This window comes from Heteronotia binoei, chromosome 3 (genome assembly GCF_032191835.1).
Source record: "Heteronotia binoei isolate CCM8104 ecotype False Entrance Well chromosome 3, APGP_CSIRO_Hbin_v1, whole genome shotgun sequence".
In the NCBI taxonomy this organism is placed as follows: Eukaryota; Metazoa; Chordata; class Lepidosauria; order Squamata; family Gekkonidae; genus Heteronotia; species Heteronotia binoei.
Genome location: NC_083225.1, coordinates 81,148,593 through 81,220,681, shown reverse-complemented (window position 1 = coordinate 81,220,681; position 72,089 = coordinate 81,148,593). Strand labels below are relative to the sequence as shown.

The following is a 72,089-nucleotide window of genomic DNA, read 5'->3' as shown; positions in this document are numbered from 1 at the left end:
CAGCAGCAGCAAAAGGGTTTCCAGTCATAAAATTCAACAGACATGTCATTTGATTCTGCACGTTTATTTTGAAGCAAATCCCACTTAAGTCATTTAGATTTTTAACCAGTTCATTATCCATAGGCTTGCATTTCGAGGCAGGAAATTAGAGGTAACCCATATAGTAAAGCTTATTGAACTAGAATCTTCTTGGTAAACCAATGATTCCAGTCCAGTCAAATTTAAGATTTTAAAGTCCTATTGATGGTTTACTCCCAGAAGTATAGCTGTGTTGGTCCGTTACAGCCCAAATACTAGGAGTGTTTGTAGTACTTTAAATTAAAAAAAAAAATTCTAAAACCAGAGCCCACTTCATCAGGTGCTCCAAGTGCTTCTACTACATACAGATTTGTAATGTACTGAGTGACGAGACGTTTTGAAGGCAACATGCTTTATTAGCGAGTACATCACAAAAGAGGGAAACGCGGGCCGGGTCCCAATTATATACATACCCCGGAACAACCCTCAGCCTGGCCAGGTCCAATCCTGGCCAGTTAAACTTCCCGCCACAGATCTTGATTGGCGGAGTGTATTTGCGAGCTATGTCTGAGGACCAGTGGACTCCCACTGGTCACCTCTGTAGCGTTTGCTGCGTTGTAACTTCAGGACTAAAATGCAAGACACAACAAGATTTATGCTCAGGTCTGGGGAAAAACTATTACAAAGAGGCCAGAAGGCAGTTTCCCAGGACATAGTTTTAAGAAGACATCTAAAATACAGAAAAGGTAAAGGTAGTCCCCTGTGCAAACACCAGTTATTTTAGACTCTGGGGTGACATCGCATCACGGCATTTTCACAACAGGCTTTTTTTTTTACAGGGTGGTTTGCCATTACCTTCCCCAGTCATCTACACTTTACCCCCAGCAAGCTGGGTACTCATTTTACCGACTTAGGAAGGATGGAAGGCTGAGTCAACCTTGAGCTGGCTCCCAGCTTCTGCTGGGATTGAACTCAGGTCGTGAGCAGAGAGTTCGGACTGCAGTACTGCAGCTTTACCACTCTGCGCCATGGAGCTGCTACATACAGATACATACAGAAGCAGATATTAAAAATAACTACCCACTTTGATTTAGAACTGCCCAGTGCTGTATGCTGAGTTGAGAAGCCATTTTAGTGCTTAAAATGGTTAGAGGTGTGGGAATTTGCTTTTGATAACAGACCATATCTAAGCTAACTCCTTTCATTTGCCATCCATGGCCTAGTCAAGTTATTACAGGATGGTTTGCATAAAAGAAACACATCATACACAAGAAAATAAAATTGTGGGTGCTAGGGTCTCCATCAGAGAGCATATCCACTTTAAATAAAAGATGTTTCTGTTGTTTAAAATCAATCCATTTTAAGAAGTCTTCGATAGGGTTGCCAAGTCCAATTTAAGAAATATCTGGGGACTTTGGGGGTGGAGCCAGGAGACATTAGGGGTGGAGCCAAGATCAAGGCTGTGACAAGCATAATTGAACTCCAAAGGGAGTTATGGTCATCACATTTAAAGGGACGGCACACAACCAGTAACCAAGATGGCGGCAGTCAAGGAGCTTGGTGCTAATGCTCCTTGAATAACACCTTCTGCCGCCTCTGCTATGCACTAAAAACTTCCTGCTGCTGCCTACGTCTGTTGCTGCTGTTGGGAAAGGCGAATATTGACTGAGAGCTTTCTACCTCGCCTTTTCCTGAGAAAAAACAAGCGGTTACCTGCGGGGGCTGGTCGGAGCGGGGTGGCGCGGTCGGCTCGGGCGTGGCCTGCTGGGTGGCGCTGTGGGCCGACTTGTGTTGGGGGAGCGGACCGGCCGCGGACTGACCGCGGGAGGCGTCAGGTGCTGGGGCGACTGTGGCCGCCAGCTGGGGTGCGGCGGAGCCGGGCCTGGCTGGCCACGGGGGGCGTCGGGTGCTGGGGCAGCTGTGGGGGGAGGCAAGCGCGGCCAGTACTGAAGTTCAGAGCAGGGTGCCCAGTCAACTCAGCAGGTAGTTTTTCGCCGCAGGTAGCCTGCAGTTGTGCTGGAGGCCACTTGAAACGGGGGGAGAGGAGTAGGGTCTTAAGAGACAGACTGGCCCCTCTTCCCCCGTTTCAAGTGGCCTCCAGCACAACTGCAGGCTACCTGCGGCGAAAAAGTTTCAGGAAGGCAGACACATTGCCTTCGCATGCTGCTTTCTCTCCCCCCCCCCACTCCCCGCGAGGACTCGCACCGGCTCTGTGTTGGGGAGCGCCAGCTCCCGCAGGCTGCTGCTGCTGCACGAACAGCGGAGAGAAAGGAAGCGGATCAGCTCCACACCAGTCCCAAAGGCGAAAAGGAAACTGAGGAGGGCCAGAACCAACAACAAGAAGGGCAGAAACGCCATGGTGGGGGGTGGGGGGGGGAAGGCGCTTCTCCCGCCGTCTAGAGGAACCGCCCCGTCGGGGGAGGGGCTTTCCTCTTCTCCGCTTCACCGTAGCTACAGTGAAGCAGAGAAAAGGCGGCAGAAACGCAGCGGCATCGCTCACTCCGCGAGTCTGGGTCCTCCAAGATGGGCGCCATTTCCCCCCCGTCCCCCACTTCCGTTTTTGGGGGGAGTGGGGGAAGAGGCTGGAAATCCTGGGGTCCCCCGCCAGGGCGGGAGGGTTGGGAAGCCTAGTCTTCGACTCTGTGGACAGAAACAAACTATGGAATAAACTAAAGGATCTTAATATAGATCCCCGTCTGTTAAATCTATTAAAGAATTTACATACAAATACAACTTGCCAGGTAAAATTCTCATCTATAGGTCACCTAACAGAAAAAATACCAGTTTGTAAAGGAGTTAAACAAGGGTGTGTGTTAGCCCCACATCTTTTTAATCTTTTCTTAAATGATATGGCACAATATCTTAGTTTCATAAATGGGCACCCACCTAAGTTAAACGATCTCTCAGTCCCAATATTATTGTATGCTGATGATACAACTATACTTTCCTGCACAAGAGTCGGCCTGCAGCGATACCTGAAAGCTTTTAACAACTACTGCCAGCTTAACTCACTTGCTATAAACTATTCCAAATCTAAGGTTGTGGTCTTTTCTAAAAGTTGGCGACCACAAAAATGGTATATAGGCAAGCAGGAAATTGAGCGATCCAAATGCTTTAAATATTTGGGCATAACCTTTAATTACAATCTCAAATGGGCAGTTCACCGTGACAGAATAATAAATATAGCTAGTTGTCTTCATCTCAATTTGAGCAGTCTTATTATAAAAGAGGTAACCAATGTTTGCCTGCTGCAATCAGAGCTCTTAATGCTAAAACACTATCACAAATTTTATATGGTATCCCTCTGTGGATTAATGCTCTGAACCAAAAAATAAAAAATATCCAGGCTGCATTTCTGCGACAACTTTTAGGAATCCCCAACTGTAATCTGTTCAGAAACAGGCCAATCTCTGAAACAAAAGCTTGAACTCTAACGTTTAAATATTGGTTATGGATATTTTATAGGACTGAACCAACTAGTCTGCTCAACTATCTAAAAAGAGACCCTTATAATGCTGCTTGGCAAGATGGAATCATGTCGAAGCTCAAACACATGGGAATTGCAATTGATTATCTATTTTCATCTGATGAATTTTATAATTTTAGTTTTATCAAACAGAGAATCTTAGATCTAGAATCTCATAAACTGTGTCCTGTCCAATTTTATACATACTCTCCTGCCTCACTTGGACTTGATCAGACGGCCAGGAAAATGGCCAAATATTTATCTGAACTTGATAATCTGCAACACTGGAATTCTTTTATGCTGGCTAGGATGAATGCATTTCCCTTCAATGTTTTCTATGGGAGATTTCTTCCCCTTTAGCGAGAGACATGCGGGTCAAGCTCATCGGATTCCATCCAGCATATTTTATTGAACTGCCAACTGTATATTAATCTCTGGAAGGTTTTGTTCGATAGTCTTTCCTTAGTGTCCTACATTCAAGAAAATAGGATTGATTGCCATTTCCTACTAAATGCCAACATAAATTGATATCACAAAAGCTGTTACCAAATTCTTGGCTGAAATTGTCAAAAATTATTCTTAGCAGTTTTTATTGTGATCTTAATCTTAGTTTAACCTTTTATGCTTTGAACAGACATATCTGATTGTTGTTTGGTTGACAAGTCTCTGTATATCTCTTATCATTATGTCAATAAAGGGTGATTGGACAAGAAGTCCCCCTCCCCTCTCCCCAAGCTGGAAGTTTTTTAGAACCTGACAATGAAGCCCTACTGCTGTAGGGCTTGCACTGCAGTTAGTACACAAAGAAAGGACAACTGTGGTCCCCATTATAATTAATGGCCTAAACAACTATTCTTGCTGTTGTGGGATGATTTCACATGTTCATGAGAGTGGTAGTGGAAGGAGAACAGGATGAAAATGTGCATGAAGCAAAACATTTGTATATACAACACCTCCAGAGGCTGGACACTGGCACACAGAGGGGTCATAATTCCTCCCATCTCTCTTTACCACTGCCTAACATCAGCAACATCATTAAGAGCCAAAGTAGGTGCGATGCAGGGGATCCACATGTGGTTATTCATGTGTTCTCCCAACCACAGGTAAAGCAGAGGACCACTGGGATTCTTTATATATGTTCTATATAAGAAATCAGAGCATGAGGACTGGAGTCCCTACACATTGTCCCTCCTCTCCTTACCTTGCTATAATTTGATGTTTGAATGATTTGTGTCTGACCCTGACCTTGATACCAAAAGCAAACAGGGACTTTTTCCAACACCTCTTAAAGAGGCTGTGGTCCGCCCTCTCCTGAAAAAGGCTACATCAGATCAGGCCGAATTGGCACATTACCGGCCAGTCTCAAATTTGCCCTTTTGGGGCAAAATTGTTGAGAGGGCAGTAGCGTTACAGTTGCAAAGTTTTCTGGATGACGCTTCCATCCTAGATCCTCACCAGTCTGGCTTTTGTCTGGGTCATGGGATGGAGAAAGTGCTGGTCACCCTGATGGATGACCTCCAGCGGCATCTGAATCGAGGTGGCTTGGCAGTGCTGATGTTGTTCCACCTATCGGCTGCGTTCGATACGGTCGACCATCAGTTACTGACCCACCGCCTCGCCAACGTGGGGATTCAGGGGCTGGCCTTGCAATGGCTTTCCTCTTTCCGTGACGGTCGTGGACAAAAGGTGGCGATTGGGGGAGAACTGTCCCAGAGGCATCCACTTAACTGTGGGGTGCCACAGGGGGCAGTGCTCTCCCCGATGTTATTTAACATCTACATGCACCCCCTTGCCCAGATTGCCCGGAGGTATGGGCTGGGCTGTCACCAATATGCTGATGATACCCAGCTCTATCTACTGATGGACGGCCAGCCTGGCTGCGTCCCAGAAAATCTGGACCTGGCGTTGCAAGCCATGGCAGGATTGCTCAGGCTGAGTAGGTTGAAGTTGAACCCAGCAAAGACAGAGGTCCTTTGCCTGAGCCGTGGCGGCCTGGGAAGGGAAATCCCCCTACCAGCTTTTGACGGTGCACCATTGGAAACGGCGTGCAAGGTCAAGAGCTTGGGGGGTGCTACTGGAGCCTTCCTTGTCAATGGAGGCCCAGATAGCAGCCACTGCTAAATCCGCCTTTTTTCATCTTAGGCGGGTGAAACAGTTGGCTCCCTTCCCGGAGCGCGACAACCTGGCAACAGTGATCCATGCAACGGTCACCACAAGGTTAGACTACTGTAATGCCCTCTACATGGGGCTGCCCCTGTGCCGAACCTAGAAACTGCAGCTAGTGCAGAACGCGGCAGTCAGACTGTTATTGGGGCTCCCTAAGTGGGAGCACATACAGCCGAGGCTGCGGGAACTGCACTGGCTGCCAATTGTGTACCGGATTTGTTACAAGGTGCTGGTTATTACCTTTAAAGCCCTATATGGCCAAGGACCTGCCTACCTTAGGGACCGTCTCTCCCCATATGTTCCCCAGAGGGTACTGAGATCTGGTTCGCAAAATCTATTGACAATCCCTGGGCCGAAGGAGGCCAAACTGAAAACTACAAGAGAAAGGACCTTTTTGATCACAGCTCCCCACTGGTGGAACCAATTACCAGAAGAGGTGCGGGCCCTGCGGAACCTTGCCCAGTTCTGGAGGGCCTGCAAGACTACCCTCTTTTAGCTGGCTTTGTCTTAATGTGGAATCTATTGTACCATTGTCACGAAAAATGGTAAGATGAGTAACATCGAGACTGTAGCACCAAACGAATTTGCTGGAACTAAATTTTATGGTTTTAGTTAGATGGTTTTAATGTAATAGTATATATAAGTGAATTGTAATATGTAATATGTTGTGCAAACAGTGTGCTTTTATTATTGTAATGTTTGTATTTTATGTTATGCTATGTGCGCCACCCTGAGCCTGCTTCGGCGGGGAGGGTGGGATACAAATTAAATATTATTATTATTATTATTAAAAGAAGAAAAGCAATAGAGAATAGTGAGATGAAGTAAGAAGAGGATAGGAAGGGAGAGATCATTCAACCATGTTATCTAGTTTTTCTCTTTAAAAAGTTACATGCACATCCTGCTTTAGATAAGCATGGGCAGACACTTGAGACACATGGATCATATCTAATTTTTGCCAAGTTCAGCCTTTTGCACAACTAGTCATTTATTAGTTTGTTATACCAATATATTGTTACATCTTTTCTCATGAATCTCTGTATCTCCTTCTACCAGAAATCTATTCCATGCATTGCCATGCATTTGGAACAAAAAAGAAAGCAAAACACCCAGCACTATAACCTAATGAGCTAGCCCCAGGCCTCAGATTCAGGAGGAGCTCACAGGAGCACAGCTCCTGAACCTTTCTGAGAGTCTCCCCTCTTCCTCCCCATCTACCTTGTCCATTGAATAGGAAGTGCAGCTGCATAAAGATCCCTGGATTAGGAGAGTGGGCAGCCAGCCAACCACCAGGGGCTTTGCCACACCCCCAGAAGCCCTCATTAACCCCTGGAGAAGCCAGCACCCCACCCTTTCTCCACTTCTTATGTGATTTTGGGTGGCGGGTGGCTTGCTGGCCTTTTGACAGGTGGGGGGGGGGGCGGCCCAGGAGAACTCCAGGCGAGCGAGGCCTGCTTAGGCTGGCTGGATCTCTAGCCAGTGCAAGCATGCCTTGCTTGCCCGGAGGTCTCCTTTCTTGCATCAGGGTGCTTTTGGCTGGGGTGGTGGTGGCATATGCTAATGAGCATAACTCATTAGCACCACCACCACCTATTTTTCTACAAAACGACCCCTGGCTAGCCCAACTCATTTTTACAAAGGATAAGAAAATAAATTATTATACGTTTAATTACAAATGAAAAATAAACTAAGCCACTGTTAAGTAACACACCAAAAACAAACAGGCCAATAGATCATATTAGGTAAATCTTAAAGTTTGTGGAACTTCAGCCTGCATCCCTGGTATAGTGCAATCAGAACTACTTAGGGTTAACATCCAAACAAAGTAAAGAGTTGAAACTGTTTTAAATACTTGAAACTGTTTTTAAAAAATCTTGAGAACTAACTTAAAAATATTTCATGGATATGTAGAATAATGACAATAGAAACAAACCACCTCCCCAAAATTCCTAAACATATTTCCAAATTATTCTCATCAAAATTAAGAAAAAAATGACAAAATATGTTTGAAAAAAAAAAATACAAGCAGGCAAAAAGGCCAAATTTAAATCCAATATTATGCACCACGCTAGGGATAAAAGATGACTGAGCTTCCTTTATTACAAATTCTATTGGGAGTTTGTTTACCTCCAATCAATATTACATTATATGTAAAACCTGATAGGAACAAAATGGTTTGACTTGAAAATGTAAGTAATTAGAAAGCGTTCCTTGGAAGAATGAGAAACAGACAGCAAGCTATTGCAGGCTTTTAAGCAATGCTGCTTGAGAAACAGTGAGCTAGCTGAAAAATGATTTACAGTTCTCAGAAATTATTCTGATTGGGTGAAGTTAGCTTACTGTGGAATGGAACAAGGAGCTGTTTTTTAAAAAAAATTGAAGTGGGAAGGAGTCAGCAAGTTGATAAAAAAATAGCTGGAGTTGGAGCTGGAAAGTAGAGTGGAGAGAAAACTCCTAATAAGAGACTCTGAAGAAAAGGAGTCTGTTAAGCCCCCATCTGTAGCAGAGGAGTGTTGTGACTTCTGTAACTGACAGACTTGGGATGGAGACAGTGAGTCTGGCAAAGAAGTGTCAGAATTCTATTCAAGAAATCTCCTTGTGTGAAACACAGAAACGCTACTTGAGTAGAGGATTAATCATTCTCAGTATGGAAATTTATTAACCCGTTTACAGGGACTGTTCTTCTGGAAGATAAAGATTGGACAAAAGGTTTGAGGAAGCACAGGTCCCTCAAGCAAGTCAAAAGAGGTTATTGCTATTAAGGAGAAGAGAATAACAATCTGGTCAGAGGAAGACAGGGCAGTTAGGAAAGCCCCTGGTCCATAAAAACAGGATTAAAGTATAATAAGATCTCTGTGTGTCTGTATGTCCAACCAGTAACAAGCTTAAGAGGAAATGTAAGGCACTTTAGTAATATCTGTATCACAGTAGTGAAAAATCTATAACAGCAGCAAGCCAAAGTAAACCAAGAAAAAATACTCTCTAAATATCTCTTGTGTTGTAAAAAGCAGTTTGGGGTATATCTTCAAAACTCTCTCTACCAATCCTAACCAAAGCTCATTCGGAAGCGCGGCATTACTGGATCTTTTGCTCAGTGTAAAATCAGTCATAGTTTTCCATTTCTTGCCTGTTTGTTCTAATAAATTTGATTCTTTTTTCAACTTTCAGTATGCCTAGGTGCCTATTTCTGAGGGAGAATTTTATAGAGACACAGACCCTCAGTTCCTTATGAAATAAAGTGAGTTCAACCAGATCTGAATCAACCAAGAACACTTTATTGCAAGAAGAAACAGTTACAGAGGAACACAGGCAAAACTGCAACTGTATACAATCTAGCAGGCAACAGTCACTCTATTAGCTCACTTCAGAATCCTTTATTTGCATCTCTTTGTTACAAGTTGTTACATGCCTAGCATCCTGATTGGCTAGTTCTTCCAGCTTCAGGATCCTGGTTTGCAAGGAGTACCTGTCTTAAGCTCAGGCAACAAGAACGCAGTGAGATGAAATGCATAACACCTTATCTGAGGTGTAAGCCTACCAAATCCCAAACAGTAATAAACTGAGACAAGGGCAGGTCTGCTAAGAAAGTTGGAGTAGGACATTTTCTACCCCAAACAACTCCCTTTTAAGGATTAAAAAGTCTTCACTTTGAGAAATGCATGCTGTTGACGCCTTTCAAATAAGCCACCGTTACGGACTCAGGAACTTAGCCTGAGAAGCTGGGGACAGCCTTACAGCGATTGGCTGGGATGCAGCCATGGTAACTGAAATGTAGCTAAATGAAGAGGCTTGCAGCAGGGAACACCTCAGGGTTTTCAGTTTTAGTTTTGGAGAGTCTTCAGAGAGAGTCTGAAGACTGGGACTTAGGCTAGTCAGTTGTGGAAGCAATTGGACAAGGAGCTAAGAACAGCCAGTGGGGCTGAGATCCTTGTGGAGACGGAGCTGTGCTGAGCTTCTGTCTGACAGAGAGTTTGACGTCAGTAGGGGGCAAAACCAGGCAGACTCCTTGTACAAACTGAGATCACACAAACACTCAGAAGGGAGAACTGGATTCTGGTGGTCAGCAGGGTTTCCCAAGATACAGACCAGAAAGCTAGCTGGGGCTGAGACACATCAGGAGTGAGGGGCTGGTATTAGCTCTCCGTGGTGTGAGTCCTGGATGCTACTGTGGAATGTCTGTGAGGGAGGATTAATCTGGCACCAGTCAGGAGTTCTCTGTGTGTGTGGAAAAGAGTGACTGGTTGTTATTTTTATGATTTGAATAACCAGAGCATATGGCTATATCATCTGAACTGCAAAGCATTCCTAGTGCCCAGTAGGTACTGCCTGCCTGTCATAGAGTTCTGTAGAATTCTAAAGCCTGCCTGTTTGGTAGTTTAAAAAAAATCTTCTGCCATTTAAATATTAAAAAATATTTAATTTTACCTCAGTCTGACAAATCTCTGTGTTTAGAAATTATTTTGCAAACCATTTGCCTGCCAACTGATTTGTTGTTATTGATCAGATCTAATCAATATTATTTTATCCCTCTCCCTTGCCTTTTATCTAATAAACATTTGTTGTGGTTTTTGACTTAAAAATCCTTTGGTGCCTGATTTCTTTTGTTCTGACAGGATTTTTGTATGTGTGCCTGAGGGACTGAGGGAAAAATTTATAGTGGTCACCCTCCCAAGCTGACCCTTACCAGTCCCTCACAGCCATATTAAGAATTCTGAAATAACTGTTGTACCTAGGATGGAAAATACCTGGAGACTTTGGGAGTGGATTCAGGAGAGGGGTGGAGTTTGGGGAGGTGAGGGGACTCAGCATGGTACAATGGTACAATGCCATAGAGTCCACCCTTCAAAGCAGCCATTTTCTCCAGAGGAGCTAGGTTTGCCAAGTCTAACTCATAAGAACATAAGAGAAGCCATGTTAGATCAGGCCAATGGCCCATCCAGTCCAACATTCTGTGTCACACAGCGGCCAAATATATATATATATATATATATATATATATATATATATATATATATATATATATATATATACACACACACACACACACACACACACACACACACTGTGGCTAATAGCCACTGATGGACCTCTGCTCCATATTTTTATCTAACCCCCTCTTGAAGGTGGCCATGCTTGTGGCCGCCACCACCTCCTGTGGCAGTGAATTCCACATGTTAATCACCCTTTGGGTGAAGAAGTACTTCCTTTTATCCATTTTAACCTGTCTGCTCAGCAATTTCATCGAATGCCCAAGAGTTCTCGTATTGTGAGAAAGGGAGAAAAGTACTTCTTTCTCTTTCTCCATCCCATGCATTATATTGTAAACCTCTATCATGTCACCCCTCAGTCGACGTTTCTCCAAGCTAAAGAGCCCTAAGCGTTTCAACCTTTCTTCATAAGGAAGGTGTTCCAGCCCTTTAATCATTCTAGTTGCCCTTTTCTGAACTTTCTCCAATGCTATAATATCCTTTTTGAGGTGCGGCGACCAGAACTGCACACAGTACTCCAAATGAGACCGCACCATCGATTTATACAGGGGCATTATGATACTGGCTGATTTGTTTTCAATTCCCTTCCTAACTCAGAAAACACCTGGGGACTTCAGGGATGTGGCTAGGAGACTTTCCCATTCCCTACAATAAATTAATAGAAATACAGCATTACAGAAAATACATTGAGGAGGAAGAAGGAAAATTATCCTTATTTATCCATTTTTGTCATTGCTGGGGAAAAGTTGGCCCAGTATCTCCTGTACACTACAGGAACTTGCCACTCAAGGGAGTGGGGGTGGGGGATAAAGTCCAGTGCCATATTGAAAACTAACAACATTTATTTTAGTATGACCTTTCAAGACCACAGCACAGTTAACTTCAGACAGATATGAAGGGAAAATTTAACTGTGAAAGGAGACAAGGCTAACTGAATTACAAGAAGAATCCTTCAAATGTAATTTTGCAATGCAAGGGGGAAAGTGAAAAGCTGGTGTTGAAAGGCTGGGTGCTAGTCCCTTCATAAATCAACAGAATTAGCAGATACACATATTTAAAGCAATTGTAAAAAGATAACTATTATTTTTGTGTTGTCAGAAAAAATAAACAGAAGCAACAACACTAACAATAGGGACCAATGCAAGGAAAACGCAAGAACTTAATGTATTTCCTTCCATGAAGATAGATTCAGGTGGGTAGCTGTGTTGCAAGCACACTAGATTTTCTCAAGCATTACTTATAGGTACGGAAAGGGTGAGGGGTTAGTAGCTTGGAAGGGCTACCTTTAATTCAATCTCAGCTATAATCACCCACTTACTTATATATCTTGCCTATAATTAACCCTTTCAGGCAATTAACCCATCACCCTCTCTCTACCTGTAGGTAATCACTGAGGAAATTCTGCTTCACTGTATCTGAAGAGGTGTGCTTGCACATGAAAGCTTAAGTGAATAAAACTTAGTTGGGCTTAAGCCTGCCACTTGGACCTAAACTATGTTCTGCTACTGCAGACCAACAGGCCTACTCAGGTGATAACAAGAGCGGAGCAGAACGCCTGCCTTCTTCCTATTGGCTAGAGACAGCCAACAACTCCAATACTCCACAGCACGATGGGAGATGTAATCTAGCGAAATAAAAACTAAACTAGCATAGCTACAAGCACAATATTTTTTCCGTTTCTCCCAGAACTTTCAAAAGTCTTTAACTTATATAACATTGATTGTTCTATCATTCACAGTATTTACAGTCCCGCTTTCAAGTCGTCATCTTTTGACAGTTTCTCCACCCAGTCCCAATTAACTCTCGGGATATTTCCATCAGGAGCCATGATAGCGCTGTAGAAGAAAAGCCATACAAGGGCTTGTGTCTCAGCTTCTGGTAGCGGTTCATAGCTTTGCCACCCCCTATTGCGTGTTAGGAGTCGGTACATGTGAATGTAAAATCCCGAATAATGCAAAATTGAGGATTCCTTTCCTTACATTGATGAGCCCTGTGGCGCAGAGTGTTAAAGCTGCAGCACTGCAGTTCTAAGCTCTGCTCGGATCAGTGGCAGCTCCGTTTTCCATCCTTCCGAGGCCGATAAAATGAATACCCAGTTTGCTGGAGGGAAAGCGTAGATGACTGGGGAAGGCAATGGCAAACCACCACATAAAAAGTCTGCTGTGAAGACGTTGTGAAAACAACATCACTCCAGAGTTGGAAACGACTGGTGTTTGCACAGGGGACCTTTCCTTTTCATTTCCTTACATCATGTTCTCTATTTAAAAAAAATGTAGAAAAACAAATTAGATAAGTCAGATACCTGATTTTTTTTTAGGGTTGGAGCAGGATTCCTGTAACTCACAACAGGCAGAAATGGAACCGGTGCACTCAGGCCCATAGCTATGAGGGGGCCTGTGGGGGTACAGCCCCACAACTTCTGGAAGAGGCCCCTGACTCTGGGGCCCCAACCAGCCCCTGGGGCCTCTGCCATGGTTCCAGAGCAGTGGAGAGGTTGTTTCTGGGGTGGGGCACATAAGCAGTCCCAGCCTCGGACCTGAGTTAAAGGGCCCGTTTATCAGTTGTTTCGCGGGCCCTTTAACTTGAGGGCCCTTTAACTGGGGGCCCTTTCTGCTGCTGGCCCCATGGGCTGTTTTAGTGGCAAGTAAGGGAGGGCTGTGGCAAGCTCACCGCTGCTCTCTCTTCCCCATCAGTAAAATAACGCGTGGGCCAGTGGCACAAGCAGCCCCCAGTCCCGCGCAAGTTAAGGGCCCGTGAAACAGCTGATCCGCGGGCCCTTTAACCGGTGTGAGGGTTGGGGGATGCTTCTGCTGCCGGCCCATGCGTTATTTTACTGGTGGGGAAGAGAGGGCGGCGGTGAGCTTGCCACAGCCCTCCTTTCCTTGCCACTAAAACAGTGCCGGCAGCAGTTGTGGCAAGCAGGGGGAGAAGGGATGGTGAGTGGGGGAGCGCTGCGGTGGGGGGCAAGCAGAGCGCAATGGCAGGGGGCAAGTGAGTGCTGCGCCGCCGCCGCGGTTTGGGACAAGTGGAGCGCGATGGCAGGGGGGGTGCTGGGGGGGTGCTTGCCTAGAGCCTATTCGACCTAGAGCCGCTCCTGGCAGCAGAAGCAGCCCCCAGCTACTTAAAGTGCCCATGGATCAGCTGTTTTGAGGGCCCTTAACTCGCGCAGGGGCCTGCTTCTGCTGGCAGCCCGGGCATTATTTTATGGGTCAGGAAGAGTGGGCAGTGGTAAGCTCACTGCAACCCTCTGTTCCCTGCCACAAAAAAGGCGCCCAGGCTGGCAGCAGTCGCAGCGAGCGGGGGGAGGAGGGGTTGTGAGCAGGGGAGCACCATGGCGGCAGGGGGCGAGCAGAGTGTGGCGGCAGGGGTGGCAGTGGGGAGTGGCGGCAGACGGCAAGCAAGCGGAGTACCACGGTGGCGAGTGGGGGCGAGCAGAGCGCAGCAGCTGGGGGGCACAGGGGGGAGGGGTGCCTGCCTAGGGCCTATTCACCCTAGAGACACTCCTGGCAGCAGAAGCAGCCCCCAGCCTCCCCCTACTTAAAGGGCCCGTGGACCAGCTGATTTGGAGGCCCTTAACTCAAGCAGAGGCCTGCTTCTGCTTCTGGCCTGAGCGTTATTAAACTGGTGGGGAAGAGAGGGTAGTGGTGAGCGCACCACAGCCCTCCCTTCCCTGCCACTAAAACAGCGTGCGAGCCGGCAGCAGTCGCTGTGAGCGGGGAAGGAGGGGCAGCGAGCAGGGGAGTGCCACCACAGTGGGTGAGCATAATGTGGTGGCGGGGGGACAAGTGAGTGGAGTGTTGCAGCGGTGGGTGGGGGGGAGTGGAGCACCGTGGCTAGGGGGCGCTGGGGAGGGCACCTGCCTAGGGCCTATTCGCCCTGGAGCCGCTCCTGGCAGCAGAAGCAGCCCCCAGCCCCTCCCATCCTACTTAAAGGACCTGTGGATCAGCTGTTTCGCGGGCCCTTAACTCGCATGGGGCTCTGCTTCTGCTGCCGGCCTGCATGTTATTTTACTAGTAGAGTAAAATAGTAGAGAAGACAGGGCAGTGGTAAGCTTGCCGCAGCCCTCCATTCCCTGCCCCTAAAACAGAGCGTGGCTGGCAACAGAAGCAGTCCCCATCCCCCCACAAGTTAAAGGGCCCACGAGTTAAAGGGTTGGCGTGATGAGTTGCTTCATCAGCTGGATGGTCTCCACCCTGCATGAGCTCAGGAGAAGCGCCTTCTTCTTGCCTGCTACCTCCATTTTGTGCAGCTCTATATAGTAGTTGATTTGATCCACCCAAGATTCCCATAAGTTGGGCTGGGTGACGTTGAATGCCGGTAGGGTTTGTCCGGGAACAGTAGCCATGGCCTCGACTGTGGAAGCACTAGAGCTCGGAGCGCTGGAGACTGTAGGCGGCTCTCTGCTCACCAGTATCCCACCTTTGTCGCCAGTGTAATGTACTGAAGTAGGAGAGGTTCAGATGGCAACATGCTTTATTAGCGAGTATATTACAAAGAGAACATGGCCAGGCCGGGTCCCCTGTTATATACATTTCCCGGAACAACCTTCTTCCTGGTCAGGTCCACTCCTGGCCAGTTAAACTTCCCGCCGCTGATCGTCATATGCGGGCTGCGTTCGTCCCTTCCAGGCACCGCCCACAGGTGTGCTGTGCTGTACTCTCCGGGACGAATGCCAGACACAACACCTCCCCTTCCCCCCAACCAACTTGCTTCCAGGCTGGGGGGATAAGCAGCCCCCAGCACCCGGGGAGAGTTGAACTTTTACCACTCATTCTTGCCTCACAAAGCAGCCCTGGCCGAACCCCTACACAGACGTCTAGATAAGGGCACCTTATGGGTCTGGGGGAAAAAGCAGGCCGCGGCCTTCCAGACGGTCAAGGACATCTTGATTTCAAATGAGGTACTCCACCATTTTGATGAGTCCCTCCCTGTGATTTTAACATGTGATGCTTCCGCTTATGGAGTGGGCGCCGTCCTGGGCCACCAACTCCCAGATGGAAGAGAGGTCCCCGTGGCTTATTATTCTCGAACTTTGACCCAAGGTGAGTGCAATTATTCCCAAATAGATAAGGAGGCATTGGCAATCGTGGCGGGCGTATACAAATTCAACGACTACCTGTATGGTAGGCGCTTCACGATTGCCACAGACCACAATCCATTGGTCAGCCTACTCGCCCCAGACCGCCAGACACCGCAGATCCTGTCGCAGCGGGTCCTGCGGTGGAACGAGTTCCTCAACTCATACACCTACAAGTTCATCTACTGCCCCGGCAAGGCAATGGGCCAAGCAGACACCCTCAGCAGCCTTCTGCTAATGGAGATGGACCCAGATCTGGCCCCAGCCCACGTGATGCTCCTGGAGTCTCTACAGGAGCGGCCCCTCTATGCAGTGGAGGTAGCCAGGTCCATGGGCAGAGACCGCATCCTTGCACGAATTTCAGACTGGGTGGGGAGGGGTTGGCTTACGGGCAAATTGGACACTGAATTCAGACCATTTGTTTCCCGCCAGGAAGAACTCTCCTTACATAAAGGGTGTATTCTTTGGGGCAGCAGGGTGGTGGTTCCTCCCCAACTCCGAAGCAAGTGCTCGAAGCCTTGCACGAGGCACACCCGGGGAAAGTGCGTATGAAAGCTCTGGCGCGGAGCTATGTATGGTGGCCGGGAATGGATGAAGAGATAGAGGGGTGCGGTGGGTTAGGAGGTGCCAGCCCTCCCAAGAGTCCCGGCCAATTCCGCCCGGTGCCCCTGTTCACTGCTGGGAATCCAGTCGAGTGCCGTGGTCCCGGCTTCACTTTGCAGGGCCATACCAGGGGCAGATATTCTTTATCTTGGTGGATGCTTACACGAAGTGGCTGGAGGTCATCCCAGTTGCTTCCACCTCCACCGCGGCCGCAGTCAGAGCCTTACGGAGGGTTTTCTGCACCCATGGAATCCCTGACACCATAGTGACAGACAATGGCACTGCATCTACCTCCTGGGAGTTCCAGGAATTCCTGAATAGGTACCTCATCCGCCACATACGGTCCACTCCCTTTCACCCGGCCACTAACAGCCAAGCGGAGCACATGGTTCGCACAACCCAGGAGGCCCTGGGTCGCATAGTCCAAGGGGATTGGGACCACCTTCCGCCTTCCTGTTTGGGAACAGGATCAACCCCAACTTGGCTATGGGCATAAGCCCTGCTGAATTACTCATGGGCAGGCAGTTAACTACCCGACTCAATAGGTTACACCCCGACCGGGCCCTGGACCTCTGCCGCTTCCCCGAGACCAGGGAGGCCACTAAGGGATTCTTTCTGGGGTATCCGGTCTATGCCAAGAACTTTGCGAGCAGGCCAAAGTGGATACCAGCTCAGGTGCTGCGGCTCACTGGGTCCTGCTCATATGAGGTCTCGTCGGAAGGGGGGCAGCTCCTTCGCAGACACATAGACCAATTCTGCCACCGCACCCTGCCGGAGGAACTGGCAGGGCCAGGGGAAGTGGGGAACAGAGAGAGCGGGGCCGCTGCAGGAAGCAACCCTGCCAAGTTCGCCGGGTTCGCTGACAAAGGAGCAGTAAAGAGATACCTCCACAGGCTCAAGGCAACGGTCTGCCGACTGTGGCCCAAAGTGGGGAACCAGTGTTTACAGAACCCCAGGCAGCAGCCCCAGCTCCCAGATTGAACCTCGGCGGTCGCTCGGAGAGTGGCAGCCGCCTGCTCATTTGAAAGACTATGTATCTTGAACTGGGGAGGGGGAGTGTTGGGTCTGGTGTTCATCCTAGAAAGTACAGCACAGCTCACCTGTGGGCGGTCCCTGGAAGGGACGAATGCAGCCCGCCTATGACGATCAGCGGTGGGAAGTTTAACTGGCCAGGATTGGATTTGACCAGGAAGAAGGTTGTTCCGGGAAATGTATATAACAGGGGACCCAGCTCCACCATGTTCTCTTTGTGATGTACTCGCTAATAAAGCATGTTGCCATCTGAATGTCTCCGACTTCAGTACATTACAGGAGGGGAGGGCGGTTGCAAGAGAGAGAGGCAGGCAGGGAGGGAGCCACTAGAGGGAAGGTGGTTTGGGGCTCTGGGCAGGGCATCAGTCCAGTCCCCCCCCCCCGAAAATGTAAATACTGCCCCCCACCCTCCAAATTCTGGCTTCAGCCCTGGGTGCTCTGCAGTTTTTCCTAACCACTGTATGCTACATGAGAGGATTTCAGAGGGTAGTTGTTTGGACAGCTAGATTACTATCACCTTAGAATGCAACACGTTTTCCAGGGTACAATCTTTTGAGACTTGGCGCTCCCTTTATCAGATAGCAGGCAGCTGAGCTTGAAAGCTCTTGGAAGCTTTTGACTCTTGAATTAGGGTTGCCAAGTCCAATTCAAGAAATATCTGGGGACTTTGGGGGTGGAGCCAAGATCAAGGCTGTGACAAACATCATTAAACTCCAAAGGGAGTTCTGGCCATCACATTTAAAGGGACGGCACACCTTTTCAATGCCTTCCTTCCATAGGAAATAATGAAGGATAGGGGCACCTTCTTTTGGGGCTCATAGAATTGGACCCCTGGTCCAATCTTTTTGAAACTTGGGGGGGTATTTTGGGGAGAGGCACTAGATGCTATACTGAAAATTTGGTGCCTCTACCCCAAAAAACAGCCCCCCCCCGCAGAGCCCCAGATATCCGCAGATCAATTCTCCATTATTCTCTATGGGAATAAATCTCCTTAGGGAATAATAGAGTTCCTAGCAGACATTTCCCTCCCCTTCCCCCGCTTTCTGACGACCCTGAAACGGGGGGAGTGCCTCCAAACCGGGGGATCCCCTGCTCCCACCTGGGGATTGGCAACCCTATCTTGAATACCCTGGAGATTTTGATGATACTGGCATGAGTGAAAAGAAACATTTGTGGAATGTCATTAGTTTTCTTCCAAACCTGTGTTATATAGCAAAGGCGTTTTGGATATGTTTTCAAAGCGCCTCAACATGAGTGACTTACGTGCCTTTATAAGGGATAGTGATATTTTAAAAGCCTAGCGAACGCCATACGTGGTGAAGGTCCTGTCTCCTGGGTTGTGTGAAGCGCAGATTCAACAACACATTCCTCCATTCCTAGCCGATAGTCCAAAACCTTTAAACGATCAGCAGCTATCCCTGTCTTATGTTTCGTATACCTAGGAAGTTTGTTTCCGGCTACGGTAGCTTGGAAGAGCATAAGACGATTGTGAGACATTTAAACAGGAGTACGGCATCGTCTCAGGAGGAAAAATAGTTCTATCACATTTTCGTAGGGGAATGGCAGAGTATTTAGGAGCAATATAAGGAAAGCAGTCTCTACGCTCGTTCGATTGCATCTTTCCTCTGTTTCTATATCGAGCCTCCAGTCCGCCGGAAGTGACGGCTAGGCCAAGTGTTTGGCATGTGTAATATCTCTTGGGGATCTGCCTCTTTCCCTTAGTCCCTCCCTCCGCTTCAGTTCGTTTGGCTGCCCTCCGTTGTGGAGTTCCTCCTGCAGGAATCCCGGAAGCGCTTCACCGCCGTGTCTGGCGCGCTGGCCCGCCCCTTCCCTCCACCCCCCTCCCGTGCTCTGCCGGTGCCACCCGGAGACGCCCCCCTCGCCTCGCGCAGACGGGAAGGGGGAGCCTCACGCCTCTCCGAGAAGTGAGGCGGGCCTGGCCGCCCCCTCCCTCCCTCCCGCGCAGGGGTTGAGCCGGAGGGGGGGTGCGAGATGGTCTTAACGGAACCGGCCTCCCCGTGACCGGTGAGAGCTGGAGGGGCGATGATTCCTGGGCGGGCCTGAAGGGCAAGGGGTGGGGAAGCGGGGGTGCTGCAGAACAAACAGGAGTGAGACGTGAGGGGGGGGGGGCTTTAAGGGAGGGGGTGCGAGGAGTTGAATTATGTCCGCCCGCAAAGATTGCTCAAGTTGTGAAGTGTCAGACTAAAGAAAATCTTTGGCGCTTTACTTTCTTTTTTAGTGAAAAAAAGATCAGTTTTAGTAGCCTATTTGTATTATTTTTAGACGTGTTACTACTATTCATAAACGTTATAGCGGCATTGGTTAGTTTTGAAGATCAGGCAGTCATCTCGGAGTAGTGGTGATCCACTTTTCTTTGAGGCCTGTGCATGAAGATCACTATGATGTCTTCTGGGCCTTGTGTTGCACTGTTCCCCCTCCTCCCATATACACGTTGGATCAATCTTCCTTGGTTTTCTTCAAACAATCCCTTGTCAGTACAGATACTCTCCATGGTTGTGAGTAAGCCAGAAACTAGGAAAATTACAAAAGAATGTGATGGGTGTGTAAGTTCTCTTCATCTAAATATGCAGCAAAACTTTAGTCTGTTTTGGTAGCTGGTTTTGGGTTGCTTGGATATGCCACACCTGTGCATATATTTGAATAGCAGGGTTAGTGGGTAATGTCACAATTATTGTTTTGTTCTTACTGTAAGGAATTGCATTTGTAACAGCTACTGTTTTCTTTGGCATATCTCTTCAGCATGTTGACGCAGTATGATGCTGCTGCTTTTTGTTTTAGGCAATAGAAGTTAAACAACTACTGTGATGATAAATAAGGAATATTTTTAAAAAACTCATATATTTTAATGCTCAACATTTTAAAATTTACAAACTTCATGTCATAATAAATTTCCATTCATATATTTCATATTGTAAATTAGACATACTTCATGTTTTAATAGAGGTCCAATATTAACATTTCCATATTGCAAAAAAGTCATGTTAGAGAGGAAATAATATCTTGAACAGTATCGAGGCCTTGGCACAGTTGAGACTAAGTTCCTCCCAGTGCTGTTTTTTAAAATTCATTTTGGGTGTGAAGTTTATGCATTAGTCTCTTAAAAGAAGAACAGTAGAGAAAAGGGCCTTTGTATATGATTTTGTCAAGTGTTTTTCTTATTGCCATAATGGAGCTTGCTTAAGTTCAGTGCTACTGTTGGAATGTTTCATTATCTCCTAGTTAATGGAACCTGAGTAGCCTTGCTGTCCAGGGGACAAATTTTTCATCCTGTCAGAAGGATCATAAAATGACCATGTATTGTTTGACGTATCATAAGTGAAGAGTTGTGTCATCTTTACCGTTTGCTTTCATACTTAATATGGTGTGGGTTTTGCTTTGGTTTTAGTTTAAAAAACCCTATAAAATAATTGCCATACAAAATCTTCCACTGGCCTTTCTGCTCTTATATGCCAGTGCTGGCTATCTGTGACAGAACAGGAAAAAAGCCAAAGCAGCAAACCAACTTATAGTAACCCTGAAGAGAGATTTTTGTGGTACAGATGACTGAGAGAGCCAATTATGTTAAAGAGTTGGCCCATCGCAATGATATAGCAGTCTTGTGGTTGGCCTGTAAAGAATTAAAATCATAATTAAAGTGCTGTTTTGTAAAAACGTGTAAAATAAGGCCGGTATGCATTTTTAACAACTTTATTGTATTAGATAGTGATTGCTAATATTTAGCTATTGCTATAGTGGACTATATCCAGTTTTTTCATGTCTGAATCTTTGGAATGTGTAACCAGTTTTATTCTAGCTTTATTTTTTTATCTTTATGTTATTTGGACTCAAGACAGATCACACAAAGTGAGTTAATATATTAAATAAACAATACAATAGGATTAGGGTTGTAGAGTCAACCAGAGGACTGAAGCAAAGCATAAGCATTAACATGACACATTAAATGATTCAAAAATTACCTAGTAGGATCCTAGTTTCAAGTAGCTATACATAGTAGTGAAGACCACAATGCCTAATACTTTATCCAAGAAACTCTGTGAATCATTTAATACAGTGCAACTTTATTACCTGCATATAAAAAAGCTTACTGTCCTGAATAATTCAGTTTTGCATTGTTTGGGGAAAATCAGAAGAATGGGAGACTTCCTGACCTTCTCAGGCAGGCCATTCCAGGGGGGCGGGGGCGGGTACAGCAGAGAAGGCATGTTTACTGGCAGGTGCTGTTTTTACCCATTTGCCGTCCGGCACCGGCAGAAAACCTTGCAAGTGGGCTGTGTGTGTGCAGGGAGCTGAATTATGCCCCTCCCCTGCACAGAGGTTGCTTCAATGGTGAAGTGTCAGACAGTGAAGAGAATGTTGCCTTTATCACTGCTTTCTTTTTAAGTGAAAAAAAAGATCAATTTTAGTAGCCTACTTTTATTATTGTTAGAAGTTGTTACTATTCATAAATCTTATGACAATGTTGATTGGTTTTGAAGATGAGGCAGCTATCTTGGAGTAGTGGTGATTCACTTTTCTTTGAGTCCTGTGCATGAAGATGATTATGAAGGCTTCTGGGTCTTGTGTTACTGTTCTCGCTCCTCCTATATACATGTTGGATCTATCTCTCCACCCCGCCCGCCTTGAGTCTTTGCAGAATGGGCAGGATATAAATCTAATGTAATAAATAATATTATATATGTTGGACCTATCTCCCCCGGTTTGCTTCAAACAATCCCTTGAAGGTGCAGATCTTCTCCGAGGTTGTGAGTAACCAGAAACTAGGTAAAATTACAAAAGGGTGTGATGGGTGTAGTTTGTATAATTCCTGGATAAGGAAACTATCACGTTTTGCATCACTGAGGCTTGGATGGACAAGAGGATTGTTTTGAGTGTTTGTACCTGTTAGGGATTCTGTTGATGCACGAATCACCCTGTTGCATAACAGTCTCAATGCTGACTGTGGTGGTTTCTAGTTTGATGGAGGGGAATCCCAGGTTTTCAGTAATGGGGCACTTCAGTTATGCATGTTGAGGCAACTCTCTTTGTAATTTCCCAGAACTTCATGGTTGCCAGGAAGTCCTTGGGTTGTCCCAAAACATCATCACATGCTTTTTTTGGTGCTGTTCACCATATCACAGAAGGGATGGTGATTTGTGTTAAGGAAATATTTATCTTATAGCCAGATACACACCTGGAGAGGTTTACCTTTTGAGGGCTGGCTCAGACCAGTGGTCCATCTACTCCAGAATCCTGTTTCACACAAACAACTGACCAGTTGCCTTGGAGTGCTGGAACAAACGGTATAGAGGCTGAGGTGTTCCCTCTCTCTTCTTGTACTGTTTTTCAGAGGAATGCTACTCTGTATATGGTGGTTGCTTTCAGTCATTGTGGCTACTAGCCAGTGATGGACTTCTGCTCCATGAATCTAAGATGTTTTAAAGCTATCTGTGCCCACAGCTATCATTATGTCTACTGGTAGTAAATTCCACAGTTTTATTACTTCCTGACTATCGCTTCTTGGCCTTTTGGCTAAGATCAAATGAAGTGTGTTCTTATCAGTTCAATATCTAATACATCCTCTATTCAAAGACTATATATTAAATCGATTTTTTGGGGAGCTTCTTGACTAAAGGAGTGTTTTTTTTTTATGCAGGGCAGGCCCTAGGATGCACGGTGCCCTAGGCAAGCCCACCTGCTGCCCTCCTACCATCCCCACCGCCCTCCTCCATGGCACCGCTGTGGGGTGCTGTGCTCCGCCACCCACACCCTTTCATCCCTTCGGGGAGCTCACAGTAAAGTAGGACAGGGAGGGCACCTGGGCAGCTGGCTTCATGCTGGCTGGCTTCCTTCACCTCCCTTCCAATTCTGGAAGGGAGGTGGAGTGAAGACAGCAATTTTGCACTGGCTTGCTTTGCTTGCTTCGGAGCAAAGCCAGCTGGCACACAACAGCTGGGTAACTTTGCTTCGCCTTCCTTCTGAAATTGGAAGGGAGGCGGAGTGAAGTCAGCAATTGTGCCCCAGCTGACTTTGCTCACCTCGGAGTGAAGCCAGCAGGGAGGGGTACAATGACTGGGGGGCTTCACTTTGCCTTCCTCCCTTCCAAGCTGGGGCATTTGCCTAGTCAACAGGAGGGAAGGAGTGCCAAATTCGGCACCCCCCAGCCTGGCACCCTAGGCAAATGCCTAATTTGCCTAGTGGAAGGGCCAGCCATGTCTTTGTTTGTCCTGAACCTACTGCCCATCAATTTTATTGAGGACCCAAGCATTCCAGTATTATGAGAGAGGAAGATATTTTTTTCTCCTCCCACCTTTCTGTACTCCATGCATAAATTTATAAACCTCTGTCATATCTGCCCTAGCCATCTTTTTTTCTAGACTGACAAGTCCCAAACTTTACTCATGAGAAGGGTGCTCCACTCTTCTCATCATCTTGGTTGTCCTCTTCTGTACTTTCCCAGCTCTGCAATGCCCTTTCTGAGTATCCTTTAATAAGGTGAAACTAGCCAATTTTTGACCAGTTTGTAAATATCCTTCTTGGGGCAAGATGATGAAGCATGGAAACAACTCTTGGTATCTCTGAATTATATGTAATATCTTAATCATATTTAGTTTGGCTTCAGACCTAGTTGCATTGCTGATAAGGCTTTAGTATTAGTATTTTAAATAAAGAAATAGTTCTTCCCTGGTAATTTTACTAGAAGTCTCTGATCTGGTTGATCATGTCATTTTTATCAACAGTTTAGAAAACTTTTTATATTTTTAGAAAACTTGGGATAACTTCTTGGGTTCTAATGATTTCAGTCTTTCTGTCCAATAGGATACAAAGTTACCTTTGGCAGTCCTGAATCCTCTTCCCAGGACCTGATGTTGACCTTACTTCCACAGGGCTGGTATTATTACAAGTGTTGTTTAATGTATATAATACCAGCAACTGGGTTTGGGTTTGTTGTCATTAATATGTTGGTGACTGCCAGGCTCTACATTTATTAGCAGCCTCTGGAAACTGCTGTCTTTGTTCTGAATCAGATGGTCAAGTGGATGAGGTGAACAAACTGAAATTAAATCCAAACAAAATGTCCTTATCAGATTAGTTAAAGAGCTTGGTAGTATTCATGAACCTGGGCCTGCTTTCTCAAAAGCCAGTACAAGGTGTTTCTAAGAGTGCTTTCTTTCATCTGCATAGTACATAGACTTTTATACCTTCTAGGCTGACCTGACTTGGCTGTTCTAATCTGCACTTCTGTAACTTCCTGGCATCATGCTTTGTACATGGCTGCCATATGAGACAACTTGAACTTCCTATCTGTTCTCTGCTGACTTGCAGCTATACAGCTTGCATTGCCAATTAACTTCTAGATTCAATTCAGGGTGTTGGATCTGGCAAGAAGTTTCTGAATATCATACTCTTTTGAGTTGGAGTACAAGCTGTTAGAAAAGGTAGTCCCCTGTCCAAGCAGCAGTCATTTCTGACTCTGGGGTGATGTTGCATCACAACGTTTTCATGGCAGACTTTTTACAGGGTGGTTTGCCATTGCCTTCCCCAGTCATCTACACTTTTCCCCCAGCAAGCTGGGTACTCATTTTACCGACTTCGGAAGGCTGGAAGGCTGAGTCAACCTTGAGCCGACTACCTGAACCCAGCTTCTACTGGGATCAAACTCATTGTGAGCAGAGTACTGCAGTACTGCAGCTTTTAGCAGCTCTGAAAACCTGGCATCAAAAAGCGGTGAGCCTTACAGCAGTGGTAGTCTTCACTGGATGAAATGGTAAACCTAAATCAGAGAAGAATTTCTCCTTCTTGCATCCCACCCCCAAGTTATTTTCTGCCCTGTTTTACTGGGCCATCTTCAAATGATACAGTACCTGTGTTATGAAATGTGTTCTGGGAACTGTAGAGCTATATTTCCCAGAGTGCACCAGATCTCTGTGACACAATATCCCTAACCACCAGGTGCAGTATGGAAATATAAATACAAGAATTGTTGAAAGCCGCAGACACTATGCTTTCAAGACAATGTGGGAAGGTGAGAGATGAGGAGGGAAAGTAGAGTGGAGGGAGGCATCAAGAATATCTAGCTGCTGGCTGGAACCCAACATCTCTCCATGGCAGTGGGGTAGAAGAGTAAGGGAAGAGAATTCTTGTAGAAATTCTGTCAACTTGCCAAGTGAATATTATGGTACTAGTGCTCACTTGTGTGACATTTCCAGTGTTAAGGAATTGTCTTTCTTGAAAGTTAAAAAAAAGGTTACATCGCTCTTATGCTTTAATAAGGACTACAACATTTAAAAATCCTGTGCTTTAATTTAGCAATTAAAATGTTTGGCCATTTTAATTGTGCTGATTTGACTTTTTAGATTGAATTGTTGAAACACTTTTTAAATATCAGCTCTTATATCAAGTACTAGTTTTTATCTTTTCAGCTGGAGACTGCCCTTGCCCCTTCTCTCCTAAAATCCAAAGATGTAGCCTGATATCAGCTACACTCACCATAATTTTATTTATTCAAATCTGTCTGGTATTCTATGCAGGAGCAGATGGGAGTTTTTAAGACCAAAGCCTGCATCTCTTCACCCCTCCACTCCCCGGTTGACTTCCAGAATAACGAGAGTCCCAGAGAAAAAGAAAATATGTACTGTTGTGCAATATTTTGAGTTTAATAAAATGGTATTTACATGACTTTTGTTCTTAGATAATGTTTTTTATTTGTGATACTAGTTTGTAATTTTATGTGATTGTTGAATACTGTTATTAAACTACCTCAACACTAGAAAAATAAATTTTAAAATAAGATAAAAATCAAGGATAGTGAACCAGTTAGATTGATCCATGCTCCAGGGACAGATGGCTCAAAATAGCTTCCTGATAGCCTTTGGTAGATTATCATATGGCATGGTGGGCAGTTCTATTGAAAACTTAAGCTGATTTACTGCTGCAATAAGGATGAGTAATCATTGATACGTTTGCATCATATACATCCTCTAAATACAGCATGTTGTGCTGTCTAGTTAACAGCCCAAGACAGTGAAGTGCCAGTGATGAAGGCTAGAACTTTCAAAGAAGTTTTGACACTTGAGATATGAGTCTGGGAGGGGAGGAGATAGATGGGGGGGGGGGAGAGGAAAACCCTGTTTGGGGGTCATTGGAGGTCATACTGGAGATGGATATAATAGAGCTCATTTTACAGCCTGTTGTGGAACTGATGGTGGCAAATAAGTGTTATTTCTCTGCTACCTTTGCATTGATGACAGCCATCCAGTGGAGCTTTTTCAGGTAGTCATGAACCTGTAGAGCTCAGCTGACAACACTGTAGAGGCTGTTTATTTGGACTCATTTCAGTTGGGGTTTTGGCCTTGGTTTGGAAAAATAACCACTTTGTTCCAGTGACTTGTACTTGGAAGGCAATGGGAATGCCCTTTTGATCCAACCTTTTAGTGGGTTTTGTTACCAATAACCATAGTATCATTCTGGAATATTTGCTAGAATTTCATGTGGGCACAAGAAGTCCCATTGGTTCTACTTCTATTTCCAGGATAGAGTCCAAAAAAGTATTGTTTTGTCTCCCATACTGTTTAACATCTACTGTTTTAACATCTACCCATACTGTTTAACATCTCAGCTGGCTGAGGTTGTGATGACAACCATGTTTGGTCTTTGTTTTCATCCAAATCAGAGTAGCAGACATACTTAAATAGCTATATAGAGGTGGCAGTTGACAGGATGAAATAATACAATTGATTATTGCTCAACTCAGGCAAAATGGAGTTGCTTTAGTCAGGGTGTTCTTCAAAGCTGGAGTTCATAATGATTTTTTGTATGGTGTTGTATGCCCTCTCTCAGATTCACAACTTAGAGGTGGTCTGGATCTGGCCTTATCCTTGGATGCTGAAGTGGCATCTGTGGCTGAAAGCACCTATTACCATCATCGATTAGCTGAGGCATGTCCTGGGAAGAAATTATTTTTCCATATTTATGCATATCAAGGTTAGATGATCCTAACTTCACTATAGGATTCCCTTTGCAGTTATCTCAGACTTTGAGAACAGCTGACCACTGTGACGGAGGTACTGACAGAAATATATTGCAATGAACGTATTGCCTCCATATGATAAGATCTCAATTGGTGACAAGTCTGTGGACATAAAATGCTGTAATTGACATATAAAGGCATAAAAAGCACTGAACCCAGAGTTCTGAAGAACAACCTTCTCCTTTTGAACTCCTTTTTCGTTAGAGTAATTATCAGATTGGCTGTTGACTATAATCAACAGAAATGACACAGGTGATGAGCAGAAATGGCTTTTTACAGTTTTCACCCTGTGACTTCTTCTTTAGAGGTTTGGCTTGTATCCTCTGTGAGCATTTTGGTTGCCTTGCTTTGGTTTGATTGTTCCCACTGAATACCTCTTGAAGTAGGCTTATTATTGTTGGTTAAGATGATCTTGTTTGAGCTCAGTTTTATATACCCTGCTGCTCTCTCTTATTTTCTTATTTTCATTTATAGTTTTAGTAGGATTTTAATTGTGTTGTATGACTTCGTTGATTGTGAATTGCTTTGGACAGCATTCGTTTTGAAAAATCAGGAAATTTTTTTTGTTAGCACATTATATATTGAGCCTGAGGTACAAATCTGGTTTGTGCAATTTTTAATGGAAATGAGCAGCTTCTTCAACATCATTTGGGAGATGTGTTATAGGGTGCATTTGTATGTTTTGACAAGCCTGTTGTACCATCTGTGCGGTTTTTTGATGTGAAAATTGACATGAAAGCTAAGTATCCTCTTGGGACATTGAGAAAAGTGCAGTATGTAGTATCCAGGTTTCATAAAACTGAATAATCATTTAAGTAAAGTTTTCCACATGGACCATTTAATCTTTAGTTCTGTACCTTGGTTGATCTGTTTCTTTTTCAGCAAACTTTTTTTGCAAAGCACAGAAACATAACAATTCCTCTATCCAACTGCTCATAAGCATGCTAAACTGGGATTTTTCTAGGGTATTTTCAAATTCTATATCATTTAGTGAAATTTATTGTGTTAAGTCCCACATATTCCTTTTGCCTTGGAAATACTTTGGTAATGTATTTTGATCAGCCTTAAATCTTTTTGCAGAATTATTATGTGTAGTTCAGCAATGTAAGTCACGTAATGAGATATGTGGGCACCATTAATTTATAGGGACAGGCATCCAAAGAGGGGACTGTCTTTACTTACCACCCAAAGCATGGAGACTTAAAAAAAAAGTGTAAATATTTTAACAAAACTATTTGCAAATACACCATGATTTACAATCACCATTTGCCACAAATATATAGAAGAATCCCCCTCACACACACAGAGTCAAATCTGCAAGCACATTAAGTACAAATTAAGTAAGAAACGTGTGTATAAAGGCAGTACCTGTCCAATCTTCTGTTCTTTAGAAGTAGAAAGAGGTGAGCTTGGGCAGTCATACTAGCCTGAGATGTGTTGGACCTCGTGCTAGTATAACAGTTATTTCCAATTATTACCAATCATTTATTATTTCAATTCTGTTAGACATCCAGAATGCACAATGAAACCTTTGTTTAGTTGCGGTCCTAAGCTTTGCCACAGAGGAATGTATGGAGAGATATCTTGCACACACACATTTATAGAAATTAAAATGCAATAGCTATATATTGCTCCGTGAAGCTGGAACTTTTTCACTTTGGTTTGTAGGTCTGTTTCAGATCATTTCATATCCTAGTGTTTGAGCATAGTTTCAGACAGTTATCAACTTTGGTTTTACACAGAGAAACAGCAAAGTGTAGAGCTTCCTTTTCCTAACAAATGTGTAATTAGAATCCATTATATTTGGAAAATCATATGCAAGTTCCATTTGTTGGAATTGGCATAATTTCGCAGGTATCTTCTATGTTTAACAATTTCCCCGTATGGCTAGGCACCTGTGAACCATTTAATGGTTTGGTCATCATAATAAGTAGGCTTGTAGTGATGAATGTTAACTACAGAGAAGGAGTCTCCTGTCTTTTATGGTACCTGCACCTGCTGAGTGGCTTTATTATGGTGAAGCTCTGGTCATTGATATACTCTTTAGAACAAGGTGGCCAAACGTGTGCCTTTTTCACACATATTGTGTGGCTTTTGAAGCCCCTACCACTCCATCAGCGAGCTTGGAGAAGGCATGTCTCTCTAAGTGAAGCCAGCTGGCAGCTTGGAAAATGCATTTAAAGTTGCTTTCTTTCCACTGCTCTCTCCCCCATCTATTTCCCCTCCCTCTCCTCCCCCAAACATCTGACATTCATGCCTCCTGGCTTTTAAACATTTGGCGTTTATTCTATGTGGCTTTTACATTAAGCAAATTTGGCCACCTCTGTTTTAGAATAACTGGAAAGAACCTGTAAATGGTGCCTGTGTTGGATGTCCTTTTGGGCAATTTACTTAAGTTATGGGTAATGGGGAATGACTTTGTATGAAAAGTGATGGAAGCATGTGGTGTTGCGATGAACAGTTTTGGGGTTCTGGAAAAATATTTACTGGGAGTATGTTATATGCTTCAGGATATTGGAGTGGCAGTGTAGTTGAATCTTTTTTGCAGACAAAACCTGCATCCTCTCAGCAAATCATTTTGGATTGTAGAGTAATCAACCTGTTCTTCAGTGTCCTTGTGGTCCTTTCTGCTTTCTGAATGTGGAATTGGCATGGTGTCTCTTACATACAATAAAATAAGGGACCTTGATTCTATACATTATCATTCTGACATCAGTCACATAAGTGAAAAATATGAGGAACATGGCAATGGTCATTTGAATTGATAGGGTGGAGTTATACCTTGTATCTGAACTACTATCATTGTTTTAGCAGTTTATTAGGATTTGCTTAGATATGGTTTCTAGAGACCAATACATATAATTATTTTTCCCCTTGACATTGTAGAATTGCTTCTGCAATTTATTTAGATGGGAAATGGATTATCTGAAAAGGCTACGTCATCTCCAGTATTTTTCTAGATTTTTAGAATGTGGAAAAACCTAGCATTTGCAGGTGTATAGGTTGGTTTGCTCTCAGATTGTAGTTGCTTTTGAATTCCATAATACTCTAGGGAACTTAGGGGTTGCAACAGTGATTCTGCTGAAGCTCTGGTGTCAAAATGAAATAGAAAGTTTTCTGGAGCAGCCTAGAAGTTGTTCTCTGGAGCCGTCTCCATCCTTCAAATAGATAACTTGTCCCTACTTCCTCAGCAGTTGGGAAGATCAAATGAACTGTAAGATGTGTAGACACTGATGGTAGGACATTCATGCTGAGTCAGGGAGAACATGCCAGAGAGCTCACGTGAAAGACTGTGAGGTGGTAGTGATGGTAGCAAAAAGCATTTTTCTCTCTTACAATTGTATTAGTTGAATTGTGTCCAGCTAAATTGTTCGAGGCAGCTCATGATCTGTTAATGACTAGATTTAGTTCCACGGTGAAAGAAAATTTGGTTTACTGTGACATTTATGCTGATAAAGTCTAGTTGGACTGAGGTGCAAGCTGCTGTGAGTACATGCTTGCCTTAGGGCAGGGATGGGGAACTTTTTTTCTGCCAAGGGCCGTATGGATATTTATAACATTATTCGTGGGCCATAAAAAATTATCAACTTAAAAAACAGTGCTCCACCAAGGGACATGATTCAGGCCAGCAAAATTAATGCAAATAATTGTTTTTCTATTTGAAGTCATGTGGGGAGAGCCTAATCTGGCACACACACACACACGGCCCAGCAGGAACTCAGTAGCATATTAGACCACATCCCCTAATATTAGTATATTAGATCACACACTCATTAGCATATTAGGCCACATCATCTGGGATAATCAAGTGCAAACTGAACTGTGACAGTAACTTTTCCAGGCCCTGCAGCAATTCTGGCTGGCTAGCCAGGCCCCAGGGAGGCTGCCGCACAGTACATCTGGGCCCTGAGATCCCTGCCTGGCCCTGGGGAGGCTGCTGCACAGCGCAGCTAGGCCCCACAATCCTCACTGACCAGCCAGACCCCAGAGAGGCTGCCACATGGCTCGCTTCAGCCCAGCAATCCCCAAGGGTCTCACCAAGTGATCTCGAGGGCCGCATATAGCCCTCGGGACAAAGGTTCCCCACCCCTGCCTTAGGGAAATCAATCTAAAATTATATTATATAGAATTAACTTATAAGGGGTAGAATGCTGGGGGCTAGGAAGGTCAACATCTGCAAAATATGTTTGCCTTTTCTGGCTAATTGGTTTGCCAGGAAAAGTTGAGGGGGGGCAGAGTCTTGTTAGAGTTGTGGGCTCTTCCTTAGTTTTAAAGGCAACTATGATTATACCTTTGTTGGAGGGGCCAAAGATGATATGAGCAATCTTCCCTTTTTAGGTTAGGTGATTAAGTAGGTGGTGGCATATTTTGTTGGAGTGTCGTCTTTATATTAGCCTATTATATTAGCCTATTATTAGCCTATATTAGCCTATATTAGACCTATTAGAAATAGGTCAGTGTTTCCTCTGAGTTAGTGTGAGCCAGCTCACACATTTTTAGGCTCCAGCTCAAACATTTTTGTCTTAGCTCAGGAAGGATGACTCCAGAGCACACTAATGTATGCAGTAGCTCACATCTTTAATGCCAGTAGCTCACAAGTTTAATGCCAATGGCTCACAAAGTAGAATTTTTGCTCACAAGACTCTGCAGCTTAGAGGGAACATTAGATATTTTTTCATCTTTGTCTCATCACAAGATTGTTTTACTCCTATCTGACAGATTTCCAAACCTTACCCCTTAATGTTGCACAATTTTTCCATTGTTTAGTGTTTTTTCCAAATGATGCTACTTTGACTGCTCAAGACTTTTAGTCAAGGAGATTTAATCCGATTAATAAAGGAAAGGAACAAGACATTGTGGCAAAGCAACTTTAGGCATACCTAACAAACACCAGTACCCTTGTCCATCTGGTTTCAGGTTCGGCTGTGGGATTGTTTTAGTTCATTGTGGTAGGTGCTATTATTATCTTATAATAATACCAGAATCTTCTGATAATACCAGAGGTGGCCAAGCTTGCTTAATGCAAGAGCCACATAGAATAAACATTAGATGTTTGAGAGCCATAAGACATGAATGTCAGACATTTGAGAAGGAAGGAAGGAAAACAGATGGAGGGGGGAGAAAGGTGGAAAGAAAGCTATTTTAACTTTAAATGCCCCTCTAAGCCACCAGTGATTTAGAGAGAGAAATGCCTTCTTCAAGCCAACTGATGGATTGAAGCCTTCTTCAAGCTGACTGTGGCCCCAGAAGGTAGGACCAGAACCAATGGGTTGAAATTAAATCAAAAGTTTCCGGCTCAACATTAGGAAGAACTTCCTGACCGTTAAAGTGGTTCCTCAGTGGAACAGGCTTCCTCAGCAGGTGGTGGGCTTTCCTTTCTTGGAGGTTTTTAAACAGAAGCTAGATGGCCATCTGACAGCAATGAAGATCCTGTGAATTTACAGGGAGGTATTTGTGAATTTCCTGCATTGTGCAGAAGGTTGGACTAGATGACCCTGAAGGTCCCTTCCAACTCTATGATTCTATGATGGGGCAGTGGGGGCTTCAAGAGCCACACAATAGAAGTGGAAAAAGGTGTGGCTTCCAAGCCGCAGTTTGGCCACCTCTGGATAATACATTCCATGCTTTTTAGTTTGCCTGCTGCTTTTTGATATGGTATATCATGTTGTTCTTTTAGAGAAAAGGTAATTGTTCTTTGGTGTCTTTGTGGGGTTTTTTAACCTAAATGAACACTGTCACAATTGCAGCTCTAAATTCTTTGAGACTAAATAGTGTAGATTCCCACAATGTTCTATTATATTTCCCCATGTTCGTAGTACATATGTCTGACCACTGAATGACTCCATTCAAAGCTTGCTGATAACATCCAACTGTATATCTCTTTTAAAATTAATAACAGTGAATGGATGTCACTGTCAACATATTAGACAAGCTCAGGAGTTTAAAATGTGTGATTAAAGTTTTTCAGTGATGTTCCATAGACTTGTATGAGAGAGTACTTGTATGTTTTGTTGATTTGTAAACCATGGTGCGGGGAGAATAAAACCAGAAATACATATTCTAGTTCAGTTTTTAAAAGTCAAGTTATGAATTCTCAAATTTTAAAAATCAAGGTATGAATTCATCTGAGTAGGCAGCTTGGGCAGAAAATACGTCTGTAATGTGGATAGACCATTCCACAGTTCTAGCACAAACTCACTAGCACAAATGCTACCACCTATAGGAGACACTACATATGCATTACATTGAACATCACAAGCATATAATAGAGAACTACTTGAGAACTTTGTGTGTGGTGAATTGGAAACTGTAGATGCCTTAATGTGAAAGCAGAACATATACTATAGATATTGTTGCTAGGACCTAAAAACTTGACTTTATCCCACATATTGATATTCTGAATTGGGTTTTTAAATCAGCAGTGGTAAGCTGTGTAGTGATTGACATCAGCTTCAGTGCACTGCACATTTTTTATTGTTTTTATTGTTGTTTATCTTATTTGGTTACACTAATGTGATTGTGTGACCCTTGATTTGTGAGCTGCCCTGAGCCTGCCTTTGGCGGGGAGGGCAGGATATAAATGAAATAAATATTATTATTATTATTTCTTGGCACACAGGCTTACATTGACTTTGGTCAATTCTAGACCATTTTGGCATACAATAAGATACATGATGCAACATGTATGCCCTTGATTAGGTCATAAGGCGGTAGAATAAGAGGCCTCAATTACATCTTTAAGTCTTTGTCACCTTATTATAATTCCTTGTGGTCCAGCATTGTTCTATTGATTCATTGTATTCTGTAATATGAGCCTATATGTGTATTTACTTGTTTGACTTCTGAAGAAGACCAGTCTAGGTTGAAACACGTTAGGGCAAGTGGTTTCCCACTGTGGTTTTATGATTTTACTGAGAAAGGAGGCTAATGATGGGCCCCTAAATGCTTTTTAACTTTCTATAATAAATACATGTATTTTTGCTTATGATTTATTATATATTTTGCTTTTAATTTTTGGCCCTTTAGTTGCATATTAACCTTTCAGGTTCTTTGCTACAGTGTAGAAGACAACATAGTGATTTCATCAGTGTATGTTCTATTTTGTAGTCCTACTCATCCTTTTGCTAATAACTGGTGTGCCTTTGTCAGGTATGAAGCACATGGAATGACTGAAATTTGCATGGATTCATTGATTCCCAAACATATTTGAGTGCTACCACTATATTTCTGTGTATATAAATCAGGAAAATAGTGTGATTGTTGTTTGCCTTGGTGTGGATATAGTTCTACTACAGCGATTCTTTTATTCTGGATAATTTTGAATGGGGGAGGCTTTACATTGTGCTAATCTAAAGCTGTTAAGGGAAAAGAAGCCTGTGATGGTTGGTGTGTCTTGTCATCAATTGGGAGTTCTTTGATTTGTTTGAAGATCGTTTTAAGGCCAGAGGAAAAGGCTTTGCACCTGAGAAAGTTTTTACAAAGGATTTAAACTGTGAGTTAGAGTGTTACACTCAGTGCAGGGGAGAAAGACAAACTGTCTTATGAAAACATAAATATTTCAAGGCAGGACTGTTTTTGAGCAGAAATGCAGAGGAACACAGCTGGCTTGGCCAGGGCTCCAGCTGGGCATCTGCACGTTCCCAGACTGTATGTTCTATCCTCTCTGTTGCCTCCAGACTCCAACAGGCTTGTGAAGAGAGCACGAGAAGTGCAGCTGTCCATGATCACCCCCTCCCGGGAGAAGCTGGGTCTACTGCTGTCTGCTCCACCACATGTGGCTCTCTCTTTCCAGCCATATTTTGGGGGCGGGGAGTGTGAAACAAGGTCTCTCATTGGGCTGTGTGAGAACACACATCCATGAGATGCAGCTGATGGCACTGTACTGTTATGTGTCAGTATGCGGAAAGTAACCTACTGAACATTTGACATCACTTCTGGTGATGTCAGGGGGTGTGGCCTAATATGCAGATGAGTTCCTGGTGGGCTTTTTCTACAAAAAAGCCCTGTTCAAGGTATCATTACGCTAATATTTGTATGATCTTTCAGTTTGTAGAATTTTCAAGTGACTTTTTATTTTACTGTATTTGCATTTATAGACAATGCCTGAAGCATCAGAAGATCATAACCACTGGGAAGCCTGTTGACTATCGTTTCCTGAGAAGCTTGGGAATAACATCAGTCTGGCATGGCGCAGGGCAGCCAGCAACTCGACATGCAGGTACTCCATGACCTCCGGCAACGTTTCCCTGAAATTCCTGAAGTTGTAGTGTCTCAGTGTATGCTTCAGGTAGGTGCTGAGACAAAACTTTTATTTTTGAAAAATTAAAAAGTACACAGCACAGTTTCATTCTTATTTATGAAAGATAAAGCCTTCTAAAATTGATTTATTTTAACCATGATTGGTTATGCATATTTTAAGCAAAACATAATTCCCCAAGGAAGATGTAAAGTACAGTAAAGTGCAATAACACACAGGTGGCTCACAACCTATAAGAAGATAGGCATGTCTAAGACCATTTAAAGGCTAGGGGCATTCTTATCAAGGGGATTTAAAAGCTTAACCATTTGCTTTGGTTCCACTAAATGTATCTATCTTTCTCCAGGTTGAGCTCCACTGAGATTTTTCACTAACCTAAATTGATGCCTGTAGAATAAACTTTACTAATAAAAAGGGACCTATTGAAATAGTTTCCTAAAGATATGCTAAAATATAATAAATTACTGTTCTGAAGATTAGTTGTGAAAAATTCACTTAGCAATTTGATATGTCTGCATCTTCAAAAGTTTCTGTTTGCTCAGCCTGAAAGGTATGAAGTAACTAACAATGATTTCAAATACAACTCCTAAATAAAACCACTATTAAAATTATAAATCGTAATAATTAAAACACGCACAAACAACTCATCCTGAAAAATAGTAGTACACGAGGAAGTGACAGCATTCTTACAATATGGAAAAACAAGATTCTACAAATAATAGAATGTAATGTTTCCCTTCCACCCACTGCTTACATTAAATGAAAAGCCATGGGGGGAAGAAATATTTTTCCTCATGCTTGAAACTCAACTGGTTAGGTTCCAAGAAGCTTTTTGTGGGGAGGGTGTTCCATTATTGAGATGCCGTTACAATGACCCTTCACTTTACTGCAGAAGGTAGAAGTGCACAGAGCAGGGTATCAGGCAGATTAATTTGGGAACCAGTGGTTCGCTAAGTTCCTTGGTCTCAGACTGTTCAGGACCTTAAATGTAAAAAACAGTTCTTAGAATTGTGCCTGGAAGTAAGCAGCCTGTGCAAGTCTTTGAAGACTGGTGAGATGTGTTGTCAGTAACTGGTACCCAATAGCAGTCTTGCCATTCTGCTCTGTCACAACTGAAACTCCTGAATAGCTTTTAAAGGCAGCCTGCCCCATTTACTTTAAGCAGCTATCGAAAAATGTACTTTTATAGCTGCTCAAGCTCAAACACAGTTGGAAAAGGTACCACTGCTCATGGGAAGTAGGGCTTTTTCAGTCACTTGTCAGCCTCAAGCTACATTTTTTGTGTGTGTCTTTAGGTAGCTTTTGACTATAAGAGTTGAAGGTAACCAGCTTTGTCAAACACAGCAAGTTGGTATAATTCTGAAAAGACAGCAGTCACTCCAAGAATAATAAAGGACTTCTGACATGCTTGATGTTTGAGAACAGTAAGACTCAGTCATGTTGAATGGTGAGGTCTTTGTTTTTTGTTCTTTTTCTGGTAGCATTGCTTCCCTCCACCCTTGAGTTCAACTTTAACCTATCTGATCTAGATTATTCAGGGCAAGCTGTTCAAATATAAATGCCTACTGCTTTTAATGTCAAGGCAGGTGGGTAAGTTCTGTAGTTGCTTTTAAACCCATGGAAGACCAGAAGAAACTGGGCCTGATACGTTGGGGTCTCTACAAGAAGATGAACTATTTTTAGCTACTTGGAAGACACAAATCTGAAGAGTTATTGAACACATGCACTCCACTGCTAATTAGATTAGCAAAAGTACTGTAATAAAAAGTAAGGATTACTGTTTTATGGAAGTGCATCATTAGACATGAGTTCCTGTGGTCATCGTTGTTACTGTTGATATTTACCACCATACTATTAGATGGCTGAAAATATTCTGTGACTTAAATTTTTATTCATCGAAATTATGGATAATATTCACTGGCTTGCTTCAGAATCAGATTGGTTCTTCCATTCTTTCTGTCTCAGAAAAAAAATCGGGATTTTTAATTTAAGATTTTCCAAAAAAGCATGAACGATTAGTACGCATGTTGAAGCTTCCAATTAGCCCTTCCTACTACACCCTTTCTCTTTCCAGATTTAGGACTAGGTAGCAAAGGCAGATGCATTGTAGGACTTTTCCTTGAATACTGAGCATTCACAGGAATATCTTTTACTTCTGTCAGTCCATTCTGATGTATCCCGGAGGCAATAGTTGTCTCTGAAAGCTCTTAAAAATGCCTATAAGACTTAGGCTGCCACCAGTGTGCTTTCTCTACTGTTGATTTCTTCCTCTTCTTTGTGAGGTTAGATTTTCTTGGGGGAGGGGGAAGATTAGAAAAGCAGGCTCTGTAGCAGTGAGCCCATTACAAGATGGATTTGAGCTTTTGATGGAGTTGTGGTCTTCACTTACAATGGGTCATGAAGGTGAACCTTTGAGTTCACAACCATGATTGCCTCTGTTTTGTGTTATTACTGGAAAGTCTTGAGAATTTATGAATGTCTGTTGACATTGCCTTAACTAATGATGAAATTGAATGAGATTGGAACATTTTCAGAAAGATACTTGGAATGTCTTTGACCAACCTGTAAATTTCATACATGTTATTTGATTTTTAGGGAGATCTTGAGTTTTTGACAATTCCACCAAAGTGTTCCAAATGACCATATTTCTGATACTTATTGTAAGAAACATGAAGTAAACCATGGTTATAGCAGATTACAACAGAAGCAGATTGCAACAGGTTTTAACAATGGTTATAGCAGGTTACAGCAGAAGTTAGCTATTATGATGCACATAAAAAAGGACCAAATGCATTACAGACTACTTCAAATGGCAAAATATAGCACTTTGTAATCAACAAAACTGAATACAATAAAGATCACGGTTTGCAAAAAATACAGAGAAGCTTTAGAAATTTCAGAGCACACAGAGAATGTGTTAAAACACTTGTTGTGTTAGGTGCCATCTAACATGTTTTTGTAGATGTGTTTTGATAGGACACTTTTTTCTTGCTAGTACATATGCATTGCGAAGTTGAAACCTTATTGGTCTTCTCTGCTTCTCTGCTGTTCTCACCTTGGTGAAGCTTCTTAGAGACTGTAGTAGTCTGCACCTAACCCCAAATATATATATATGTTATCCAGAAAACAGGATTGTAACATTTAGTGGACTGATTAGTACAATTAATTAAAAGTTGTCTTTGACTAATCAAGTACCAGATTTTTGAAACATCTTCATTACTTTAATACAGTTGCTTAAACAAACTGTTAGTAGAAAGTGTCATTTTAGAAGTAATCCTTTTCTAATACAGGTGCCTCTTCTAAGGTGGTGCCTGATTGTGGCATGTGTATACATCCTCATAAAAGGTAGTGGTTTTACTCTGAAAACATTGCTTGGTTTACTCACAAATTTAATCAACATCGTAAGCGTAATAGACTAAGCTTTTAAATCTTAGGGTGGCAATGCTAACTAAAATACAATTCATACGCTTGCTCAAATGAGAGTATTGGAGTTGAGATCACATTTTAAGTACATAGTTACATTGTTGTAGTTTTTGAGATTTATTAACATAATTTAACGTGTGCAATTTCTTATTACCAGCACAACAACAACGTTGATGCTTGTTGTCGAGTTCTTGCACAGGAGAGTAACAAATACTTGTATATGGAATACCACAGCCCAGATGACACACGAATGAACAGGAATCACCTTCTGCATATTAACCTGGGCATCCATCCTCATGCCAGCTATCATGGAGGGGATGGAGCTCAACTTAATGGTGGTCGTACACTGGTACATAGTTCAAGCGATGGACATATTGATCCACAGCGCACCACAGGTAAACAGCTGATATGCTTAGTTCAAGAACCACATTCTGCTCCAGCTGTTGTGGCAGCTTCTCCCAACTACAATCCATTTTTTATGAATGACCAGAATAGAAATGCAGCTACTCCTCCTCCTCAACCACCTCAACCTTCTTCTATACAGCCTGGAATGAATACATCTGCTATGCAAGGCCCTCCTCCTCCTCCATATATGCACATACCTCGGTACAGCACAAATCCAATTACTGTTACAGTGTCTCAAAACCTCCCTTCTGGACAGACTGTACCCAGAGCTTTACAAATCCTACCCCCAATTCCAAGCAATCCTTATGGGAATCCTGGCTCTCTGTATATTAGACAGACATCTCAAAGTTCTTCAGGACGACAGACTCCCACACAAAATACACAGTGGCACTCAGCACCACAAGGTCCAGTCCCACATTATAGTCCACATCCATTACCTGTTTATCCACATCAGCAGAACTATCAACCATCTCAGTATTCTCCAAAACAGCCACAGATTCCTCAGTCACCTTTTCGATCACCACCTACTTCTCAATGCCCCTCTCCGTTTGGTTCACCTCAGCATCAAGTTCAACCTCCCCAGTTAGGACATCAGAGTTCTCATGTATTTATGCCACCTAGCCCTTCAACAGTGCTACCCCATCCATATCAACAAACACCCCAGACTTATCAAAAACAAGGTGGACACTCAGTATCTTATCTCCCATATGGTGGACCTAGCTTATCCAAAGCCTCCATGAACAAGATAGAAATTACAGTTGAGCCACCACAACGACCTGGGACTTCAATGAATAGGAGCCCTTCGCCTATAAGTAACCAACCAACCCAACGAAATCAGCACCCACTGTATGCACCTGCTACTCCTCCTTCAAGTTCTCCTTCCAGAAGCATGTCGGGTCAGCCCAAACCTCCTTATAGTGTTAATCCTGTGTATATAACATACACACAACCAGCTGGACCTCCTGGCGCACTTACACAGTCACCCCGAGTAATGGTATCTCAGCCAAATCCTGCAGTTTTTAAGATTACAGTAGGTCGAGCGCCAACTGAGAACCTTTTAAATTTAGTGGACCAAGAAGAGCGTTCTGCAGCACCAGAGCCCATTCAGCCCATTTCAGTTGTACCAGGATCTGGAGGTGAAAGAGGAAACCATAAGTACCAGAGGAGTTCCAGTTCTGGATCAGATGACTATGCCTATACTCAAGGTATATTTATAGAGCTGCCAACTGCTGTTGTTTTCAAAAGGATTTTTTTTAAAAAAATTGCGCTATTATTATGCACCATAAAAGCTTGTGCCACTAAAATAAGTTTTCCAAACCTATAATACTGTTGGAAATACATAGCATGTATCGCTGCTAATGCACAGCTGTTTGCTGGTATCCTCTTCCAGACCAGGTTTTGCAGTCTTCTTCGCTTTTTAGATTTCTGTCCAATAATATAGTAATGTCTGCATATCACTTTCATGTGTTCATAGCATTTCACATCTTACCGTAATCATATGAAGAACATATGAAGCTGCCTTATACTGAATCAGACCCTTGGTCCATCAAAGTCAGTATTGTCTTCTCAGACTGGCAGCGGCTCTCCAGGGTCTCAAGCTGAGGTTTTTCGCACCTACTTGCCTGGACCCTTTTTTGGAGATGCCGGGGATTGAACCTGGGACCTTCTGCATGCCAAGCAGATGCTCTACCACTGAGCCACCGTCCCTCCAATCCTTACAGCCATCTTGTAAACATGCCAGTGTATTTACAGATGGTATTCTGAGGCACAGAGAGAGAGATACTGCAAGAAAGAGTGAGACTTATTTAATGACAGATGCCCATAATATTCTCCTTTGAGACCAGGGTTGCCAGGTCTGTGTTGGAAAATACTTGGGGGTGGATCTGGGAGAGGACAGGGGAGAGGAGGGGCCTCAGCGTGGTACAGTGCCATAGAGTGCACCCTTTTAAGCAGCCATTTTCTCCAGGGGAACTGATTTCTGCCAGTTATAAAAGTGGGAGATCATCAGGCTCCACCTGGAGATTGACAACCCTATTTGAGACAGGAGATGGAATGTACATAGTTCTATATAGCTCCTTTTGGGGGGCTTTGCAGATTCAGTGGGGTCCAGCAGCTGCTGCATCAGCATAAGGTGGCATGATGATGTGTTGTGCTGATGTAGGCTGTGTTGTACTGAAACAGTGAAGCAGATTGATGCTTTTGAAGCCACTGACATAGAACTGGGAAGATTGCATAGGAGTAGATGCAATTAAAATGACTCAGTTGCATGTCATCTTAAAGTAATTTTAAGTAAAGTAATTTCAAGCTTACAGGTAAACTTGGCTGGCTGGCTTTAGCAATGAATACCACTGAGGCTTCTGTGCACTGTTAAAATAAATTGGAGGAATTTCTGCATGGAAGAAAACATGTTAACTAACTTTTAAAATGTGCATGAATTTGCATTTTGTAAGTATTTTGGTCTGTAGTGGTCTGGGTCTCTGTTTTACAGCCTCTGAAGCGGGTTTTAGCTGTTGGTATGCATTATAAAATACAATCGTATTCTCAGTAAAATGGGATATATACAGGATAATAGGATGTTTATAGTAGTGGATTGTTCTGCAGAGTTTATAAAAACTGTTTAAAAGTTCTAGCTGGTTGATAACCTCTGCTTGCCAGTTTGCATAGGAATAATTGTTCTGTGCAATGGTAGTTTTCTAACAAAACAGTGAACTACATTATGTATACAAGAAAGCTTGGTAATGCAATGCTTTTTAATCAGATACGTTTTTTGTTACTAGATTTGAGTTCAATGCTTGAATAAATTGAAGGTAAATTATTAAGAAAAAATTATTTGGGAGATGTTAGTAACAAAATGATCCTGTGTGTATTTTGAGTTTCTCTTCTCAGAAAGTAACTGAGAAGTTGCCACCTTGCTTCATAGTACTCTACTGGGGCTTGCTGTTTTAATGGCTCTTCTGTCATTGCCCTCAAGGAGCTTTAAAAAGAAGGCACACTTTCAGGGATGAATCTATAACAATCATTGTGCAAGATTTAAAAAAGAAAGAACTTTGTACTCCAGGCTATAGAATCCAAATCTTCTCTAAATAATCATGTAGAACTTTTAAACAATAGATCTGTGGTTGTTACTTACACAGAATGTGTTGGTGGTATCATCAGGCATTGGGAATTGATGCATTGTAGATAACAACATTGTTTCTTCATATATTTTATGGAATAGTTTGCAAACTCATGATGCACTTCTGATGCTGTAGGACTAATTCTGAGCAAACAACCTAGGATCTCTGTGAAATAATCTGAGCTTTTTGCCACAAGATTAAAGTGCAAGTGTTATAATAATTACACAAGTACTTGTGTAAGAATTGTGATTAGACAGTAGGTTCCCTGTCTCCAGAAGAAATAATAAATCTAATCCATTTTGAGCCTCACTAGTGGCCCATCAGTCCTAGCAACATCTTCTCAGAAGATCTTTTCATGCCTTTCCACTCATGGCCCTTATGTGGATGTGTCAGATGGAGTGTAAAAACCTGTATTTCATATAAAATAGCAACCTAATTTTCACAGTCATATTTTTATCCTGCCCTTTCTTCAAGAAACTCAGGGTGGCATTCAAAGTTCTCCCTTCCTCTGCATTATCCTTTCCATAACCCTGTGAAGCAGAATGGCTGGCCCAGGTTTGGCTGGTATTGATGTATTGTTGCCCCTGATCCTAACGAAAGGCAAAGGTTTTAAAGTCCTCAGGGAGGGGAAGTTTCAGCAAGTTCTGGCATATCTGGGATTTTCACATCCGTTTGAGACTCTAACTAATAGGATTTTTTCCCCAAAAAGTGAAAGTTGAGATACTTCAGAAACCAGTCTTGCAGTTTATGGCTTGCTTGCTGTCCCAAAGATTATCAGCAAACAATGTAGTCTTAGTTCAGTCAAATATTACTAATAATAGTCATATATATAGGTTCTGTTGTGTCCACTCTTTTCCCTCCACCTCATTCCTTGTTGCTAAAGGATGTAATGTGAACTGGGCTGAGTCATATTCATTTGAATGTAAGGCAGAGATAGATTGGGTGAAGATGGAGGACCCACATTCAAACAGTATTGATAGATCATGTTGTTCTGAAGCAACAGAATAAAGTTAGAGTCCAGTGGTACCTTTAAGACCAACAGAGTTTTATTCAAGGTACACAGACACTTCTTCAGATACAATGAAATGGGAGAAAAGCATTCAAACTTATAAACAGGGTTGGTGGGGACAAATTAGCATATAATATGATGTGTACATTTTGTGACAAGCAGGGACAACAAGCCAAGTACACAGCTGTATGGATCCAGTTAAGGGGAAACAACATTTGAAGCAATAAATATGTTAAAATAGGAGATAAGTGTGTAAGAGAATCTTTTCTAATTGTGGGAAAGTTAACTTTATGATTCCCATCTGCCTCCCCTCAGGTATGAAGGTAACAGTTGCTATATGTTGTTCTAAATATCATACCAATATGTTGTTCTTATATTGCATTCTGTTACAAACAGTATTCCATTATATTATTCAAAAGAGAAAACAGAGGATGTATAGAGAAGAGAGAGAGAGAGAGAGAGATAGGAATGCATAAAAATACAAAGAATGTATAGACCTTACAGAGGATGTATAGATCTTCTTGGTGAGAATGAGTTTAGTAAATGTACTATGTTCTGGGAGGCTTAAGTGATCTTCTACAGGATTCTCAGTCTTGTGATTCCTGATGTTAGATTTGTGTCCATTTATCCTTTGGCGTAGAGTTTGTCCAGTTTGTCTTATGTAGAGAACTGAAGGGCATTGTTGGCATTTAGTGGCATATATAATGTGAGAAGAGGAGGAAGTGAATCAGCCTGAGATGATGTAGTTGATGTTTTGGATACAGTGGTTGTGTTGTCTGGGTGTATGTAGCAGCAAAGTTGGCATCTGGGTTTATTGTTTTGAGTTGAGAGCTGTATGTGACCACTAGTGTTGTTCTGTTATTGTCTTTTTTAGGTCTGTCTTGTAACAAGTTTTCTCGGAGTGCCATTTTGGCTTTGTTAATCTGTTTCCTGATTTCATCAGGTGGATACAAATAAAAAGTATTATTATTATTATTATTATTATTATTATTATTATTATTATTATTATTATTATTATTATTATTATTATTATTATTATTATTATTATTATTATTATTATTATTATACTTTAGTTCCAAAAAAGGTTTATTTCAAAAAAGTGGGACTCTGTCTGTAGGACTGGAGCAGATGCGGCTGTAGAATAGAGCCAGGCTGTATACAATGGATTGTTTGGTATGTTTAGGATGGAGGCATGTAGGTATGTTTGTCAATCAGTAGGTTTCCAATATAAGGTGGTGTCTGTGCATCCACTGTGTCCAGAAAATGTATTTCTCACATAGATTGGTTCATTGTCAAGTTGATGGTGGGCTGAAAGTAATTGAATGCCTGGTGGAATATGTCCAGGGCAATGTCATCAATGAAACATAGGTACAGGAGCGGTATGAGTGGGTGGGAGTTTAGGGAGCATTACTTCATATCAGCCATAAAGATATTGGCATATTGGGGTGTCATGCAGGTGCCCATGGCTGTACCCTTGATCTAGAAGAACAGTTTGTCACCAAATCTGAAGTGGTTATGTGTGAGAACAAAATGGCATAGTTTGGTGGAAAAGTCAGCTGTGTTGTTGTCAAAAATCATAATCCGTATGGCTTGTAATCCATCTTGGTGTGGATTGTTGGTGTATAGTTCTTCATCAGTACATTCACTCAAATTCCTGAATGCAGTAAAGGGGAGGAGAAGCAGAGGGAACATGAACCTTCAGTTCTTAAAAGATTGTGCTTTCACCACAGGCAGAGAAGTTGTAATGTATGTATTAAAAAGTCTAGAAATCTTATACAGTTCAACTTTAGGAGAAAGCATACTCCTAGAGAACAGCAGGAATCAAGTTATAGTAGGAGCCAGGTGGCTTTCTGGGTACAGGGTTCATGACAAGTTCTTACATTATGTGTACAATGAAGAATGCAGGATGGAGGTAACCACAGTAGATAAGGGAAAGTGGTAACTAGTTACGCACTACATTATGCTTGGGAAGCAAGCTTTATTTGTGATGTCACATTTCAGCCACCCCACCCGATCTATCTTACATGTCATTTTTACCACTCTGTTTTGTTCAATGAATCATTAGCCTAACTCTGGATCCTTAATTGTAGCATATATCATAAGATTTTGCCCTGTCTACATTAAAGCCATTGTAGAAGTGTAATTATATGCTGTGTATATGCCCATTGCATTCCCTTCTAAATTCCTTTATCATGAGATGTGGAAGATCTGTAACCTAGTGAGCAGTATAATCCAGGTACAGAGCAGAATGAGATGGACAGGAATGGGAGCAGTGAAAGGCTTGGTGGTGTGACTTTGTTTGTGCTGTAGGTTCTGTCCCTATTCCCTCGTACCCTCCTGCTGGCAAGATAATGCAGCTGGCAGCAAGTGGAAGAGATTGCTATCCTGCTGTCTGCCACGTCTGATCTGCAGGGGTGGGTGGGGTGCCATCCAGCTGGTTGGTAGCTGAAGGCCTCAATTTCCCCTTTGACAGCTGGTACTGTCTTGCTTTCTTAGAACAGTATTTTAAAAAAATCCTGTTTCTTGGAGAATGCCTTAGAATAAATGGATGGAGGCTGGGTAAAGACCAAGGTGGAAGATCTCCAAAAATGTCTAAGCACAGAATTTCCCCCTTGAACTTCCTGCTATGTAGCTAACAGTCTGCTTGTAGAGTGTAAATTTATTCCCCAGCAAACCTGAAATCTCTTCTTTCTTTTCTTCTAAAGTTACAGGTGTTGCAGAGAAACTACTATGAACAAGAGCATTAGGCTGAATGACAAAACTGCTATTCTAGAATTAAGGAAGGGATCATGGGTGTGTTGTGTATGTGTGTGTGTGCACCTGGAAGTCATGATTACCTCTGGTGTCTGACCCCTACTGGGGGCACAGAGGATATTCAGGGATGTGGATAAATAAAACCTGCCCCTACCTCCCGGCTTTAGTGTTCCAGGGAGGTCTCCCATCCAAGTACTTGTCAGAGTCAACCCTGCTTAGCTTCCAAGATCTGATGAGATCAGGCTTGCCTGGGCTGTCCAGGTCTGGGTGGATCATGGGGTTTTTATATGAAGATTTTGGTGACTACTACATGTCTACCTGTTCTTGTAGCTCATTAGTTCTGTATTTGAGCACTGATGATATTGTAATCTTGAATATTAAAGCTGGTTTTCCAAAGGCAAAAACAACTGTTATGACAAGACTGTGTTTTTGTGGTCACTATAAAAGCACCCATTATACCACACAAGCTCTAACTTAGACTTCTCAGTTTTGTGCATTGCCCTGACTTTGTTCCCTATAATGTACTAGCCTTGCTGCTGCATCAACGTGCAAGGATGGAGAGATTGGCAAAGGGACTGAAGCTTGAAAATGAGGAGCTTGAGCAGCTTAAATCTGAAGTGAATGGTATGGAGCATGACCTTATGCAAAGGCGTCTTAGAAGAGTGAGCTGTACAACCTCAATCCCAACAGTAAGTAATTAGTTTTAAATGGAATTCTTTGTTTCCTTGTTTGGCCATGTAGAGAACTCATGTACCACTTTTTAAAATGTAGCCTATCTTTATACATACTGATGACTCAGGTGCAGTTGACCAGTCTTGTCCCATCTTATTCCCACCCAGACTAAACACTGGATATGAAATTGTAAGGCTGCCATCTCTAATGAAGTATTTTTAAGATCTTGTGTCTCAATATTCGAAGGAGTTGTGGCAGCTCTTTTGCTTTCTCATAAGAAATATTTGTTTAAACCAGCTCTGAAAACCAATCTGAGCATTGGCTAAATGTACATATAGAAGGAAAATCCATTCTCTGCTCTAAAATGAATTGTATCTTTATAAATTATTTTACAAACGGGCTACTTTATTCATCGTAACAAAGAACCATCCATAAACTTGTTTTAACTGTCATTGTTTCTTCTAAGAAACTCTGGGAATTCTTCTCTCAGGGCGGAGTTGAGACTTGTTAGGATTTAAATTAACAAGAATAAAGGCCTGTTAAAGTCATTTAATAAAATTTTGTTTTTGTAAATTGTGCATGTTTTCAACAAGAGTTTAATTGATCACTGCAACAGTTGCAACCTATTGGCTGGCTTCCATGCTACCTAGAAGTGTTATCCCACTTACTCTTTTGACCTTCATAATTGTATGTGCTTTTACACAAGGGTGGCAACTGTGAAATTAGTTGGGTTTTTTATGGCTCTGTTGATGTTATGTACACATCAAATGATACATTGTTATGTTGACTTTCTCCCATTCCTATATTTGGTTCTCTCTTGCTAGCCTGAAGAGATGACCAGATTGAGAAGCATGAACAGACAGCTCCAGATAAATGTTGACTGTACACAGAAAGAAATTGACCTCCTGCAGTCTAGAGGCATATACTTTAATTATCTTTGTTTTGAAAATGTTTATTTGAATGCAAGCAGTTATAGACATACTATAGTTCTGTCTTTTCTGATGATGCAGAATGATTCTTTTACACATTTTTCTGTCATTTATGTGTAGCATAGTGTGTGATGTAATGATAAATTAGAACACTAAGTTCCAGGTTCAGATCCCCCAAATTGCTGTGAAACTCAACAGGTGACCATGGCTCAGTCACTATATGTCAGCCTAAGCTGTTTCACAAAAGTTTTGTGAGGATAAAATTGTGGGGGTATGGCAATAAGACAGCTTATTGTACCATGAAAGAATGTTGGGTTAAAAATGTAATAGCCATACCAGATTGGTAGTTGATTTACTGCTTGTAAAATAAAGGCAGAAGGAAAAGCTGGTTCTGGCAGAACTGTGTCTTAGTATATCTTAAGTTAAGAGACTGCCACAGCTGCTTTACCATAAATATATAACAGCTCCTTAAAGTGCTGTGATAGGAAAGGTACAAATGAAGCCTGTAAGGAATTGTAGACAGTAAACATCTGTCATGTTGAGTACTAATTTCTCTTAAACACTTGGCTCTTATTTTGAAGAGGAAATTATTTTCTGTTTTATGTATATCTTCATAGGAAACTTTGACCCGAAAACCATGAGTAACTTTTATGACAACATAGAGCCTGGTCCTGTTGTGCCACCAAAGCCATGTAAAAAAGGTGAGTTGTTCAATAGATGTTCAAGATTTAGTTTATGACATCTTGTTTCTTTAAAATGTTCATGTGAAGGAGAACTTCCACATTCTTTATTTTATTAAAAAAAAACATTGTTAATCCAGTTGTACTATCAGAATATGTATCTATTTATGCTGTGTGCATCAGAATTTTGGCCAGATGTGCAGTGAGGGCATTTTTAACAGCCTTTTGGGAAATGGTCGTTATTCAATGATTATGAAAAATGCTACGAAAAGCAACACATTTTCTTATTTTTACATTCAAGGTTTTCATTCTGGGTAGGTTCTTCTTGTGTTTCTATCTCATTATGCAATTGAAGAGATAGATTTCACCTGCCTTTCTGCTTAGTTTTCCTTAGGTTGTGAAAGTTGATTTTTGGCTTAGGTGCTGTAGATTGTTCCAGAACAAAGTTTGAGTCCAGTGGCACCTTTAAGCTCAACGAAGTTTTATTCAAGGTATAAGCTTTCTGGTGCAAGAGTACTTCTTCAGATATGGTGAAACAGAATTTCCTCAACCATTACATATAGAAAGAAGGGGGGAGGGTCAGTTGCTAGGAAGGGCTAGTCAGAGTTAAGATGCATAAATAAGTGGGTAGTTATAGCTGAGATTGGTTGAAGGCGGCAGTAAATTAGCATACAAACACGAGAGTTAACAAACTTATGTGAGAGCGTAGTCTGAGTCTAGTTTGCTGGTCTTAAAGGTGCCACTGGTCTCACACTTTGTTCTGCTACTTCAGACCAACCCAGATCAATCTAGATTCTTCAGGTTTATCAGCCTTCTCCCTCCACCTCACTTGTTTTTATTCAGGAACTTCCTGCCCTTCCCTTTTTAAGGTCTGAAGTGATTTTGTCCACTGGGGAGAAAAGAGCAGAACTGAGGCATCTGTGCAAGTGTTGCTATTCCAGTTTCTCTGTCTCTCCTGCCTTTACTTTTTAGTGTACCTTTTACCAACTTAAGCAGAGTCCTCTGTATTGGGCACTGCTCCAGCAGCAGTGAGGAATTTAAGGGGCTGTGAAAGGACACCAGAACAAGAATTAATTAGCAGAGCAAGAGCCTGAGTGGCCAATTCCAATAAATCTTTGATGTAGCCAAGAATCAGTTAATTGGGGAGGGACGGTGGCTCACTGGTAGAGCATCTGCTTGGGAAGCAGAAGGTCCCAGGTTCAATCCCTGGTATCTCCAAAAAAGGGTCCAGGCAAATAGGTGTGAAAAACCTCAGCTTGAGACCCTGGAGAGCCGCTGCCAGTCTGAGAAGACAATACTGACTTTGATGGACCAAGGGTCTGATTCAGTATAAGGCAGCTTCATATGTTCATGTTCAATCCAACAGTTTTTATTTTTACATTTTCTAGGGTTGGTTTGGTCAGATCTCAGGGAAGTTACAGATCACCTAAGTACTTCACACTGTGGCACTGTGGATGAAACAGATTCAGTGATTTAAAGAGCTCTCCTGTGATCATCAGAAAAATGGAACAGCTTGAAAATTAAATTATGAAATATAATTACAATAAGTTTGTCTTCTAGTGAATTCAGAAGAATAAAAAGCATACATTTTATACTTTATGCTTAGTGTTTGATGCTGTATAGTTTAGTCTTCTGTGATCACTGAACATATGTCCATATTTGGAACATTCATCTTCCTAGCATTCTGAAAATGCTAGCTAAAGGAGAAAACCTCTGTAAGGATTTTGAGAGGAAATAAAAATATGCAGTGGTATTAAATGTTCTCAGTCTCTTGAGGCAAAATTCAGATCTGCTGGAAAGCAGGTAGCAGCTGAAAGAGTTATGGAAGCTCTTATCCAGTAACTCTGACTATATTCAACTTTTGTTCAAAACCTACCAAGTGTCTGGTCATCAAATATATTAGAGTTACATCAATCAGTTGAATTCATCAGATGCTTGAATTTAAGATGACTTATTTATTTATGTACTTTTTAACCCTCCTTTTTTACCCAGATTCCAGGCAGATTCCACAGTGTGAAACACTGCAGTCAAATAGCATGAGACATCCAATAAACAATGCAGTAGGACTAGGATTACAAAAATAAGAAACAATGCAAAACGTATGAGACATACATCATAAACACAATCCAGTTTTTTTGGGGGGGATTGCATTGTTTATCTGTGATGTGAAAGTAGGCTGTTTTATCATAGTGGTTGATAACGGTTTAATTTGTCAGTAATACTTCTGATGGCTGCTCTTGGTATCTGTGGTTCCCCATTGTTTCAGTGTCCCCAGTGCCTAAACCCTAAAATACCACCTCAGATTCTGTGCCAAATCAGATGTTCAGAAGCTACTCTAGTTCAGCCTACTGAAGTGCTAGAAGCAGTAAATGCTATTAGTAAATGTATTAATCTTCATCCTAGTGTCAAATGGTATAAGAGTCCAATTTAGTAATAATCTGATACATCAGACATGTTCTGCCACAGTATGTCAGCTGAAGCTTTGAAGACACTTTACATAATGTAAAATCAATTAAATCAGTGTATATGATAGCCTATAGCTGCTCCCAAAAACATTATCTATAAACTGGGGGGAGGGAAGAACCTTGGCTTTCACTAAGGTCAGAGATAGAAAGTGGAATACAGGTTCAGTTGTTAAACTTCTAGTGTTATCATAATCTACTTTATTGTTGTTCATGTTTTGTGCATTTAAAGACAGATCTCTAAAAATTATTCTTTTCAGATCATCAAAGCAGTTCCAAGCAAGCTGTGCGATCACAGCCAAGAGATGAAGACTTTGAAGGAGCTCCGTGGAACTGTGATAGCTGTACTTTTTTGAACCACCCAGCACTGAATCGCTGTGAGCAGTGTGAAATGCCGCGGTATGCCTGAATCCACTAAGGGCTACTTTGGATTTTTTTTAAAAGGCTCTTGAGCACACAGCCATAGAAGAAGGAGACAGGGAGCACCTTTCAGTCCATCTGCCAGGCGTTTGCCAGCCAATCATTGTCAAAAATATGAGAGAAATTCTTGTTCCACTCATGCTGCACTAAAGATTAATATGGAAAGAAAAAATATTCTCTTATCCCACTGTGGTGAGCTAGGCTGAAAGGATACCCTGAATCAAAAAAGGATTTCCTCCATGAAGAATGTATACAGGAAAACAGGCGATTGCTGCTGTTCTAGCCCCTATAATCACACATACCGGGTAGTAGTCCTTACATATATTTTTATAAGCATAGAACTATTACTTTGTGGTGTGATGTGTTGCAGGTATCCAGACAAACTATGAAGAGCCAGAGCTGATGAGTCTGGCCACAGCAAGCTGGGAAACAAAAGGCTCCCTGTGCTTCCAGATTGTAAACTACTGAAAAAGAAGACGGGAAAAAATTCAAAAAGAATAAAAGGGTATTAGTACATGCTGCTTTTTTCAGGGTAATTTAAGTCTACACAATTGCTGTTTTAAAATTGTGAATTGTGGTGAGGAGGGAGAAGTACTGTATGAGCCTTATTTATAGAGTACAATCGAAGGTGATTTTACAATCCCTTTTGCTTGTACAGCACTCACCAAGTCATGTTAACACTGGTAATTAAGTAATTATACCATATTACAGCAGAAAACTAGTGCTGCATGCTTTTATTAGGCCATTGTGTTTTAAAGCTAAAAGTAAAGTATGCTTTTATAAATGACGTTCCCTTAACTGTGCTTGACTACAGTGGAGCGGACGTATGCCAAATGCCGAATTATTCCAAATTTCTCTTTGGAAGACTTGAGCTCAGCCATCATTATGTATAAGAAGTGTTTGCACACTGTTCCTTAGGCCTTTCCGCTTCCAATTATGTGAAGAATTCATGATGTTTACAGCACAGAAGGTACTTTGTGCCCCCATTTCTGATTTAGCTGAAAATTAGTAATCAATATTAGCTCTTCATTAAGGGTTTATTTGCACCTTGTTAATAAACCAGCCTGTATTAACTAGTAAAAGTGACATATCTTGAAATGTTGCATACTGCATTTCTTCTTTGAATCTGGTCAGGTAATTCACATAGTCCCACCCAAAACAAAACCCTTGGAATTGTACTGGTATTTTTATACATCTGACATTATAAAGGGGGTGTTTAGTCTGAGTGCTTTAGGTTGTTGAATAACACACTCATTTGTGAAGGTTTCTTGTTTGTGATGCCGAGTAATCCTAAACAATGTGTGAAAATGTTCAAGAATTTTTTTTCTCACTCGCAAAACACTGCAACACTATTTAATTTCCTACACATCAGATTGTGTTACTCCAGCCCTCACAGATTCTGCAAGCGAGTGTTTTGAGTCATGGTCATGTAGCTGTATATACAGATGATAATGGTAAGATGATAAAGTTCATAGTTCAGAACTGAGTTTATCTGATATAATGATGACATGTTACTTCATGTAGGTAAATCTTACAGAAAACAATTTAATATCAGAACAATTAAAAGGGATCAGTGTTGAGATTTTAAGTGAAATTCTAGACCTGTAGCAAATATGGCCTATGAATGTTTGAAGGAAATTTAAAAAAATTCTCCTGCCCTTCATACATGTCAAGAGTTAAATTATCTAATTCTTCCTTTTTATAAAACAGAAAATAATGATCTGAAATACATCAGGTGAAATTTTTTCAGTTACCCGTTAAGTAACATTATTATGTGCAGAGCTGTTCAGTAGCAGTTGTCATGATTTCATCTTTATGCATTTGTGTTTTATGAATACATGTTCCTGTATGGCACTTACTCATACTGCCATTGGCAAGGAAATTATAGTGATTAACATTAGAAGTAGCATGTTTGAAAGGTATGTACTACATTGTCGCACCAGTATTATTGCTGATGGTTTTGTTTAGGAAAGAGGAAGGTTACAACGCAACCTATCAGTTTAGGGTGGATTTCATCTTAAGTAAATACTTTCCAGAGTCAAGCATTGTAATTATAAGCCTTGCAGGGCCTTTGATATATGGCTCTGGGCTCAGTAGCACCCCTGTTCTGTTGTTTGAGTCAGGGAATGCTCAAGGCATGTGAATTTTGCCCACTATTGTGTATACAGATTCTTTGTTTCATGTGATAAAACAGGGAAACGATATACATATAACTGCACCATACATTGAATATGCAGATTTGTTGTTTTGGAGACTCCTCCTTTTGCTGTTGGCTTTCACTTACGGGTAGAAGGCAAAATTACATCTTGTAGGAAATACGACAAATGATAATAATGGTGACAATTCATACAGAAAAACTTGAAGCAAATCTATTTGTTGACACTGCAAAAAATGTCTTGTACATAATAAATGTAAATATCCATTTTCACTGTTCTGGCCAATTAGCAATGAAATTGATATACACAGGACTTGGATTTTAATTTGGAAGAGTTACAAGTATTAAATATAAACTTTTACTTGGCAGACACTGGGAATAAATGATTCAACCAAAGTGGTTTTAAAACAAGCCCCAAATAATATTCATTAATAGAACTTTTTGATTAAAACATTCATTCCACTAGTATTGCTTACCTACAAAATGCACTGATGTATACAACTCGGAAATGTGCACATCTGAGTGATGGGATTTTGAGGCCACCATGAATTTTAAAAATGCACTACTTTTTAATAATCACTGAACTTTCCCTTGCCCATAGTGCTTAGGTAAGTACAGTGGGGTAATCTATTTGGACATTAGATATTCAGGATTATGCCCAAGTTATTGAAAATATTTCTGTTTATAAATGCCTATTTTATATTTAACTGCTGTTAAGATGCTTCCCTTTCAAATATAAAATACAAAAGCTCCTCCAAGTTTTAGTTAATAGAATAGGCTGTGGGAAAATTCAGAAAACAGCAAACCAAAATTAAATTCTGAACTTGGATATATGATGAACTGTCTAGCTAGTTTGTTTGTGTAGAAAGGGAGGGGCTAAGCAAGCTAAGAGAAAATGTTTTGTGAAATAGATAAAACTGAGAGGTGTGTTCGTGAGTCTGTGGTATGTGTGTACTTTCCCTTATTTGGCAGATGTACAAAGCCGGTATAATTTTTAAAGAGCTGGTCTCAATCATGCTACTAAACCACATTTTCTTTCTTTAACAGTTGCTTTCTTTCATTTATTATATGTCCCAGTTCTGCATGCACTCTTTATTCCCCCCCCCCCCATTATGATTGATTGTAAGCTTCTTTATTTGGATGCTCATATTTTGAATTTGAGACAAAACTGCAAAATAAAAATATGTTTTAAACAGAAGATGAACAGATTAAATGTGCCGATTAATGGTATTGTGACACTGGATTGACAAGCATTTAATAAAAGGAAAAAAGCCGTTGTGTTGCCTAGAATGTGAAATTGGTTCATAGTACAGTATATGAGGTAGCCAGCTGGGCGTGCCTTTCCTCTAAAATAGTGTTTCTCCAGATACTGTACATGCTGAAATGCAATAGTGAAAGAAGAAAACATGCACAGAAATAAATGTGTATTGTAGCCAACACTGCCTCTGTGTGTTGTATCTGTTAAAGTAATTGCTCTAAATGTTTTGTTGGGGGAGGGGTTAGGTTGGAGCATCCTCATTTCTATTTATCAGGGACAAAAAGTGCTTCAAGTTAATACAATCTCTTAAGACCCTCGAACAGAGTTTATAAAACTGTTATTTTTGTAGTAAACCCAGTGTATCTAATTCATGCTTTCTGTTTGGTTGAAATCCTGTTAATTTTTCATCATGCACAATTATGTAAATAAGTTGTTCCTGACATTCTGGATTTGTGTATGCTGTGAATGGAAAACTTACTGCAAGATGAAATGTGTAAAGGCATTAAGAAGCTATGCATGCATGGGAATTCCAAAGAACAATATAATGGGAGCTGCATTTTCCTGAAGAAAATGAAAATAAAACACAACACCCTGAATTTGTTTGCATATGTAGTAAGGGGCCTTTGAAAAAATACTATAACTTGCTTTGACACCCATTTTCTCAGCTTACAATCGATTCCTTGTCCCTAAGCCATTGTTGAGAGCCAGTTTGGTGTAGTGCTTAAGAGTGTGGACTCTTATCTGGGAGAACCGGATTTAAGAACATAAGAAATGCCAAGTTGGATCAGGCCAGTGGCCCATCTAGTCCAACACTCTGTCACACAGTGGCCAAAAAACCAGGTACCATCAGGAGGTCCACCAGTGGGGCCAGGACACTAGAAACCCTCCCACTGATGCCCCCCCCCCAAGCCCTTCTCCACATGCAACTCCTGGGATGACCTTGGGTCAGTCATAACTCAGAGCTCTTCTGCTCAAGAGCAGTACTTGGAGAGCTTTCTCAGCTCCACTTGCCTCACAGGATGTCTGTTGCAGAGAGGGGAAGAGAAAGGAGATTGGTAAGCCACTCTGAGATTTCAAGTGAAGGTGGGGAGTATAAATCCAGTCTGCTCCTCCATGAGAGATTTTGGATTGTGTTGTACAAGAACTCATTTTCAGTGATTTTTTAAATTAGACTTTGAACCTTTATTCCAGAAATGGTGCTCTTGTGGGTCTCCAGTGAAACGCATTAAATTCTATGGCAGTCATAATTATACCATTTGGGTTTCATCTTTTACAAATAGTAGCTTAGTGTTTTGAAGAAATAAAAGTTTTTGGGTTACAGCTTTGGGTGTTACAGACACTTATTGAGTGTACCTACAGCACATGTATAGGTTATGGTTCACAACTTCCCTAGGCAGCAGATTTCACTGATGAACTATTCTTACTGGGGGAGTGGGGGCGGATCCCTAATAGCCAGCTGCTACCTTTCCACGCATAATTTAAAACTCACTGCTGTGAATCCTATCTTCTGCTGTCAACAGGAACAGCTCCTTGCCCTCCACCTCTAATTCACAGCCTTTCAAATACTTAGAGCAATCATATCCCCCCTCAGCCTCCTCCAGGTTGAACATTCCGAAGTCCCTCCGTCTTTCCTGAGCTCATTTACAGAAAAAGGCTAAATTGAATAAATCTTGTAGGGCTTGGTCCCCAGGCCCCTGATCATCTTCATTGCTCTCCTCTGTACTCGCTCCATTCAATACACATCCTTTTTGAAGTAAGAGCTCCAGAACTGCACACAGTAATCCAGGTGTGGCCAGACCAATGAGTGTACACTGGGACTATCACATCTTGTGATTTGGATGTTATGCTTCTGTTAATACACCCCTGGACCACATTAGTGTTTTTACTGTTGCATCACACTGATTGTTCATATTTAGCTTACAGTCCATCCATGCCCAAAAATCTTGTTCACACTACTACCTAGAAATCTGTCTTCCATCCAGTATGTGTGCTGCTTTTTTGTTACCCATATGTAGAACTCTACACTTATCCTTGTTGAATTGTATCTTATTTTTATTCACCTACTTTTCCAGTGTGTTCAGATCTTGTGGAATTTCATATCTTCTGGTGTGCTCACTACTCCTCCCAAATTGGTGTCATAAGAACATAAGAGAAGCCATGTATATATAAGAAGTACTTTCTTTTATCCGTTTTAACCTGTCTGCTCAGCAATTTCATCGAATGCCCAAGAGTTCTTGTATTGTGAGAAAGGGAGAAAAGTACCTCTTTCTCTACTTTCTCCCATGCATTATCTTGTAAACCTCTATCATGTCACCCCACAGTCGACATTTCTCCAAGCTAAAGAGTCCCAAGCGTTTCAACCTTTCTTCATAGGGAAAGTGTTCCAGCCCTTTAATCATTCTAGTTGCCCTTTTCTGGACTTTCTCTAATGCTATAATATCCTTTTTGAGGTGCGGTGACCAGAACTGCACACAGTCCAAATGAGACCGCACCATCGATTTATACAGGGGCATTATGATACTGGCTGATTTGTTTTCAATTCCCTTCCTAATAATTCCCAGCATGGCGTTGGCCTTTTTTATTGCAAACGCACACTGTCTTGACATTTTCAGTGAGTTATCTACCACGACCCCCAAGATCTTTCTCTTGGTCAGTCTCTGCCAGTTCACACCCCATCAACTTGTATTTGTAGCTGGGATTCTTGGCCCCAATGTGCATTACTTTGCACTTGGCCACACTGAACTGCATCTGCCACGTTGACGCCCACTCACCCAGCCTCAACAGGTCCCTTTGGAGTTCCTCACAATCCTCTCTGGTTCTCACCACCCTGAACAATTTGGTGTCATCTGCAAACTTGGCCACTTCACTGCTCACTCCCAACTCTAAATCATTTATGAACAAGTTAAAGAGCATGGGACCCAGTACCGAGCCCTGTGGCACCCCACTGCTTACCGTCCTCCACTGCGAAGACTGCCCATTTATACTCTCTGCTTCCTATTACTCAGCCAGTTTTTGATCCACAAGAGGACCTGTCCTTTTACTCCATGACTCTTGAGCTTTCTAATGAGCCTTTGATGCATAACTTTATCGAAAGCTTTCTGGAAGTCAAGGTAAACAACATCTATCGGGTCTCCTTTGTCCACATGTTTGTTCACCCCCTCAAAGAAATGTAACAGGTTAGTGAGGCAAGATCTTCCCTTACAGAACCCATGTTGAGTCTTCCTCAATAACCCGTGTTCATCAATGTGCCTACTCATTCTGTCCTTGATAATGGTTTCTACCAACTTTCCCGGTATTGAAGTCAGACTGACTGGCCTGTAATTTCCCGGATCTCCTCTGGAACCCTTTTTAAAGATGGGGGTGACATTTGCTACCTTCCAGTCCTCAGGAACGGAGGCAGATTTCAATGAAAGATTACAGATTTTTGTCAAAAGATCCACAAGTTGAACTTTGAGTTGCTATCCGGACCCGGTGACTTATTAGTTTTTAATTTGTCTATCAGTTGTAGGACCTCCTCTTTTGTCATCTGCAAATTTAATTAGTCCCTCCACCTCCTCATCCTGATCAGTTATAAAAATATTATAAAAAGTACTAGGCCCAAAACCATGCCATGTGGCACCCCACTGGGTTCCTCCCCCCATTCAGATGAAATGCCATTGACAAGTACTCTAGTGTCTAGTCAGCAGTCCTCTAGTTTGCCATCAACACCATGGGGGACCTTGTCAACAGCTTTACTGAAATCCAAATAAACAACATCAACAACATTCCCACAATCCAGTAAATTTGTCATTCAATCAAAGAAGGAAATGAGATTGGGCTGGCAAAACCTCTTGGGGACAAATACATGCTGATTTCCCTGGATCATCAGGTTGTCTTTCAGATACTCACAGACTGACCTCTTTAAAGTCCGCTCCAAAGATCTTTCTTGGGACAGAGGTCAGGCTGACTGGCCTGTAATTTCCTGGGTCATCCTTCCTCTTTTTTGATGATTTGGATAACATTTGCCATCCTCCAGTCTTGTGGCATATCTCCTGTCCTACATGAGGTCTGGAAGATGATGGTCAAAGGCTCAACATGCTCTCTAGAAAGTTCTTGAGTGCACACAATCTGGCCTGGAAGATTTGTACACTTCTAGGTGCCCCTCAATAACCTCTCTGTCTATGAACTAGCAGCCCCAATGCTGTAACTTGCCTACTACAACTCTAGATGGGCCTATTCTCTTTTTCAGTGAAAAGACAGAGGTAAAGTAGGAATTGAGCCTTTCTGCTTTCTGTCTTCTCTCTGAGTTTCTCTATTTTCACCCAACTGTGGGCCTATTGTGTATTTTACCTTGTGTTTTCTCCTCACCTAGCTGAAGAAGCTTTTCTTGTTGCAGTGAGCCTTTGGCTTTTTGGAGCCTATTCCATGTCCCCCCAGAGAATGATGTCAGAGAGCAGGCTGCAACAGGAGAGAGGCAATCAATGACAACAGCAGGCACCATTTTGGGCAGGAGCTCAGAGGAGCAGAGCTCCAGAACCTCTAAATTTTATTGTGCTCTTTCTTATCCCCTCCCCCCCAAAAATACTTGCTTCTGGGCTTCATTGTCCAATCCCCCCTGTGATAATTTTGCTAAACTCTTAAGATTTGACAAACTTTCTAATATTTCCCCCCACGAAAAATTGGAAAATAACCAAAACATATAGCAGACAGATGGAAATCTTCATCATGGCACTGTGGGCACAGAGGAGAAAGTAATTTTAAAAGTATGATGGGAGTAAGGTTTTATTATAACAGTTATGATTCAAGAAGCATTTTCAGGTAGATGCTTAGCTGATATAATTTAGTATACCTTCCAGTGATGTCAGGGGTGTGTGGCAATGAGTTGTGCTAATGAGCTCTGGCACATTTTCTACAAAATGGCCCCAGCACCCCACAAAAATTACTTTAAAAGGTAGAAAATGGCTCAAAGTACCAATTTCACTCCATCTGTCAGTTTTAAGGTTTACTTTGAACAGTTAGTGTGCCAAGAGACTTTTCTGAGAACAAATAACTACTGACCTCTTCTCAGCACAAGTATAGTGCAACTATTTCCCAAACAGTTTGCAAGGTCAAAAGTTGCTTGAGGCTGGGGTGTGAAAAAAGTAAGCAGCTGAGCATGTGTGTGTGCATGTGCAGTTGTGACTGTGGCGCTCTGGCTTATATTTCTGCTACCATCAGATGTACAGTAATAACTTCTTGAAACACTAGTTAATACTTGTAGAGTATCATAGTAAAGCATAGTTCTCTAATTATGGTTACATTCATTATAGTTATTGGTGTTCAGAGATGTCCCTTTGTTCATATAAATATGAGTCTTCATGAACCTGTACTGCTTACAAAAGGAGAAGTGATGGTGGCCCGTTCATGTACCCTCTATTATATAAACACACACCAGGTGTTCATTGTACAATTACAGCATTATTTTACAATGTTTCTGAAGGCTTTGAAAATCCATGTGTTCATTTGTTCTTGATATAGGAAATTAAATGCTTAAATTAACAAAAACTCCTTTTTGGATGCACTGGAAAACAAATGCTGAAATGTGCACATGGTTCTAAAGAAAATTAGCTGATAGGGGTTTACAACTGACAAATAATGAAAATTGAAATTCTTAAGCTTGTGATACGGACAATCCAAAGTAAGGACATTAAGTATTTATCAGTCATTACAATAATCTGCAACTGCCATTGGTTGGTCTTGTAATACTCTCTCATAATGGCTGGACTTTAGCCTTATTGCATCCATGTTGTTGAGGATAGCGCTATTTATTACAGTTCTCAACAAAGCTTGTGGGGAGGTGAGAGATCAATGGAAATGTGTGTTGCAGTACTAGGACAGGTGGAGTATGGAGGGGACTGGCACAAGGAGTCAAGGAACTTAGACATGGAGGAGGATAGTTTTGGAAATGTTTAAGCTATGTCCCTTTGTTCACATAAATATGAGCCTTCATGAACCTGTACTGCTTACAAAAGGAGAAATGATGTACACCAATGCTGCAGGCAGGTCTCCTTAGCCTCAGGTAGTTTAGGGGTCAAGATAAAATGTTTTAAAGAACAAAAGGTGTGTATTGCTAGTACCTATGTGAGACATACATAACTGTGTTGCACTAAGCTGTCATCCAGAACACTGGATATGCTTGCTAACAGAATAACTGCATGATTCTAGAACATTGATTTTGCACCTTTATTGAGCAATGTACATGCTGGGAAACTGATTCCCTCACAACCAAAGCTGGATTGTGCAGTAGTTGATACATGTTCTCTTTGCAAAGACTTCACTCTATCTACCTAGATAGATTTTAAGACAAACACCAGGAAAAAAGGTGTTTTCTGTTATAGTGCCTACAGCAATAAATCAGACTGCATATCTTCATTATCTGAGTGAGAACCTTTTGTTTTGTTTTTTTACTTTTTAAGGAATGAGAATGTGGAGGATGAAAGAAGCATCTGAGTGTTCAGGGATTTCATAAAGGCTAAATACTGCCACAGGAGATATAAGTTGGTGCATTTCCATTTCAAAAGTCATGGAAATTCTAGGATCAAAAGATCTTCTAAAAGAAAAGGATTTTACAAACTCACTCATGCTTCAAAAAGCATGGAAATTGTAAGCAAAGGGAACTGCCTCTTTGCACTATAGAAGGAGTACAGGATGTGTGTTGAGAAACAGTATTTGAGGCACCAGTGGACCCTCTCAGCTTGACTTCGCGAACGAAGATTTAAGAAAGGTGCAGTAGTCCACGTCTGCTGCAGGCTCGCTGGTGGCTGACAAGACCAATGCGGGACAGGCAGGTCCGGCCACAGTGGCTGCAGGGAAAAGTCTGATTTGGGGTTGGTGCTGTAGCAGTACGATTCTTCCTCAATCTCCTTTTGTCCTCAAGACCAGCTATGCGTGCGTTCTCAAAGGAAGAGACAGCCTGGTGGATGGTGTGCCTCCATGCTTTGTGATCTGAGGCTAGGTCAGACCACTGGTGATGGTTAATGCAACAGGTACCAAGGGATTTCTTCAAGGAGTCCTTGTACCTCTTCTTCGGTGCCCCTCTATTTCGATGGCCGGTGGAAAGTTCGCCATACAGGGCAATCTTGGGAAGGCGGTGGTTTTCCATCCTGGAGATATGCCCTGCCCAGCGCAGCTGCGTCTTCAACAACAATGCCTCAATGCTTGTAACCTCCGCCCACTTGAGGACTTCAGTGTTGGTCACAAAGTCACTCCAGTGGATGTTGAGGATGGTGCGAGGGCAGCGCTGATGAAAGCGCTCAAGGAGTCGCAGGTGATAACGGTATAATACCCACGATTCGGAGCCGTAGATGAGGGTTGTCATCACAACCGCTTTGTAAACATTGATCTTTGTGCCTTTTTTCAGATGCTTGTTGCTCCACACTCTTTTATGCAGTCGGCCAAATGCACGGTTTGCTTTTGCCAGTCTATTGTCAATCTCCTTGTCGATCTTGGCGTCTGAGGAGATGATGCACCCCATGTAGCTGAACTGCTGGACTGTCTTCAAAACTGATTCACCCACAGTGATGCAAGGAGGGTGATAATCTTCCTGGGGTGCAGGCTGGTGGAGAACTTCTGTCTTCTTCAGACTAACTTCTAGGCCGAATAGCTTGGCAGCCTCTGCAAAGCAGGACGTCATATGCTGCAGAGCTGATACCGAGTGGGAGACAAGTGCAGCATCATCAGCAAACAGTAGCTCTCGGATAAGTTTTTCCATTGTCTTGGAGTGGGCCTTTAGTCGCCTCAGGTTGAACAGGCTGCCATCGGTGCGATAGCAGATGTAGACACCATCATCATCATCTAAATCTACTGCGGCTCTTTGAAGCATCATGCTAAAGCAGATCGTAAAGAGAGTTGGCGTGAGAACACAGCCTTGCTTTACACCTGTGCCTATTGGGAAGGGCTCCGAGAGATCGTTGCAGTGTCTGACTTGGCCTCGCTGGTCTTCATGTAGCTGGATGACCATACTGAGGAACCTTGGGGAACATCCTAAACGTTCCAAGATTTGCCACAGGCCGTTCCTGCTAACAGTATCAAAAGCTTTGGTAAGGTCGACAAAAGTCACATACAGACCCTTGTTCTGTTCCCTGCATTTCTCTTGGAGCTGCCTGAGAACAAATACCATGTCTGTGGTGCTCCTGTTAGCTCTGAAGCCACACTGGCTCTCTGGGAGGAGTTCTTCTGCAATGGTGGGCACCAGTCTGTTCAGGAGTATTCTAGCAAGGATTTTGCCTGCAATGGAGAGCAGGGTTATCCCCTGGTAGTTGGAGCAGTCTGACTTTTCCCCTTTGTTCTTATGTAGAGTAAGAGTATGTAGAATAAGTGGACCACAGATATGGCTAAAGGGTAGCCACAAGGAGAGGGTACATATCTTTATGGGCTGTATTTATATATGGGGAAAGAAGAGGAGGGAATGATGGGTGTGGTGTATTCAGGCATGAAGACAGCCAGTGAGGTGTATAGGTTAAAATATTGATCTCAAATCAGAGAAACCTAGGTTCAAATGCCATATTTAGCCTGATGTATCTCACAGAGTTGTAGTGCAGATGGGTTGGAGGAGGGGGGTAGCTAGGTAAATTGTCTTGAGATCCCCGATAGAAAGATAGGATAAAAATATAACATATTCAAAGATAACTATTGCTTGATATTTGACTTATGAATGAAAAAGGAGTTATTTGTAAATTTGAGAAAAAAATTGGGTAGGAAAGCTTACTAGTGCCCATCAGGGTTGGCACTGGAACACAGCAGGAGGCAGAAAAGCAAGGACTGAGGGTCAAAGCAACAGGGATGGTGGAAGGGCATGAGTGCTTTCCTGGGGTCTCCTACCTCACTTTTCAGTCTTATTTTATACCCAGAAACTGATAAGCAGACTTATTCATCATAAGATTTGGCCCTCACGAAAGTCTTATATCTACACAACAGAGTATTTCTGAGCTCAGACTGCATCTATAGCCCACTTTACAGAATTTTCATAATTTTCACTATACTGAAAAAAAAAATCTCAAGAGCTTTGACAAATAGAAACCAAGAAAAGCTTGTTACTGGCAGGAATGAATATATATGGAGTATTAGTGATTTTTCACTTGTGTATAAATGTAGCTAATGAATATAAGTCACAAAATTTCCTTCCCAAAATCACTGTATATAGATCTTGTAGTACAATATATGTGATACATATTTTTAAAGCTGGAAATTGTATGTTTATATTAAACACATGAAGCTGCTTAATACTGGCTTAGACAATTGAGTGTAATGGTGGTTATTGCCTGCTATGATTGGCAACAAATCTCTGGGGTATCAAAAGTCTTTCACATCTATTACTACCTGATTCTTTGAACTGGAAGTACCAGGGATTGAAATCTGAACCTTGTGCATACAAAGCAGATGCTCCACTATTGAGCCACATTTCCATCTCTGAGCACTATGCTTTTTAAAAACGTTTGACAATAAGCTGGTGATTATTATATTGAAGAAATGTGAGACATGGTTACTATTCAGCAGAATTCAACAGAAAACGCTGAAATTCCTAGCATGAGGTAATCAGGATTCCTGCATACTCCCCCCACCCCGGTTCTTTGGTCCTTATGGACATGGAATCATGATGTGATGATATGCTGTACTTGTCTGTATTTTATACTTTACTTTGCCCAGAGGAATCTTTAGGTAACAGCCAAAACTGTGATTCATTACTATTAATTAAAAAGTGAACTTCATTTGTAATTTGAAATGACTTTTAATATATTGTTCCAATTGTAAGCAGCATATTCACCATCCCTCTCCATATATATTGATTCATGCCATTCTATAGCTTTTGGGTTGGTTGGTACCCATATTTGTGCTGACCTAGCAAATATTTAGTGCCATGCTGGTACAACAGCATTGTTCTTTGTGCACTTTGATGACATTTGCTCATTGGTGCAAATGACTCATTTCCAGCTGGTGCTTTTTTGTTACTTCATTCTTTTCTGCTTTAGTAGGGAATGGCAAGTTCCATTTTAGGTTTCTATTGGAATTCTTTGTGCTAAATGCTTTTAGGTAGAGGCAGTTTGTAACTTCCTTAGACTCACTGCAGTTTACAGCTAGGTCAGCTGGGGCCTGCCTAATTAACTGAATGTGTCTTCTGGCACTCTGAATGGCTCTCAAGGGAAATGTTGCTTTGCCCCTTACCAGGGCAAATTTTTTTGTGTTCAATGACAGTAGTCTGACTCAACACAGGGCAATAATCCCAGTATCCATAAGGAATCATGTCTTTTCCAGTGTGCTGAGGTGCCTACATCAGCAAGAAAAGTTAGTTTCCTCTGGTCATTCAGTTGTGCACTACACCAACATTTTTCTCAGTTGACAGGAGAGAAATGTGTTGGTTTACCAGCAGTCACAAGAATTTATCCAGCTTTTTGTTCAAGATAATTTGCCCTCAAGATAATTGTTTAGATGTTTACTGAGCTGTGTCAATATCTTTGAAGTATCCCTTTTCATTAGGTCAACTAACAGTCTGACCCCTTTGAAGGTGATCTCTGAGCCGGTACATCTTTTTAAAGGAGTTGTTCAATAATGGCTTGTTCCATTAGAAGAGGTGCACTTCCAGTTTTCTTTGTATTTTCTTAAAGCAAATTCAGTTAAGAACATAAGAGAAGCCATGTTAGATCCAGTCCAACACTCTGTGTCACACAGTGGCCAAAATTTTATTTATATATATATATATTTTATATATATATATATATTTTATATATATATGTGTGTGTGTGTGTGTGTGTGCGTGTGTGTGTGTCTGGTGCTAGGCTTAAATCTTAGATGTAAGGAAGACCACTGGGGTTTTTTAGATTTCCTATTGAGAAATATGTTTTTTTTTAAATCTAGCCTGCTAAGAAACTCCTTTGAAATTGGGACACTGGTCTGCCTTGGTAGGCTTTGTCATTGCACACACAAAATGACAGTGGATCTTAGATTATGCTTAAAACTGCATGTATGCACTGAAGAGGAAAATTAGTAATGATGGGATTAACCAAGATATTTACTTATTCTTTAATTGAAGAACCTCCTCTAGAAATCACTGATGTCAATACATATGCTGTTTAAAAGATGCTGTCAATTGGTAGGTATGTTCTTCAGGAAGTTCTGAAGCCTTCTTGAGGAATAGTAACAGATTTGTATTCTTTCTTTCTTTTTTTCTACTAATTGTACATTTTTCTCCAAGGTTTCAGCAGTTTGGGAATATATGTACTTTAGAGGAAGGCACTGATCAGCTTCAGCTTGCATCTTGCTACCGCCAAAAGCCCCCATTCCCTTCGTATGTGACAGTTCCCATACAGAAAGTTTCTGTCACAACAGGAAGAAAAATTAACTGGTTCAGTCTTCTCTTTATATTGGCTGCTTTAAAGATTATCGCCCATTCAAGCCCTTTCTTGGCTTAGCTTTAGTTTACTGCTTCTCTTGACTATGCAGACATTTCCCAAGCTAATTTTCTACTTCTCTTTTGGTGGCAGCACTAGAACTGAACTTTCTGTGTCAACCTAAAGCCTGCCAGTCACAAATTCAGTAATAATTTGTATTTTGCACAGTAGGTTGTTTCCAAAAAACAGCCTGCTATATGCCTATAAGATGTAAAAATGAAACTTTCCTAACTGTTACATCTTGGAGCATGCAAAAGATGACTAGTCCTGTCTAATACAGATTTCTGGTAGTGAATTACAGTAGCAGAACAAAGGTAAAGTCAGAAACAGTCAGTGATCTTGTAGCATAATCCAGCAAAAAGCAGTCATGTCCTGATTCCTTCTGGCAGTTTAAACAAGTATCACTCAAAAATAACTTCATTTATGAAGTCAAAGGTACTGTGTGCTGAAATAGTGGGCTGAATTTGGTTTTTAAAACTGGGGCTTTAAATACTATTTGTATCATATGGATGTCGCAAACATTTGCAGATGGAGCTCTGGCATAAGACAGAGTACCAAGGTTGAGGGGCTAGGAAGGTTTGCACTTCCATTGCTTTGCAAGCACAATTACTAGCTGTGGTTGTTATTTTCCAAAACTTAGGCTTTACTCAGTCTTCCAGTGACCTTGGCATCATTTGTAGGAAATTTAAAATAATATTGTTATCTTTCTGATGTAACCAACAAGATTCCAGCATCCAAAAAGGGCATCAGAAATGAGATCTATCCTATTCCCTGGATTTCCATAGGATTTATATTCTGAGACTTTATCTTATCCATACAGAATAGTTAACATCCTTCTGCCAGACAGGATCATTCTAACTGTCAGAAAGTTGAAACACTCTACACGTAAATAGTTGCACCATCTTCCTGGTTTTTGAAAAGTATTCTGATTATAAGCCTGGGATTTTATACTCTGGGGCTCCATACCTGAAGAAATGCTTTCACATTGATTGAAAGCAAAACAGGGCTGGCTGTAGAGCAGACAGAAGCAGAAGATACATGCCCCCCTCCCCATCAGCAATATGAACATATGAAGCTGCCTTATACTGAATCAGACCCTTGGTTCATCAAAGTCAGTATTGTCTTCTCAGACTGGCAGCGGCTCTCCAGGGTCTCAAGCTGAGGTTTTTCACACCTACGGTATTTGCCTGGACCCTTTTTTGGAGATGCCAGGGATTAAACCTGGGACCTTCTGCTTCCCAAGCAAATGCTCTACCACTGAGCCACCATCCCTCCAACCAGACCACCTGCTGTGCATGGGCAGAAGCCCCAAAGTCTCAGTCCCTCCCCCTCACACCATGTGCCTTTCTGGAAACAAAGGGAAATGTTTCATTAGTTTTAACTAGCAGGCAGGCAGGAGTCCATAATTTGAAAATAGGGTTGCCAATCACCATGTGGGGGTAGGGGATCCCCCTGTTTGGAGGCCCGTCCCCTGCTTCAGGGTCATCAGAAAGGAGGGGTGGGGGGAAATGTCTGGTAGGCACTCTCCTATGAAGATCGATTCCCATAGGGTATAATGATCTGTGGGCATCTGGGGATCTAAGTAGTCTGTTTTTTTGAGATAGACGCATCAAATTCACACCATAGCACCCAATGCCTCTCTTCAAAACACCCTCCAAGTTTCAAAAGGATTGGACCAGGGGATCCAGTTCTATGAGCTCCAAAAGAAGGTGCCCTTATCCGTTATTTCCAGTGGAGGGAAGGCATTTAAAAGGTGTGCAGTCCCTTTAAATGTGATGGCCAGAACTCCTTTTTGGAGTTCAGTTACGCTTGTCACAACCTTGTTCCTGGCTCCACCTCCAAAGTCTCCAGATAGTGCTTGAATTGGATTTGGCAACTGTATTTGAAAGGGATATAAACAAATGTCCGGTATTCAACTCGGGAATTGGGGCAGAAGCAAAAGTTCACACGTTAGTCAATCCATTAGTAAACAAAGCCAAACACACATCTCAAGCAGATTCTGAGACATCAGTAACTAGGAAGGGTGATAAACTTATGTGAAAACGGACTGACTCAAGATCTCTGTCTATAATTTCAAATAATCCCCTATGCCAAATGGCATGTTGGTCCCAGTAGTGGGAAGAAGATGGGTAACATCTCCCCTCCATGTGTAAACGGGGAAAAAGGCTGAGGGTATATGTTTTTAAACAAAATCAGAGCACATGGGTCATTTGCCTACTAAATCCTGTGGCATCCCATATCTTACTCCAATGCTGGAATCATCCCCCGCCCCCCAATCAGGTTGCCTTCCAGTATCATTTTTGTCTGGAAGAAAAATGCTGAAAGCAGCCAAGTACAGTGAGATAATGGGCTAGGGATGAGAGAACGGTTTAGCATCAGCCTTATTTTTAAAATAGATTACGGCAACTTCACAGTATAGTAGGGAAATTAAAGAACTAACTAAACATTTAAAAAACAACCTCAATCATACTTCTTTTTGTTTTAATTTTGCACACCTCTACTTGTGATCTTACTTGTATACAGCATATACTCTTAGCAATGAGTCATGGCTTGGTATGCTGCATGTTGTGCATCCATTGTAACTTGTTCTGTTGCTTAACTAAACTCCATTTTTTCTAGTTCTCTGAATTAGCAAAAATGAAAGTTATATCCAGTTGCTGGGCTTCAATATGTGTCTGATGTGCAGAATGAATCAGATCTTGCTGAAGCTGAAACATGCATATTCCTGCTTTATGTGAATGTTAAATTAAAATGGAATTATACTGAGGTCCAACCACAGAAGTGTACATAATAACTGTAATTGCTAAATTAAGATTAAATGATAACACATTTTCTGTTGCTATTAATATTTGGCAAGAATTTCCATTTCAGTTTGTGAAGCCTGAAAATTGTATTTATTTTTTTAACTTACCTGTTTGGAAATTGTTGACTCCAATGTTCACTTGAGGAAAAGTTCTTGGATTTGAAACATATTGCTTCAAGTTCTTATATGTTGTTTGATTGTATTATCTGATACAAGAGAATGTGCTGCTTTGTCTCTGCATTCTGTTCAGATCCATCCTTTTGACAAACATAAGAAGGAAGTGCTGGTGGTATTTTAGCTAAAGGTGTGGACATATGGACCAAGTTCCCTACTTCCAGATATTCAGGGCCACACTCTCATTTTTAACACCAATTTTTACTAAGTGAAGGAAAAAACAGAAAAGGTAAAAATAATTCTAATTTGCAAATTATATAAAAAATGAACTATATGCTAAATTGAAGTATGCATTCACACACATTACTTTGCTAAGACCTGACAATCCTGCATTGCGTTCATTACTTGACTGGGATTCCAAGCTATTAGCTCTGCCGCTTCCTCCAGCACATTTTGATTGTAAATGCTGGCAAACTACAGGTCCATACTGTGCTCCACTTTCCTTTTCTTGAAACGTTGCTTGACTCCCACACTTGTAATATGGAGAGAGGAGATCCTGTAGTAATGTCCATAAATGAGTGAGTCTCTCAAGCCTCTTAAGGACTTCAGTTTCCCAGTCTTTAAGATGATGTAGTTGTAGGAGGTGGGTCACAGACTGCATCATGGACACCTTAAAGTGAATGAAATGGCCTCTGGCACTGAAGGAGACCTCCAAAGGAGAGATTTGCTTAAGAATAGAGTTAAACAGCTCCAAAGACAGATGTAAAGGTCAAATGGAAATAGTTCTGGATTGTATTCCCAGCTTGAAAGACAGTCATTTCTTATGCTCTGAAGATCTTTAAGCTAATGCAAAGATCTTTAAGTTAATGCAAAGACTGTTTTATAGATATTAAGAAAGCTGACATTAGAATACAGGATCCACAACTAGTACAGTTCCATTTATGAACGCATTGCTAAGAATTATGGAGTCCTCCCTTAGGAAAACTTTCCCTCCCTTTTGGACTGACTGAAATGTGCTGTTTTGTGAGGAAATATCTTGGCACTGGTTTAAAATGAATAAAATCTAAGCTCAATGAAGACTGAGGAAAGCCTTTTGAAATATTCTGCTCTGAAAGGGAGAATTTACTGCTCATTGATCATATACAAAAAAGCAGAAAGCAGCAAGTAAATTTTGGCCTACAATATATTGATTCATATGGATGTTTAATATACAATTGGATTCTTATCTAGGTGAAGGAGCTATGATTGCAAATTTAAATTAACATGCCTTGTGTGCCTTTGGTTTCCCTGTGCCACAGTATCCAGCAATAAGAATGTCTATAGATACAGTGTTTATGAGAGATGGTGTAGTGTTGTGGTGAGAGACTGTTTCTATAGCCCTTCTCAGGGCATTTTTTGTAGAAAAAGCCCAGCAGGGTTGGTTGCCAATCCCCAGGTGGGGGCAGGGGATCCCCCAGTTTGTAGACTACCCCCCGCTTCAGGGTCGTCAGAAAGCGGGGGGAGGGGAGGGAAATGTCTGCTAGGAACTCTATTATTCCCTACGGAGATTTATTCCCATAGAAAATCATGGAGAATTGATCCGCGGTTATCTGGGGCTCTGGGGGGGCTGTTTTTTGGGGTAGATGCACCAATTTTTCAGTATAGCATCTAGTACCTCTCCCCCAAAATACCCCCCCAAGTTTCAAAAATATTGGACCAGGGGGTCCAATTCTATGAGCCCCAAAAAGAAGGTGCCCCTATCCTTCATTATTTCCTATGGAAGGAAGGAATTGAAAAGGTGTATCATCCCTTTAAATGTGATGGCCAGAACTCCCTTGGAGTTCATTTATGCTTGTCACATCTTTGCTCCTGGCTCCGCCCCTAATGTCTCCTGGCTCCACCCCCAAAGTCCCCAGATATTTCTTGAATTGGACTTGGCAACCCTAGCAGGAACTCATTTTCATATTAGGCCACCCCCCCTGACATCATCATTGTTTAGCATAGGCTTTTTATAGTAAAAGCCCAGCAGAAGCTCATTTGCATATTAGGCCACACCCTCTGATGCCAAGCCAGCCGGAACTGCGTTCCTGCTTAAAAAAAAAAAAAAAGCCCTGGCCTTTCTAAACAAAAGGAAAAGGCCTGCTTAAGGTGGCCTGGCCTTATCAAGTATTATTACTGCACACCATCTATGACATAACAAACCTGTCAGGTTATGGAAGTCAGATATGGTTAAGGATCTCAGGTGTGTGTCTGTGCTGTTTTAAACATAGTTAACAAAGCCAATAAAAATGGAGCAAGATTTTATCAACCTGTAAATTAAGCTACTGCATTTTAGAAAAATGAGCATCATCATTATTACTAAGCAAAAATCAAGTCACTACCTTGAGAATATATATATATATATATATATATATATATATATATATATATATATATATATATATATATATATATATATATATATATATATATATATATTTTAAACGTACTAACTGCTATGCATAAATTCAGTTGGGCCAAAGAATCATGATGGAGGGAGAAGTCTTCTGTAAGTATAGCTTTGGAACACAGACTCCAAGACATGACTAAAGCCAATATTCCCTGGAAAAATAAATGTTAAATTGATGGATAAGTTTCTGTCAACTGAACTGGTCTCTATTTCCAGAAAAGTAGCTGTACTAATCTGTTGCAACAGAAATAAACAGATGTCTTATGGCATGTTTTTATTCTAGAACAAGCTTTGGTGTACTGTAGGCCACTAAATCTTAAAATGTCTAGTCCATTAAAACTTGCTAGAATAAAACCCTTATGGTTAAGTTTCTATAAGTCTATTTGTAAGACCTATTATAAAGACATTTGTTATGATCCAGAGTG

At 41.8% G+C, this 72,089-nt stretch overlaps 1 protein-coding gene and 1 non-coding gene across 2 annotated transcripts; both read left to right on the top strand.

The window, feature by feature from the left end:
* Positions 1 to 19,164: 19,164 nt before the first annotated feature.
* TAB3 (TGF-beta activated kinase 1 (MAP3K7) binding protein 3) lies at positions 19,165 to 55,096 on the top strand. The gene is made up of 7 exons (XM_060234095.1): positions 19,165 to 19,375; positions 35,474 to 35,664; positions 39,215 to 40,667; positions 46,870 to 47,030; positions 47,838 to 47,931; positions 48,560 to 48,643; positions 51,345 to 55,096. The coding sequence occupies exons 2-7, from the start codon at positions 35,563 to 35,565 to the stop codon at positions 51,491 to 51,493; spliced, it is 2,043 nt and encodes a 680-aa protein (XP_060090078.1). The 5' UTR covers positions 19,165 to 19,375; positions 35,474 to 35,562; the 3' UTR covers positions 51,494 to 55,096.
* Positions 22,860 to 23,047, top strand: LOC132569186 (U2 spliceosomal RNA). Its single transcript, XR_009555240.1, has one exon. It is a non-coding gene; the product is annotated as a U2 spliceosomal RNA (small nuclear RNA).
* Positions 55,097 to 72,089: the final 16,993 nt, after the last annotated feature.

What these genes read in the sequence shown, in the direction of transcription:
- TAB3 (XM_060234095.1), top strand. Translation starts at nt 35,563, where the DNA reads ATGGCGCAGGGCAGCCAGCAACTCGACATGCAGGTACTCCATGACCTC. An exon ending in TGACTATGCCTATACTCAAG is followed by an intron (nt 40,668 to 46,869) that starts GTATATTTATAG and finishes ATAATGTACTAG; the next exon opens with CCTTGCTGCTGCATCAACGT. An exon ending in ACCAAAGCCATGTAAAAAAG is followed by an intron (nt 48,644 to 51,344) that starts GTGAGTTGTTCA and finishes TATTCTTTTCAG; the next exon opens with ATCATCAAAGCAGTTCCAAG.